The sequence below is a fragment of the Aegilops tauschii genome, chromosome 5 (genome assembly GCF_002575655.3).
Source record: "Aegilops tauschii subsp. strangulata cultivar AL8/78 chromosome 5, Aet v6.0, whole genome shotgun sequence".
Classification (NCBI taxonomy): domain Eukaryota; kingdom Viridiplantae; phylum Streptophyta; class Magnoliopsida; order Poales; family Poaceae; genus Aegilops; species Aegilops tauschii.
In genome coordinates this window covers 231,337,087-231,409,175 of record NC_053039.3, presented here as the reverse complement: position 1 = coordinate 231,409,175, position 72,089 = coordinate 231,337,087, and the positions used below count along the sequence as shown (strand labels likewise).

Here is a 72,089-nt window from a genome sequence, read left to right as displayed (position 1 = left end):
ACTCGACCGTCCGTGCCAGATACACGGCACCCCGGATAAGCAAGCCAATCATACCAACAGGGATTGTTGGGTTTTCAAGCAGGCTGGCAAGTTAAATACCGAAAACAAGGAAAAGGGATCACAAAGTGAGGACGAGGACGAAGAGCCCCGACAGCCGAGCACTAGGGGGTAGAAGAAATTTCCCCTCAAGTCAAAACGGTGAGCATGATATACGCTACACACATCCCCAAAAGGGAGCGTAAGCGAGCACTTAGGGATGTCTACGCGGTAGAGCCAGTCGCCCCAAAATTCAATCCGTGGTCGTTGTTCCCGATCACCTTCGATCGTCGAGACCACCCAACTAGTATCCGCCACGGCGGTTCAGCCACACTAGTCCTTGACCCAATTATTGACGGGTTTCACCTAACACGAGTCCTGATGGACGGTGGTAGCAGCCTCAACCTGCTCTATCAAGACACAGTGCGGAAGATGGGCATTGACCCCTCACGAATCAAACCAACACAGACTACCTTTAAAGGAGTCATACTAGGCGTAGAGGCCCGCTGCACTGGCTCAATCACGCTGGAAGTGGTCTTCGGTTCTCCGGACAACTTCCAAAACGAGGAGTTAATCTTCGACATCGTCCCCTTCTGCAGCGGCTACCACGCACTGCTCGGACGAACAGCGTTTGCTAGATTCAACGCAGTGCCACACTACGCTTATCTCAAGCTCAAGATGCCCGGTCCACGTGGCGTCATAACAGTCAATGGCAATACGGAACGCTCCCTCCGAACAGAGGAGCACACCGCCGCCCTAGCAGCAGAGGTACAGATCGGCCTTCTCAAGCAGCACCATAGTGCGGCTGTCGAGCCACTGGACATCATCAAGAGGTTCCGGACTACACTGCAGCAGGACAACGCGGCTCGTCAAGAGCTCGATTAGCAATTCGGCCTCCGTCCTAGTCCCGATGAAGTAGTGGCATTCGCACCACGCGTACATAATTACACACTCAAAATCCCATGGACATCGACGGAGCCAGAAGCTAACCCGGGATCTACAGTTCGGCTAGACCAATCCCAGACACACATACTTTTCACCTTTTTATTTTTGTTCCAGGTTCCTTTTCCCACGGGCCTGCTGACCAGTCCCTTTGAAGGATCGGCATAAAAAGGATGCAAGCAGCATAGGTGCGTAGAGAAACCTCTATACGTCTTCTTGACGGTATTTATATTTATTTCCCAGGACCCGCACGATGCGCCCTCTTGATTCCGGCATGTTAAATAGCCCGGAGGCTTATCGCACTATTTGTACAAGATATGCCTGGACGTATCCACCCAGTTATAATGAAAATGGTTTGCGGCCCAGTTTCTGTGGTTTTTGCCTCTTAATTCATTTTATTTTGATCTGCTTATCGGCTGCATCGGTACTCTCTGGTACGTCTCATATTCGCCAGGGGCTACGTATCGCCCCACAATACGGCAGCAAAGACCGAACACTTCTTATATATAAGTTCGGCACCCCGAATTTAGCATTATATGCATGGCTCCGAATCATGTCTTTGGTCAATAGTTGGGTTGCCTGGCTCCTCTCCTTGCTACCCTACGTTCCGCTCTATCGGCTAGGGTAGTAAAGGGAGAACTACTGTGATTGTGCCCGGGCTTTGACCGGATGAGCACCTCAGTAGAGAAAGCCGAAAACTGACTGTCATGATACGGCGAGAGCCGGTCAGCTGTTCGAGGGTTACAAAATCGTTGGAGATTTTTTCCACGTCATGCGAAGGATCGGCACTTCCCGATCAGATACGCACCCCGGCTCGGACCAGGGGCTGCGCACTTGCTTAATTATAAAACTCCTATGGCTAAGTGAGGGCATTTAAGCCGTATAGTCTGATTGCATTGTTCATTGCGCTAAACAACTCCTCCAAAGGACCATATAATTGGATCAAGATTGTTTAGATCCCATCCCGAACACCTTCGTACTACCTACGCGAGGGCAGAAGCCGACGACTGGCCAACCCTCAGATTACAAATAATACGGCCGCACAGGAGGAAACAATTAAAGCATAACAAAATTACATTACAGGTTTTGTTTCCATAATACAATGCAAGGGCAACATGAATATATTTATTCAAATACAATGTCCTGCGAACATTGAGCTGCCACAAGTCGAGACCCTTCTGTGACATCCGCAAAATATCTCTCGGGTGTGCGGTGCTCCTTGCCCTCAGGCGGCCCGCTGGCAACTTCAATGACGTTCATCTTCGCCCACCACATCTTGCAACGAGCGAAGGCCATATGGGCACCTTCAATACAGGCAGAGCGCTTGACGACGTCCAACCGCGGACAGGCTTCCACTAGCCGCCTCACGAGTCCAAAGTAGCTGCCAGGCATAGCTTCGGCTGGCCATAGCCGGATTGTCAAATCCTTCATGGCTAGTTCGGCCACCCTGTGCAGCTCCACCAGCTGCTTCAGCTGATCGGTGAAGGACACGGGATGCTCTGGCGTCGCATACTGCGACCAGAATAGCTTCTCCATAGAACCTCCTCCTTCCGCTCGGTAGAACTCTGCAGCGTATGATACGCTGCGTGGTAGATCCGCAAAAGCCCCTGGGGAACTCCGAACCCGGGTTAGTAAAAGGTATTGCTTCTCCGCATACTTGCTTTGCATCTTAAATGCCTTACACGTTGTGATCTTCTTGGCCTCCTGGATCTCCTGGAGGGCGACTTGGGCCTCATTCCGTGCGGTCTCTGCGCTCTGACGAGCCTTGGTGAGTTCGGCCTCTTGAGCCAACGCATCATTCTCCAAGGTCTCACATTTTTTCACTGCATCTTGGAGCTCCTGCTGGAATTCTTTGACCCCGGCCTTGAGCTTCTTACGAGCGGCCTGCTGCTGGACAGCTTTCTCCTCGGCCTCGCCGAAGGCCTTCCTCAGGGCCTCGACCTCAGTCGCGGCTCCTGCACATATTACGACATTACAGTCAGTACACAACGCCTATGCTTTCCGAACACTCAGCAAGACGTTACTCACCTTGCTTCTCCTGAAGCCGCATTGTAACCTCGCCGAGCTCGTTCTCGGTCCGCTCCAGCCTCTGCCTCAATTCAGAGACTTCGGCAGCATGCGAGGTTGCGGCCAACAGCGACGCCTGCTTATGCATACATGCTATGTTAGTCTCCTACAATAGATCCTCTGTCCGGTTCTTCTCGCCGAACACCGGACAGTGTCTCAGGGGCTACTGACTACAGGTTTTTTTTCTCTTTCTATGTCACTTACCTCGAAACCTGTCAATAGGTTGCTGCAGGCTTCGTTCAGTCCACTCTTGGCAGACTGAACCGTCTCAATCACCGCGCCCATAAGGACACGGTTCTCGTCCATAACGAAGGCGCCTCGTAGCGCCTCTATCAGGTTATCCGGCGCCCCTGGATGGACAGGGACCACCGGCGGAAGTGGCGCACCCCCTCCTTCAAAGGGGGCTGCTCGCCCGACTCCGGAGCCATATGGGTCTCCAGAATCGTATTCGGCTGAGGGCCAAACTGGATGCGGCCTCTTCACCAGTCTCCATGGGGATCGTCTCCTCCATGTGTCTGGCAGTGGAGGCTTCGCCTCGTGGCACCTCCCGGACAGCGTCCTGGGCTCCTCACCGGTTCGGATCGGCCCTCCGGGACAACACTTCGGTGTCATCCCTGGCCCCGGGGGAATAAGCAGGCGGCGACGACATGCTTGCCATCTCCGACGGAGCCAACGAACCTCCAGACGAGGATCGTTGGATTAGGTTGCGGGCCGGACTGCAATGGTACACTTAACTATGTCAAGATAATGGAGAGAAAGGGCCGGATGTGCGCACAAGCAAGCCATGTCACTTACGAAGCGGCCTGGGGTTTAGCACGGGGGCGTCGTTCCGGACTACTGTCAACATCCCACGCGGTGTTGACCGCCGGGACCCCCTTCCCCTTCTTGGCCGTTTCCGCCTCTAGATGCGCCGAAGCCGCCCTCTTCTTCTTCCTCTCCTCAGGGGGGGGGGTTGTCTTCCTCCTCCTCCTCCTCTTCCTCGTCATTGTCCTCAGGGACAGAGGAATGAGTTTTGTCGTCTTCGGACGTCACGTCCGAAGTGCCCTTACGGTGGAGGCCACTCTTGGCCCCCTTTACCTTCTTCTTGGCCTTCTTCTCCGGCGCCTTATATGGCGCCGGCACCAGCATCTTCGCTAGACGCGGGATGACTGGTTCTTCAGGCAGTGGAGCCGGACACTGGATCCGCTTCGCCCTCTCCATCTAGTCCTGAAAGAGCAATAATAAAATCTCACACATCATCCTCGAAACAATTAAGTTAGGGGCACATCAAAAATAATATACCTCGCTGGCGGGGGTTTTACAGTCGTGACCACGGTCTGAATCCGTGGCCGGTGGTTTCTCATTGCCCTTGAAGAGCAACTTCCATGCACCTTCGTGCGTAGTCTCGAAGAGCCTCACCAGGGTCCGGTGCTTCTTCGGGTTGAACTCCCACAGCGGGCGGCTTCGGCGCTGGCACAGAAGGATCTGGCGAACCAACATCACCTGGATCACATCGACGAGCTTGACGCTCTTGGTTACCATGCTCTGAACACGCGTTTGCAGCATTATCAGCTCGTCAGGAGAACACCAGTCCAGACTCTTCTCGACCCAGGAAGTGAGTCGCATAGGAGCGCTGGAGCGGAATTCGGCAGTTGCGGCCCAGGTGGTGCCGCGTGGTTCTGTGATGTAGAACCACTGCTTCTGCCACTCCTTTACCGTATCCACAAAAGTGCCCTTGGGCCAAGAGACGTTGGACAGCTTGCTCACCATGGCTCCTCCGCACTCCGCGTGCTGGCCATCCACCACCTTCGGCTTCACGTTGAAGACTTTGAGCCACAGCCCGAAGTGGGGTTGGATGCAAAGGAAGGCCTCACACATGACGATAAACGCCGAGATGTTGAGGAAGGAATTCGGGGACAGATCATGGAAATCTATCCCGTAATAATACATCAGCCCGCGGACGAAAGCGTGGAGTGGAAACCCTAGCCCGTGGAAGAAATGGGGGATGAATACTACCCTCTTAGTGGGCTTCGGCGTGGGGACGATTTGTCCCTAGGCCGACAGACGGTGGTCGATCTCCTTCGCCAAATACCCGTCCGCCCGAAGCTCAGTAATGTCCTCCTCCTTGACGGAGGAGACCATCCACTTGCCCTGACCACCGGATCCGGACATGGTTGCTTGAGTGGAAAAGAGATGAGAACTTGGGCGCTGGTGTAAGTGCATCTAGTGCCCCTTACTGATTTTGGTGTATTGAAGACTTATAGGTTAAGTGACTAATGCGTTTGTGAGTGTACATAGATCTATAAGTCTATGAGGAGTTGATAATTACAGTGAAAGTCGACCCCTAAAAATGAAGTTCTTCGACTGAAGACTTTGGATTACTGAAGACTTTCTGAAGACTTTGAAGATGAAGAAATTGGTTTGACCTTGAAGACTTGGTATTCATTTGAGGAATATGAAGCGTGAAGACTTTTGTTTTCGTAGTTTCATTTTCTCTTTCTTGAGTCATAGGAAACACCGTACTGTTAAAGGGGGTCGAGGAAATACTAAGGAAACATTTCCATGTGCTGCTCAACTCAAAATCCTACACCTACCAATCCCTTCGAGTGAAGCCATTGGAAATCTCATACAGTTTAGTCATATTCTTCAGTGACAGAGAAAAAGTTCTTCTGGTCTCTGAGGAATTTGTTCTGACTGAGGAGTTAGGAATTCGCCAGTGCGGATTGCCTACACAGTGAGGAACATGATAGCCCTGAGGAATTTGAACCTCAAATTTCTGACCGTTGCTGTGCTATGCGCCAGCTGTCCCAAAATATCTACCCACCTAACGGTCATATCATTGAAGGGCATTTATGTCTTATCATGCGGGCTGCTCCCCAGGCTATAAATAGCCGCCCCCTACAACCACTAGCTGGTTGGCTGCTCCGAGAGAAACTGACACTTGTCATTTGAGAGCATCCCATCCTCCGAGGACTTTGAGCGAAAATCATCAAGTGAGGAAAAACCCCAAACCCAAACACCTACAAACCCAAAGTGATTGAGCATCACTGAAGAGATTGATCCTGCGTGGATCCGACGCTTGTTACCTTTGAAGACTGTGCTTCTTCCAGACAGTTAGGCGTCATGGTCTAGAGCATCCAAGAGGAATGGATCGTCGAGTGACCGAGTTTGTGAAGGTTCGGAAGTCACCTGAAGACTTACCACGAGTGATTGGACGAGGTCTGTGTGACCTTAGTTCAAGGAGAATACGGTGAGGACTGTGTGTCCGGGACTGGGTGTCCTCAGGTTTAAATACCTAGCCACTCCAACCAGACGTACAACTGAGACAGCAGTTGGAACTGGTCTACCAAATCATTGTCTTCACCAAGCCAACTGGTTCTATTTCCTCAACTCTTTCATTTCCTCATTCCTGTGTTGTGCAATTGTTCATATCTGTGTTTGAATACTTTGACTGAAGACTTTCTCAATTTCCTCAGTTCAATTTCCTCAGTCTGTTTGTCTTCATCCTGTGTTATCCTGTGTTTACGCTTTATGTACTCTGTGCTTGTTTTCATTTCATCATGATGACTATGCTTGTGTTCTGCTATGCATACTTTTGAGTACTTATTCCGCTGCAAGTAGTTCTTCGCTAAGGAATTTCCTCACCCACAAATTCCTCAGTGAAGAATTTATAAAAATCACCTATTCACCCCCCCTCTAGTTGATATAACGCACTTTCAGCTGGAGCTCGAGATCGGGAAGGCGGAGACAGAGAGAGAGCTTGAGGAGTGGAAGAGGGAATCCTTATCCCCTTATAAAGGCATCACATATTAAACGCCTCCTCACTCGCCTTATGATTTGCCTATTCCCCAAGGCTGTATAAACGGCATGGTTGGGTTACCCATGCCCGCATTGTTGAGTATCCCGCAATAAGGGGACACGATCTCTACCTCGACAAGACGTGCCAATGGCAACCGCGTCTTGAAACGTGGGACAACAGTTCGAAATTATGACTGGACAGACGTGATGTTACATTGCAGAAAGCTGTCAGCGGATGGAACTCGTGTAAAAATATATACTCTCTCTACGGTTGTGTGTGGTGTGTGTAATAGGTCTGGATACAATCATCGCATCCGAAGACTATCTTGGAGTTCGGAAAAAGGGGAACCCGCCTTGCAATGCCGAAGACAATCTGCACGCCGGACTCCTCGTCATTGAAGCCAGGTTCAGGGGCTACTGAGTGAGTCCTGGACTAAGGGGTCCTCGGGCGTCCGGCCTGTTATCCATGGGCCGGATTGATGGGCTGTGAAGATATGAAGGCCGAAGACTATACCCGTGTCCGGATTGGACTCACCTTGGCGTGGAAGGCAAGCTAGGCGACCGACTATGAAGATTCCCTCTTATGTAACCGACCCCATGTAACCCTAGATCTCTCCGGTGCCTATATAAACCGGAGAGCATAGTCCGGATAGGGATACTCATTACCATATTCACATAGGCTAGACTTTTAGGGTTCAGCCATTACGATCTCGTGGTAGATCAACTCTTGTAATACCCATATTCATCAAGATCAATCAAGCAGGAAGTAGGGTATTGCCTTCATAGAGAGGGCCCGAACCTGGGTAAACATCGTGTCCCTCGTCTCCTGTTACCATCGATCCTAGACGCACAGTTCGGGACCCCCTACCCGACATCCGCCGGTTTTGACACCGACAGCCGCGCCCCCTCCCATGGGGAGTCCGAATTGGACTAGGGGAGGGGGCGCGCCCCCCTTTCCTTCTCCTCTTCCTCTCCTTCCCCCTTTACCCCCTCCGTGAGAAGGAATAAGAGGGGGGGCTGAATCCTACTAGGACTGGAGTCCTAGTAGGACTCCCCTCTCCTTGGTGCTCCCCTGGTGGCCGGCCTCCTCCCTCTCCCTCCTTTATATACGTGGGCAGGGCACCCCTTGGAGACACACCAATTGTTCCAAGCCGTGTGCGGCGTCCCTCTCCGCGGTTTACTCCTCTGGTCATATTCACGTAGTGCTTAAGCGAAGCCCTGCGCGGATCACATCACCATCACCACGCCATCGTGCTAACGAAACTCTCCCTCGACCCTCTGCTGGATCAAGAGTTCGAGGGACGTCATTGAGCTGAACGTGTGCTGAACTCGGACGTGTCGTACGTTCGGTAGTTGATCGGTTGGATCGTGAAGACGTTCGACTACATCAACCGCGTTAACCTAATGCTTCCGCTTTCGTTTTACGAGGGTACGTGGACACACTCTTCCCCTCTCGTTGCTATACATATCCTAGATAGATCTTGCGTGATCGTAGGATTTTTTTTTTTGAAATTGCATGCTACGTTCCCCAACAGTGGCATCCGAGCCAGGTCTATGCGTAGATGATATGCACGAGTAGAACACAAAGAGTTGTGGGTGATAATAGTCATACTGCTTACCACCAACGTCTTATTTTGATTCGGCGGTATTGTTGGATGAAGTGGCCTGGACCAACCTTACATGACCATGTTCATGAGACCGGTTCCACCGACAGAAATGCAACTTGTTTTGCATAAAGGTGGCCGGCGGGTGTCTGTTTCTCCAACTTTAGATGAATCGAATTTGACTACGGCCGGTCCTTGTTGAAGGTTAAAACAGCACACTTGACGAAAAATTGTTGTGGTTTTGGTGCGCAGGTAAGAACGGTTCTTACTAGAAGCCCGTAGCAGCCACTTAAAACTTGCAACAACAAAGTAGAGGATGTCTAACTTATTTTTGCAGGGCATGTTGTGATGTGATATGGTCAAGACATGATGTGATATAAGTTATTGTATGAGGTGATCATGTTTTGTAAAATTTATCGGCAACTAGCAGGATCCTTATGGTTGTCGCTTTATTGTATGAGATGCAATCGCCATGTAATTGCTTTCCTTTATCACTATGCGGTAGTGATAGTCATAGAAGCAATAATTGGCGGGACGACAACGACGCTACAATGGAGATCAAGGTGTCAAGCCAGTGACGATGGAGATCATGACGGTGCTTTGGAGATGGAGATCAAAGGCACAAGATGATGATGGCCATATCATGTCACATATTTTGATTGCATGTGATGTTTATCCTTTATGCATCTTATTTTGCTTAGTACGGCGGTAGCATTATAAGATGATCCCTCACTAAATTTCAAGGTATAAGTGTTCTCCCTGAGTATGCACCGTTGTGATAGTTCGTCGTGCCGAGACACCACGTGATGATTGGGTGTGATAAGCTCTACATTCACATACAACGGGTGCAAGACAGTTTTGCACGTGCGGAATACTCGGGTTAAACTTGATGAGCCTAGCATGTACAGACATGGCCTCGGAACACTGGAGACCGAAAGGTAGAACGTGAATCATATAGTAGATATGATCAACATAGAGATGTTCACCATTGAAAACTACTCCATCTCACGTGACGATCGGACATGTTTAGTTGATATGGATCACGTGATCATTTAGATGACTCGAGGGATGTCTATCTAAGTGGGAGTTCTTAAGTAATATGATTAATTGAACTTAATTTATCATGAACTTAGTCCTTATAGTATTTGCATATCTATGTTGTAGATCAATAGCTCACGTTTAGCTACCTGTTTTATTTTTGATATGTTCCTAGAGAAAACTAAGTTGAAAGATGATAGTAGCAACGATGCGGACTGGGTCCGTGATATGAGGATTATCCTCATTGCTGCATAGAAGAATTATGTCCTTGATGCATCGCTAGGTGACAGACCTATTGCAGGAGCAGATGCAGACGTTATGAATGTTTGACAAGCTCGGTATGATGACTACTTGATAGTTTAGTGCACCATGCATTACGGCTTAGAACCGGGACTTCAAAAACATTTTGAACGCCATGGAGCATATGAGATGTTCCAAGAGTTGAAATTGAAATTTCAGACTCATGCCTGTGTTAAGAGGTATGAGACCTCTGACAAGTACTTTGCCTACAAGATGGGGGAGAATAGATCAACTAGTGAGCATGTGCTCAGAATGTATGGGTGCTACAATCACTTGAATCAAGTGGGATTTAATCTTCCGGATAAGATAGTGATTGACAGAGTTCTCTAGTCACTATCACCAAGCTACTAGAACTTAGTGATGAACTATAATATGCAAGGGATGACGAAAATTATTCCCAAGCTCTTCGCGATGATGAAATCAACGAAGGTAGAAATCAAGAAATAACATCAAGTGTTGATGGTTAACAAGATCACTAGTTTCAAGAAAAAGGGCAAGGGAAAGAAAGGGAACTTCAAGAAGAATGGCAAGCAAGTTGTCACTCCCATGAAGAAGCCCAAAGCTAGACCCAAGCCTGAAACCGAGTGCTTTTACTGCAAAGGAAATGGTCACTAGAAGCGGAACTGCCCCAAATATTTGGCGGATAAGAAGGATGGCAAAGTGAACAAAGGTATATTTGATATGCAGATTATTGATGTGTACTTTACTAGTGTTCATAGCAACCCTTGGGTATTTGATACCGGTTTAGTTGCTAAATTTAGTAGCTTGAAACGGGAGTTGCAGAATGAACAAAGACTTGTTAAGGACGAGGTGACGATGTGTGTTGGAGGTAATTCCAAGGTTGATACGATCACCATCGCACACTCCCTCTACCTTCGGTATTAGTACTGAACCTTAAATAAATGTTATTTGGTGTATGTGTTGAACATGATATGATTTGATCATGTTTATTGCAATATGGTTATTCATTTAAGTCAGAGAATAATTGTTGTTCTGTTCACATGAATAAAACCTTATATGATCATACACCCAATGTGAATGGTTTATTGAATCTCGATCGTAGTGATACACATATTCATAAAATTGATGCCAAAAGATGCAAACTTGGTAATGATACTGCAACTTACTTGTGGCACTGCCGTTTAGGTCATATTGGTGTAAAGCGCATGAAGAAACTCCATGCAGATGGGCTTTTGAAATCACTTGATTATGAATCATTTGATACTTTCGAACCATGCCTCATGGGCAAGATGACTAAAACTCCGTTCTCCGGAACAATGGAGCAAGCTAATGACTTATTGGAAATAATACATACCGATGTATGCGGTCCGATGAGTGTTGAGGCTCGCAGCGGGTATCGTTATTTTCTGACCTGCACAGATGATTTGAGCAGATATAGGTATATCTACCTAATGAAACAGAAGTCTGAAACATTTGAAAAGTTCAAAGAATTTTAGAGTGGAGTTGAGAATCATCGTAACAAGAAAATAAAGTTTCTACGATCTAATCGCGGAGGTGAATATTTGAGTTACAAGTGTGGCCTTCATTTAAAACAATGTGGAATAGTTTCACAACTCACGCCACCTGGAACACCACAGCGTAATGGTGTGTCCGAACATCGTAACCGTACTTTATTAGATATGGTGCGGTCTATGATGTCTCTTACCGATTTACCACTATCGTTTTGGGGTTATGCATTAGATACAGCTGCATTCACATTAAAGAGGGCACCATCTGTGGTTTGGCAAGCAACCTAAGCTGTCGTTTCTTAAAGTTTGGGGTTGCGATGCTTATGTGAAAAAGCTTCAGCCTGATAAGCTCGAACCCAAATCAGAGAAGTGCGTCTTCATAGATACCCAAAAAGGAACTATTGGGTACACCTTCTATCATAGATCCGAAGGCAAGATCTTTTTTGCTAAGAATGGATCCTTTCTAGAGAAGGAGTTTCTCTCGAAAGAAGTAAGTGAGAGGAAAGTAGAACTTGATGAGGTAATTGTACCTTCTCTCGAATTGGAAAGTAGCTCATCACATAAAACCGTTCCCGTGATGCCTACACCAACTAGTGAGGAAGATAATGATGATGATCATGAAAATTCAGATCAAGTTACTACCGAACCTCGTAGGTCAACCAGAGTACGTTCCGCACTAGAGTGGTACGGTAATACTGTTCTGGAAGTCATGTTACTAGACCATGACGAACCTATGAACTATGAGGAAGCGATGATGAGCCCAGATTCCACAGAATGGCTTGAGGCCATGATCTGAGATGGGATCCATGTATGAGAAAAAAGTATGGACTTTGGTTGACTTACTCGATGATCGGCAAGCCATTAAGAATAAATGGATCTTCAAGAGGAAGACGGACGTTGATGGTAGTGTTACTATCTACAAAGCTCGACTTGTCGCAAAAGGTTTTCGACAAGTTCAAGGTGTTGACTATGATGTGATTTTCTCACTCGTAGCGGGGCTTAAGTCTGTCTGAATCATGTTAACAATTGCCACATTTTATGAAATCTGGCAAACGGATGTCGAAACTGCATTTCTTAATGGATTTCTTAAAGAAGAGTTGTATATGATGCAACCAGAATGTTTTGTCGATCCTAAAGGTGCTAACAAAGTGTGCAAACTCCAGCGATCCATCTATGGACTGGTGCAAGCATCTCGGAGTTGGAATATACGCTTTGATGAGGTGATCAAAGCATATGGTTTTATACAGACTTATGGTGAAGCATGTATTTACAAGAAAGTGAGTGGGAGCCATGTTGCATTTATGATATTATATGTGGATGGCATATTGTTGATCGGGAAGGATATAGAATTTCTAGATAGCATAAAAGGATACTTTAATAAGATTTTTTTCAATGAAAGACCTCGGTGAAGCTGCTTATATATTGGGCATCAAGATCTATAGAGATAGATCGGGACGCTTGATAGGACTTTCACAAAGCACATACCTTGATAAAGTTTTGAAGCAGTTCAAACTGGATCAGTCAAAGAAAGGGTTCCTGTCTATGTTACAAGGTGTGAAGTTGAGCAAGACTCAAAACCCGACCACGGCAGAATATAGAGAGAGAATGAAAGTCATTCCCTATGCCTCAGTCATAGGTTCTATAAAGTATGCCATGCTGTGTACCAGACCTGTTGCGTGCCTTGCCATGAGTTTGGCAAGGGGGTACAATAGTGATCCGGGATTAGATCACTGGACAGCGGTCAAAATTAACCTTAGGTACCTAAAGAGGAGTAAGGAATGTTTCTCGGTTATGGAGGTGATAAAGAGTTCGTCGTAAAGAGTTACGTCGATGCAAGCTTTGACACCGATCTGAATGACTCTAAGTCTTGAACTGGATACATATTGAAAGTGGGAGCAATTAGCTAGAGTAGCTCCATGCAGAGCATTGTAGACATAGAAATTTGCAAAATACATACGGATCAAAATGTGGCAGACCCATTGACTAAACTTCTCTCGCAAGCAAAACATGATCACACCTTATTACTCTTTGGGTGTTAATCACATGATGATCTGAACTAGATTATTGACTCTAGTAAACCCTTTGGGTGTTGGTCACATGGCGATGTGAACTATAGGTGTTAATCACATGTCGATGTGAACTATAGGTGTTATTCACATGGCGATGTGAACTATAGGTGTTTTTCACATGGCGATGTGAACTAGGTTATTGACTCTAGTGCAAGTGGGAGACTGAAGGAAATATGCCCTAGAGGCAATAATAAAGTTGTTATTCACATTTCCTTATATCATGATAATTGTTTATTATTCATGCTAGAATTGTATTAACCGGAAACTTAGTACATGTGTGAATACATAGAAAAAACAGAGTGTCCCTAGTATGCCTCTACTTGACTAGCTCGTTAATCAAAGATGGTTAAGTTTCCTGACCATAGACATGTGTTGTCATTTGATGAATGGGATCACATCATTAGAGAATGATGTGATGGAGATGACCCATCCGTTAGCTTAGAATAATGATTGTTAAGTTTTATTGTTATTGCTTTCTTCATGACTTATACATATTCCTTTGACTATGAGTTTATGAAACTCCCGAATACCGGAGGAACACCTTGTGTGCCATCAAATGTCGCAATGTAATTGGGTGATTATCAAGATGCTCTACAGGAGTCTCCGAAGGTGTTTGTTGGGTTGGCATAGATCGAGATTAGGATTTGTCACTCCGAGTATCAGAGAGGTATCTCTGGGCCCTCTCGGTAATGCACATCACTATAAGCCTTGCAAGCAATGTGACTAATGAGTTAGTTGCGGGATGATGCATTACGAAACGAGTAAAGCGACTTGCTGATATGTCTCCGTCGTATCTATTTTTCCAAACACTTTTGCCATTGTTTTGGACTCTAACTTGTATGATTTGAATGGACCTAACCCGGACTGACGTTGTTTTCAGCAGAATTGCCATGGTGTTATCTTTGTGCAGAAACAAAAGTTCTCGGAATGACCTGAAACTTCACGGAGATTATTTTTGGAAATAATAAAAAATACTGGCGAAAGAATCAAGGCCAGGGGGCCCACACCCTTTCCACGAGGGTGGGGGCGCGCCTGCCCCCCCAGGGCGCGCCCCCCTGCCTCGTGGGCCCCCTGGAGCTCCAACGACCTCAACTCCAACTCCATATATTCGTGTTCGGGGAGAAAAAAATCAGAGAGGAAGATTCATCGCGTTTTACGATACGGAGCCGCCGCCAAGCCCTAAACTCTCTCGGGAGGGCTGATCTGGAGTCCGTTCGGGACTCCAGAGAGGGGAATCCGTCGCCGTCATCATCATCAACCATCCTCCATCACCAATTTCATGATGCTCACCGCCGTGCGTGAGTAATTCCATCATAGGCTTGCTGGACGGTGATGGGTTGGATGAGATTTATCATGTAATCGAGTTAGTTTTGTTAGGGTTTGATCCCTAGTATCCATTATGTTCTGAGATTGATGTTGCTATGCTTAATGCTTGTCACTAGGGCCCGAGTTCCATGATTTCAGATGTGAACCTATTATGTTTTCATGAATATATGTGAGTTCTTGATCCTATCGTGCAAGTCTATAGTCACCTACAATGTCTTATGATCCGGCAACCCCGAAGTGACGATAATCGGGACCACTCCCGGTGATGACCGTAGTTTGAGGAGTTCATGTATTCACTATGTGTTAATGCTTTGCTCTGGTACTCTATTAAAAGGAGGCCTTAATATCCCTTAGTTTCCGCTAGGACCCCGCTGCCACGGGAGGGTAGGACAAAAGATGTCATGCAAGTTCTTTTCCATAAGCACGTATGACTATATTCAGAATACATGCCTACATTACATTGATGAATTGGAGCTAGTTCTGTGTCACCCTATGTTATGACTGTTACATGATGAACCGCATCCGGCATAATTCTCCATCATTGATCCAATGCCTACGAGATTTTCACATATTGTTCTTCGCTTATTTACTTTTCTGTTGCTATTGTTACAATCACTACAAAACCCAAAAATATTACTTTTGCTACCGTTACCATTACTTCCATACTACTTTGCTACTAAATACTTTGCTGCAGATACTAAGTTATCCAGGTGTGGTTGAATTGACAACTCAACTGCTAATACTTGAGAATATTCTTTGGCTCCCCTTGTGTCGAATCAATAAATTTGGGTTGAATACTCTACCCTCGAAAACTGTTGCGATCCCCTATACTTGTGGGTTATCAAGACTATTTTCTGGTGCCGTTGCCAGGGAGCATAGCTCTATTCTTTGAGTCACTTGGGATTTATATCTGCTGGTCACTATGAAGAACTTGAAAGACGCGAAAACAAAAATTTATCCCTCAACTACGAGGGGAGGTAAGGAACTGCCATCTAGCTCTGCACTTGATTCACCTTCTGTTTTGAGTAAGCTCGCGACACCTAAACCTGCTTCTGCTATTAATTCTGATATGTCACATGTTATTGATGATGCCACTTCTGCTATGCATGATACTTATGATGAAACTACTTCTATGCTTGATACTACTGTGCCACTTGGTGAATTTCTTGATGAACAACTTGCTAGGGCTAGAGAGAATGAAATTATTGAAACTGATAATATTGATGAAAGTGATGATGAAGATTCTCCCCTAAATATGAATTGCCTATTGTGCCTGAGGGTTATGTTATGGATGAAGAAACTGCTAGAGACTTTCTTGCTTGCAATGATAGAAGTGATCTTAAGAAATTATTAGCTAAGTTGAAACAAAAAACTCTGAATGCTAGAATGAAATATGATCTTGCTTATGCTACTTCACCTATCTTTGTTACTGATAAGGATTATGAATTCTCTGTTGATCCTGATATAATTACTTTGGTTGAATCTGACCCCTTCTATGGCTATGAATCTGAAACTGTTGTGGCACATCTTACTAAATTAAATGATATAGCCACCCTGTTCACTAATGATGAGAGAACTCGCTACTACTATATCCTTAAAATATTTCCGTTCTCATTAAAGGGTGATGCTAAGATATGGTTTAATTCTCTTGATCCTGGTTGTGTGCGTAGTCCCCAGGATATGATTTATTACTTCTCTGCTAAATATTTCCCTGCTCATAAGAAACAAGCTGCCTTAAGGGAAATATATAATTTTGTGCAAATTGAAGAAGAGTGTCTCCCACAAGCTTAGGGGAGGCTTCTCCAATTACTTAATGCTTTGCCTGATCATCCTCTTAAGAAAAATGAAATACTTGATATCTTTTATAATGGACTAACCGATGCTTCCAGAGACCACCTGGATAGTTGTGCTGGTTCTGTTTTCAGGGAAAGAACACCAGATGAAGCTGAAATTCTATTGAATAATATGTTGACCAATGAAAATAATTGGACACTTCCTGAACCAACTCCTAAGCCAACTCCGAAGAAAAGGGGTGTTCTATTTCTCAGTCCTGAAGATATGCAAGAGGCAAAGAAATCTATGAAAGAAAAAGGAATAAAAGCTGAAGATATTAAGAATTTACCTCCGTTGAAGAAATACATGTTCTTAATTTACCGCCTGTTGAAGAAATACATGGTTTTAATCCATCACCTATTGAAGAGATACATGGTCTTGATAACCCGACACAGGTAGTGGTAAATTCTCTCTATAGATTTGATGAAGGTGATATTCCTCGTTATAAGTCTGCTAGCCAATGCTTAGACGAGTTTGATAATTTTATTGTCAAACAAGAAAACTTCAATGCTTATGTTGGTAGACAGTTGAAACACAATTCCGATATGCTTGAATACTTGAGTTTATGTGTCTAGAGTTAAAGGTGAACTTAAACTCATTAGTAAACATGCTTCTATGGTTACCACTCAAGTAGAACAAGTACTTAAAGCTCAGAATGATTTGCTCAATGAATTGAATAGTAAGAATAATGATTTTGCTGTTAGAGTGGCTACTAGAACTGGTAAAATGACTCAGGAACCTTTGTATCCTGAAGGCCATCCTAAGAGAATTGAGCAGGACTCTCAGAGAAATAATGTAGATTCACCTAGTCCTTCTAAAAAGAAGAAAAATAAAAATGATAGGACTTTGCATGCTTCTAGTGAACCTGTTGTAGACACACCTGAGAATCCCAACGATATTTCTATTTCTGATGCTGAAACACGATCTGGTAATGAACATGAACCTAGTGATAATGTTAATGATGATGTTCATGTTGATGCTCAACCTAGCAATGATAATGATGTAGAAGCTGAGCCTGCTGTTGATCTTGATAACCCACAATCAAAGAATCAACGTTATGATAAGAGAGACTTTGTTGCTAGGAAACACGGTAAAGAAAGAGAGCCATGGGTTCAGAAACCCATGCCCTTTCCTCCTAAACCATCCAAGAAAAAGGATGATGAGGATTTTGAGCGCTTTGCTGAAATGATTAGACCTATCTTCTTGCGTATGCATTTGACCGATATGCTCAAGATGAATCCTTATGCTAAGTATATGAAAGAAATTGTTATTAATAAAAGAAAGATACCGGAAGCTGAAATTTCCACCATGCTTGCTAATTACACATTCAAGGGTGGAATACCTAAGAAACTAGGAGATCCAGGAGTACCAACTATACCATGCTCCATTAAAAGAAACTATGTGAAAACTGCTTTATGTGATCTTGGACCCGGTGTTAGTGTTATGCCTCTCTCTTTATATCGTAGACTTGACTTGAATAAGTTGACACCTACTGAAATATCTTTGCAAATAGCTGATAAATCAACTGCTATACCTGTAGGTATTTGTGAGGATGTGCCTGTTGTGGTTGCAAATGTTACTATTTTAACAGACTTTGTTATTCTTGATATTCCCGAGGACGATAGTATGTCTATTATTCTTGGAAGACCCTTTTTGAATATTGCAGGGGCTGTTATTGATTGCAAAAAAGGCAATTTCACTTTTCATGTTAATGGCAATGAGCATACGGTACACTTTCAGAGGAAACAACCTCAAGTTCATAGTATCAACTCTATTGGAAATTTTTCATCAATTATTTTTGGAGGTTTTGAATTTCCTCTACCTACTGTCAAGAAGAAATATGATATTCTTATTATTGGGGATGTGCATATCCCCGTTGAGGTAACTTAGTGTTATTCGAAATTTCTCCGGTTCCATGTTATTCGGAATGAGTTTGTTAACAAGACCTGATCAAACTTGTTAGTGGATTCCTTTTGATGAGCATGAGATGGATGAAGTTAGAAAGCACAACCTTCTGTACCCTCCTTTTATTTTCTGTTATTTAGAATAAATAAAGCAAAAATAGTATTTTCTGCCTGTTTTCTGAATTATCCGTGCAATAAAAAATACCCCGAAAATAAAAGTTCTCCAAATGCCCCAAAATTAAAATATGATTTTTTCTGGAATATTTGAGAATATCTGGCACTGAGAACACAGCAGGGGGAGCTGGCACCTGGCCACGAGGGTCCAGGGCGCGCCCACCCCCTGGGCGCGCCCCCTGCCTCATGGGCCCATGGTGGCTCCCCTCCACTTATTTCTGCACCCACACACTCCTTCCTCCCAAAAAAATCACCAACCAGCTCAAGCACGAGTTCCAGCTCCTTTTGCTGCGATTTTCGATCTCCTTGCTCAAAGCACCTCTCACAAAACTGCTTTGGGGGATTGTTCCTTGGTATGTGACTCCTCCAATGGTCCAATTAGTTTTTGTTCTAGTGCTTTATTCATTGCAAATTTGTGCTGCCTAGGTGACCATGCTCTTGAGCTTGCATGTCAAATTTATATGGTTCCAAGTAGTTCTAATGCATGATATAGTCTCTAGGCACTTGTGGGAGTAGTTACTATCAATTTCGTTGAGTTTGGTTCACTTTTATTTGAAGTTACTAAAATTTTCAGAAATTTTTCAGAGGAAGAAACATGCTTAGGAAAATGTACCAAGGTGGCCCTTCAAGGAAGCAAGGACCCAGGCTTGCAATGCGTGATGCCGACGATGAACCACCAAGGGACGCTCAAGTGCGGGCTTGTGAATGGCCTTCAGAGGACTTCATGGATCGAGCAGGAATCAAGGAAGAATTTAACGCATATGTGCGTAACGCTGATCTTATGAGCTTCGAAGCAGATAAGTGTCGTCAGTACCACTATCTCACTGATTCCTTTGTGAGAAGGTTTGAATTTTCATCTTCACGTAATTCTCAAACTGTCCTGTTTGATCTTTATGAAAATTCTTATACTATGGATTTAGAGGATTTTAATACTGCTTGCAAACTTCCACAATGGGGTAGTCCTAGTGAACCTCGCAAATCTGAATTTAGAGATTTTCTTGCTAGTATAACTGTGGGGGAATCTAGAGATATAGCACAAGCTACCATAGGGAGCATTCATTTTCCTACTATACATTATTTTGCTCTCTTCATAGGTAGGTGCACAAATGGTAAGGATGAAGCATGTCACATGTGTGTCCCCGACCTCAGTGTTCTCAGGAGTGCTATATTAGGAGATAAACATTATAATTTGGGAGCCATTGTTGCACGTAGGTTGCATAATAATAGATATAATGGAGATTTCTTTGGTGGAATTTATGCAACCCGTTTAGCTAATTTTCTTAATATACCCATACGTGAGTATGATATTGAGTTGCCTCCTGTTTATTTAGATTATGAGGCTATGGTTCGTCATCGTTTTGTTGAGAGGAACGATCAGTTCCTCCAGTACCGACTAATCTTTGACAGACGACGCACCTATCACATCGCTCTCCCTGCTCCTACTTTCTTTGACTTCCAGGCAAAGGGGAGATATTTCATAACCAGGGAGGAGGCGAACGAGTACGAGAGGAGGGCTGAGATAGCTCGCCTCCAAGCTGCAGCCCACGATGCAATAACTGCTGCGTCACAGTACGACCCCAACTACAACTTTGGATATCCGCGAGGCCAGCCGTGGCAATAGACCAACTTAGGCCAAAAGCCTAAGCTTGGGGGAGTACGTATTTCTCACCGACATTACATTTATGTTTACACACTCATTGCTAGTTGTTGGTGCTCATACTTTTTCACAGTAATATCCATGCTAGTTTATTTTCCTTTTTATGCTTTCTTCTTGTGTGTTTGATAAACCTTAAGAAAAACAAAAAAAATTAGTAGTAGCTTTTAGCTAGTTTACTTTCTTGCTAGTAGTAATAATTAAAAGAAAACCCAAAAAGATTTCCTATTCTTCTTTTGCTTGTTGGGAGCTTTCCCGTGTAAATAGTTTTATTTCTTTTCTTTTCCTTGGGGGTCGATAGGAGAAGACCATGATAAAAATGTTAAAGTGGCTCTTATATGCATTATTGTTGATTTAACCAAGAGCCCATATTGCCTTGTCTTCTCCTGTTTATTGAATGCCTGCAGATTCCAGCTTAGTCCAATGCACGTGCACTATTACTATTATTCACATCGTTCGGTCGTGCAAGTGAAAGGCAATTATGACGATATATGATGGACTGATTGAGATGAGAGAAGCTGGTATGAACTTGACCTCTCTTGTTTTTGTAAATATGATTAGTTCATCGTTCCTGATTCAGCCTATTATGAATAAACATGTTTGCAATGATAATTAGAGATTATAGTTGCTTATGCCATGCTTAATTAGCTAGGAGTTTATAATGGTTTACCTTGCGTGCCAACATGCTATTAAAATGGTTGTGATGTGGTATGATGGGGTGGTATCCTCCTTTGAATGATTTAAGTGACTTGACTTGGCACATGTTCACACATGTAGCTGAAACAAATCAACATAGCCTTCACGATGTTTATGTTCATGGTGGATTATATCCTACTCATGCTTGCACTCAATGTTCATTAATTTTAATGCATGTTCATGACTATTGTCGCTCTCTAGTTGGTCGCTTCCCAGTCTTTTGCTAGCCTTCACTTGTACTAAACGGGAATACTGCTTGTGCATCCAATTCCTTAAACCCCAAAGTTATGCCATATGAGTCCACTATACCTTCCTATATGCGGTATCTACCTGCCGTTACAAGTAAATTTGTATGTGCCAAACTCTAAACCTTCAAATGAAATTCTATTTTGTATGCTCGAATAGCTCATGTATCACCTAGGGTTGTATGTATCTTCCATGTTAGGCGGGTTATTCTCAAGAGGAGTGGACTCCACTCCTCACTCACGAGAAAATGGCTGGTCACCGGGATGCCCAGTCCCATGCTTTATGCAAATCAAAATAATTGCAAACAAAACTCCCCCGGGACTCTTGTTAGTTGGAGGCACTCGTTGTTTCGAGCAAGCCATGGATTGATGCTTGTTGGTGGAGGGGGAGTATAAACTTTACCATTCTGTTTGGGAACCGCCTATAATGTGTGTAGCATGGAAGATATCGCCATCTCTCGGTTGTTATGTTGACAATGAAAGTATACCGCTGAAAATATTATTTATCTCTATTTCAAAACCGAGCTCTGGCACCTCTACAAATACCTGCTTCCCTCTGCGAAGGGCCTATCTATTTACTTTTATGTTGAGTCATCACCCTCTTATTAAAAAGCACCAACTGGAGAGCACCGCTGTCATTTGCATCCATTACTATTAATTTATATTGGGTATGACTGGATCTCTTTTACCATGAATTACAATGTTTAGTCAGTCCTTGATCTTTAAAGGTGCTCTGCATTTATGTTTTGCGGTCTCAGAAAGGGCTAGCGAGATACCATCTTGTTATATCATATTATGATTGTTTTGAGAAAGTGTTGTCATCCGAGATTTATTATTATTGCTCGCTAGTTGATTATGCCATTGATATGAGTAAACATGAGACCTAAGTGTTATTGTGAATGTGGTTAGTTCATAATCTTTGCTGAAAACTTGAATGCTGGCTTTACATATTTACAACAACAAGAGCAAACAAAGTTTGTAAAAGTTTTTCTTTATCACTTTCAGTTTATCAACTGAATTGCTTGAGGACAAGCAAAGGTTTAAGCTTGGGGGAGTTGATACGTCTCCGTCGTATCTACTTTTCCAAACACTTTTGCCCTTGTTCTGGACTCTAACTTGCATGATTACAATGGAACTAACCCGGACTGACGCTGTTTTCAGCAGAATTGCCATGGTGTTATCTTTGTGCAAAAACAAAAGTTCTCGGAATGACCTGAAACTTCACGGAGATTATTTTTGGAAATAATAAAAAATACTAGCAAAAGAATCAAGGCCAGGGGGCCCACACCCTTTCCACGAGGGTGGGGGCGCGCCCCCTGCCTCGTGGGGCCCCTGGAGCTCCACCGACCTCAACTCCAACTCCATATATTCGTGTTCGGGGAGAAAAAAATAAGAGAGGAAGATTCATCACGTTTTACGATACGGAGCCTCCGCCAAGCCCTAAACTCTCTCGGGAGGGTTGATCTGGAGTCCGTTCGGGGCTCCGGAGAGGGGAATCCGTCGCCGTCGTCATCATCAACCATCCTCCATCACCAATTTCATGATGCTCACCGCCGTGCGTGAGTAATTCCATCGTAGGCTTGCTGGACGGTGATGGGTTGGATGAGATTTATCATGTAATCAAGTTAGTTTTGTTAGGGTTTGATCCCTAGTATCCATTATGTTCTGAGATTGATGTTGCTATGACTTTGCTATGCTTAATGCTTGTCAATAGGGCCCGAGTGCCATGATTTCAGATCTGAACCTATTATGTTCATGAATATATGTGAGTTCTTGATCCTATCGTGCAAATCTATAGTCACCTACTATGTGTTATGATCCGGCAACCCCGAAGTGACAATAATCGGGACCACTCCCGGTGATGACCGTAGTTTGAGGAGTTCATGTATGCACTATGTGTTAATGCTTTGGTCCGGTACTTGTTGGAAATATGCCCTAGAGGCAATAATAAAATGGTTATTATTATATTTCCTTGTTCATGATAATTGTCTATTGTTCATGCTATAATTGTGTTATCCGGAAATCGTAATACATGTGTGAACACATAGACCATAACATGTCCCTAGTGAGCCTCTAGTTGACTAGCTCGTTGATCAATAGATGGTTACGGTTTCCTGACCATGGACATTGGATGTCATTGATAACGGGATCACATCATTAGGAGAATGATGTGATGGACAAGACCCAATCCTAAGCATAGCACTAGATCGTGTAGTTCGTTTGCTAAAGCTTTTCTAATGTCAAGTATCATTTCCTTAGACCATGAGATCGTGCAACTCCCGGATACCGTAGGAATGCTTTGGGTGTACCAAACGTCACAACGTAACTGGGTGGCTATAAAGGTGCACTGCAGGTATCTCCGAAAGTATCTGTTGGGTTGGCACGGATCGAGACTGGGATTTGTCACTCCGTATGACGGAGAGGTATCTTTGGGCCCACTCGGTAATGCATCATCATAATGAGCTCAATGTGACTAAGTAGTTAGTCACGGGATCATGCATTACGGAACGAGTAAAGTGGCTTGCCGGTAACGAGATTGAACGAGGTATTGGGATACCGACGATCGAATCTCGGGCAAGTAACGTGCCGATTGACAAAGGGAATTGTATACGGGATTGCTTGAATCCTCGACATCGTGGTTCATCCGATGAGATCATCGTGGAACATGTGGGAGCCAACATGGGTATCCAGATCCCGCTGTTGGTTATTGGCTAGAGAGGTGTCTCGGTCATGTCTGCATGATTCCGGAACCCGTAGGGTCTACACACTTAAGGTTCGATGACGCTAGGGTTATAAGGAAGGTTTGTATGTGATTACCGAATGTTGTTCGGAGTCCCGGATGAGATCCCGGACGTCACGAGGAGTTCCAGAATGGTCCGGAGACGAAGATTTATATATGGGAAGTCCTTATTCGGTCGCCGGAAGTGTTCGGGGGTATATCGGTATTGTACCGGGACCACCGAAAGGGTTCCGGGGGTCCACCGGGAGGGTCCACCTTCCCCGGAGGGCCCTATGGGCTGAATATAGAGGGGAACCAGCCCCTAGGTAGGCTGGGCGCCAAACCCCCCTAGGGCCCATGCGCCTAGGGTTGGGGGAAACCCCGGAGGGGGCGGCCCCCTTGGCTTGGGGGGCAAGTCTCCCCCCCTTGGCCGCCGCCCCCCTCTAGATCCATCTGGAGGGGGCTGGCCCCCTCTCCCTTGCCCCTATAAATAGAAGGGGGTGGGAGGGCTGCAACCACCACATCCAAGGCGCAGCCCCTCCCCTCCCCAATACCTCTCCTCCTCCGCGTGAGCTTGGCGAAGCCCTGCCGGAGAACTGTCACTCCACCACCACCACGCCGTCGTGCTGCTGTTGGAGCCTCATTCCTCAACCTCTCCCTCCTCCTTGCTGGATACAGGCGCGGGAGACGTCACCGGGCTGCACGTGTGTTGAACGCGGAGGCACCGTTGTTCGGTGCTTGGATCGGATTCTGCCGCGATCTGAATCGCTACATGTACGACTCCCTCATCCGCGTTCTTGCAACGCTTCCGCGTCGCGATCTTCAAAGGTATGAAGATGCACTCCCCTCACGTTGCTAGTAAACTCCATAGATTGATCTTGGTGATGCGTAGAATTTTTTTAATTTCTGCAACGATCCCCAACAGTGGCATCATGAGCTAGGTCTATGCGTAGTTTCTATGCACGAGTAGAACACAAGTTGTTGTGGGCGTCGATTTTGTCAATTTACTTGCCGTTACTAGTCTTATCTTGATTAGGCGGCATCGTGGGATGAAGCGGCCCGGACCGACCTTACACGTACACTTACGTGAGACAGGTTCCACCGACTGACATGCACTAGTTGCATAAGGTGGCTAGCGGGTCTCTGTCTCTCCCACTTTAGTCGGATCGGATTCGATGAAAAGGGTCCTTATGAAGGGTAAATAGAAATTGGCATATCACGTTGTGGTTTTGGCGTAGGTAAGAAACGTTCTTTCTAGAAACCTATAGCAGCCACGTAAAAATTGCAACAACAATTAGAGGACGTCTAACTTGTTTTTGCAGCAAGTGTCATGTGATGTGATATGGCCAGAAGGATGTGATGAATGATATATGTGATGTATGAGATTGATCATGTTCTTGTAATAGGAATCATGACTTGCATGTCGATGAGTATGACAACCCGCAGGAGCCATAGGAGTTGTCTTAATTTATTTATGACCTGCGTGTCAACTGGAACGTCATGTAATTACTTTACTTTATTGCTAACCGTTAGCCATAGTAGTAGAAGTAATAGTTGGCGAGACAACTTCATGAAGACACGATGATGGAGATCATGGTGTCATGCCGGTGACGATGATGATCATGGCGCCCCGAAGATGGAGATCAAAAGGAGCAAAATGATATTGGCCATATCATGTCACTATTTGATTACATGTGATGTTTATCATGTTTTACATCTTATTTGCTTAGAACGACGGTAGCATAAATAAGATGATCCCGCGCTAAAATTTCAAGAAAGTGTTCCCCCTAACTATGCACCGTTGCGAAGGTTCGTTGTTCCGAAGCACCACGTGATGATCGGGTGTGATAGGTTCTAACGTTCGCATACAACGGGTGTAAGCCGGATTTACACACGCAATACACTTAGGTTGACTTGACGAGCCTAGCATGTACAGACATGGCCTCGGAACACAAGAGACCGAAAGGTCGAGCATGAGTCATATAGCAGATACGATCAACATGAAGATGTTCACCGATGATGACTAGTCCGTCTCACGTGATGATCGGACACGGCCTAGTTGACTCGGATCATGTATCACTTAGATGACTAGAGGGATGTCTGTCTGAGTGGGAGTTCATTAATAATTTGATTAGATGAACTTAATTATCATGAACTTAGTCTAAAATCTTTACAATATGTCTTGTAGATCAAATGGCCCATGCTAATGTCAACCTCAACTTGAACGCGTTCCTAGAGAAAACCAAGCTGAAAGACGATGGTAGCAACTATACGGACTGGGTCCGGAACTTGAGGATCATCCTCGTAGCTGCCAAGAAAGCATATGTCCTTGAAGCACCGCTAGGTGAAGCACCCGTCCCAGCAAACCAAGACGTTATGAATGCCTGGCAAACACGTGTTGATGATTACTCCCTGGTTCAGTGCGGCATGCTTTACAGCTTAGAACCGGGGCTCCAAAAGCGTTTCGAGCAGCACGGAGCATATGAGATGTTCCAAGAGCTGAAAATGGTTTTCCAAGATCATGCCCCGGTTGAGAGATATGAAGTCTCTGACAAGTTCTACAGTTGTAAGATGGAGGAGAATAGTTCCGTCAGCGAACACATACTCAAAATGCCTGGGTTGCACAACCGCTTGTCTCAGCTGGGAGTTAATCTCCCGGATGACGCGGTCGTTGACAGAATCCTTCAGTCGCTCCCACCTAGCTACAAGAGCTTTGTGATGAACTTCAATATGCAGGGGATGGAAAAGACCATTCCTGAGGTATATTCGATGCTGAAATCAGCGGAGGTGGAGATCAAAAAGGAACATCAAGTGTTGATGGTGAATAAGACCACTAAGTTCAAGAAAGGCAAGGGTAAGAAGAACTTCAAGAAAGACAGCAAGGGAGTTGCCGCGCCCGGTAAGCAAGCTGCCGGGAAGAAGACAAAGAATGGACCCAAGCCTGAGACTGAGTGCTTTTATTGCAAGGGAAACGGTCACTGGAAGCGGAACTGCCCCAAGTACTTAGCGGATAAGAAGGCCGGCAATACCAAAGGTATATGTGATATACATCTTATTGATGTGTACCTAACCAGCGCTCGTAGTAGCTCCTGGGTATTTGATACCGGTGCGGTTGCTCATATTTGTAACTCAAAGCAGGAGCTGCGGAATAAGCGGAGACTGGCGAAGGACGAGGTGACGATGCGCGTCGGGAATGGTTCCAAGGTCGATGTGATGACCGTCGGCACGCTACCTCTACATTTACCTACGGGATTAGTTTTAAACCTCAATAATTGTTATTTAGTGCCAGCTTTGAGCATGAACATTGTATCTGGATCTCGTTTGATGCGAGATGGCTACTGATTTAAATCCGACAATAATGGTTGTTCTATTTATATGAGAGATATGTTTTATGGTCATGCCCCGCTAGTCAATGGTTTATTCTTAATGAATCTTGAACGTGATGTTACACATATTCATAGTGTGAATGCCAAGAAATGTAAGGTTGATAATGATAGTCCCACATACTTGTGGCACTGCCGCCTTGGTCACATTGGTGTCAAACGCATGAAGAAACTCCATGCAGATGGACTTTTGGGGTCTCTTGATTATGAATCATTTGACGCGTGCGAACCATGCCTCATGGGCAAAATGACCAAGACTCCGTTCTCCGGAACAATGGAGCGAGCAACCAACTTATTGGAAATCATACATACTGATGTGTGCGGTCCAATGAGCGTTGAGGCTCGCGGTGGCTATCGTTATGTTCTCACCCTCATTGATGACTTGAGTAGATATGGGTATGTCTACTTAATGAAACACAATCTGAGACCTTTGAAAAGTTCAAGGAATTTCAGAGTGAGGTTGAGAATCAACGTGACAGGAAAATAAAGTTCTTACGATCAGATCGTGGAGGGGAATATTTGAGTCACGAATTTGGCACGCACTTAAGGAAATGTGGAATTGTTTCACAACTCACGCCGCCTGGAACACCTCAGCGTAATGGTGTGTCCGAACATCGTAATCGCACTCTATTGGATATGGTGCGATCTATGATGTCTCTTACCGATCTACCGCTATCATTTTGGGGTTATGCCTTAGAGACTGCCGCATTCACTTTAAATAGGGCTCCGTCGAAATCCGTTGAGACGACACTGTATGAATTATGGTTTGGGAAGAAACCTAAGCTGTCGTTTCTGAAAGTTTGGGGATGCGATGCTTATGTCAAGAAACTTCAACCTGAAAAGCTCGAACCCAACTCGGAAAAATGCGTCTTCATAGGATACCCGAAGGAAACCATTGGGTATACCTTCTACCTCAGATCCGAAGGCAAGATCTTTGTTGCCAAGAACGGGTCCTTTCTGGAGAAAGAGTTTCTCTCGAAAGAAATAAGTGGGAGGAAAGTGGAACTTGATGAGATGGCCCCTCTCGAACCAGAAAGTAGCGCAGCACAAGAAAATGTTTCTGTGGTGCCTGCACCGACTAGAGAGGAAGTTAATGATGACGATCATGATCAAGTTACCACTGAACTTCGTAGGTCCACAAGGACACGTTCCGCACCAGAGTGGTACGGCAACCCTGTCCTGGAAATCATGTTGTTGGACAACGGTGAACCTTTGAACTATGAAGAAGCAATGGCGGGCCCAGATTCCAACAAATGGCTTGAAGCCATGCAATCCGAGATAGGATCCATGTATGAAAACAAAGTATGGACTTTGACAGACTTGCCCGATGATCGGCGAGCGATAGAAAATAAATGGATATTTAAGAAGAAGACAGACGCGGATGGAAATGTTACCATCTATAAAGCTCGACTTGTCGCTAAGGGTTATCGACAAGTTCAAGGAGTTGACTACGATGAGACCTTCTCACCCGGAGCGAAGCTGAAGTCCGTCCGAATCATGTTAGCAATTGTCGCATTCTACGATTATGAGATATGGCAAATGGACGTCAAAACGGCATTCCTTAACGGCTTCGTTAAGGAAGAATTGTATATGATGCAGCCGGAAGGTTTTGTCGATCCCAAGAATGCTGACAAGGTATGCAAGCTCCAGCGCTCAATCTATGGGCTGGTGTAGGCATCTCGGAGTTGGAACATTCGCTTTGATGAGATGATCAAAGCGTTTGGGTTTACACAGACTTATGGAGAAGCATGTGTTTACAAGAAAGTGAGTGGGAGCTCTGTAGCATTTCTCATATTATATGTGGATGACATACTATTTGATGGGAAATGATATAGAATTCTTGGAAAGCATAAAGGCCTACTTGAATAAGTGTTTTTCAATGAAGGACCTTGGAGAAGCTGCTTACATATTAGGCATCAAGATCTATAGAGATAGATCGAGACGCCTCATAGGTCTTTCACAAAGCACATACCTTGATAAGATATTGAAGAAGTTCAATATGGATCAGTCCAAGAAGGGGTTCTTGCCTGTATAGCAAGATGTGAGATTGAGCACGGCTCAATGCCCGACCACGGCAGAAGACAAAGAAAAGATGAGTGTCATCCCCTATGCCTCGTCCATAGGGTCTATTATGTATGCCATGCTGTGTACCAGACCTGATGTAAACCTTGCCGTAAGTTTGGTAGGAAGGTACCAAAGTAATCCCGGCATGGAACACTGGACAGCGGTCAAGAACATCCTGAAGTACCTGAAAAGGACTAAGGATATGTTTCTCGTTTATGGAGGTGACGAAGAGCTCGTCGTAAAGGGTTACGTCGATGCTAGCTTTGACACAGATCTGGATGACTGTAAGTCACAAACCGGATACGTGTATATTTTGAATGGTGGGGCAGTCAGCTGGTGCAGTTGCAAGCAAAGCGTCGTGGCGGGATCTACATGTGAAGCAGAGTACATGGCAGCCTCGGAGGCAGCACATGAAGCAAACTGGATGAAGGAGTTCATTGCCGACCTAGGAGTTATTCCCAATGCATCGGGGCCGATGACTCTCTTCTGTGACAACACTGGAGCTATTGCCCTTGCCAAGGAGCCCAGGTTTCACAAGAAGACCAGGCACATCAAGCGTCGCTTCAACTCCATTCGTGAAAATGTTCAAAATGGAGACATAGATATTTGTAAAGTGCATACGGATTTGAATGTCGCAGATCCGTTGACTAAACCTCTTCCACGAGCGAAACATGATCAACACCAGAACTCTATGGGTGTACGATTCATCACAATGTAACTAGATTACTGACTCTAGTGCAAGTGGGAGACTGTTGGAAATATTCCCTAGAGGCAATAATAAAATGGTTATTATTATATTTCCTTGTTCATGATAATTGTCTATTGTTCATGCTATAATTGTGTTATCCGGAAATCATAATACATGTGTGAACACATAGACCATAACATGTCCCTAGTGAGCCTCTAGTTGACTAGCTCGTTGATCAATAGATGGTTACGGTTTCCTGACCATGGACATTGGATGTCAGTGATAACGGGATCACATCATTAGGAGAATGATGTGATGGACAAGACCCAATCCTAAGCATAGCACTAGATCGTGTAGTTCGTTTGCTAAAGCTTTTCTAATGTCAAGTATCATTTCCTTAGACCATGAGATCGTGCAACTCCCGGATACCGTAGGAATGCTTTGGGTGTACCAAACGTCACAACATAACTGGGTGGCTATAAAGGTGCACTTCAGGTATCTCCGAAAGTGTCTGTTGGGTTGGCACGGATCGAGACTGGGATTTGTCACTCCGTATGACGGAGAGGTATCTCTGGGCCCACTCGGTAATGCATCATCATAATGAGCTCAATGTGACTAAGTAGTTAGTCACGGGATCATGCATTACGGAACGAGTAAAGTGACTTGCCGGTAACGAGATTGAACGAGGTATTGGGATACCGACGATCGAATCTTGGGCAAGTAACGTACCGATTGACAAAGGGAATTGTATACGGGATTGCTTGAAGCCTCGACATCGTGGTTCATCCGATGAGATCATCGTGGAACATGTGGGAGCCAACATGGGTATCCAGATCCCGCTGTTGGTTATTGGCTAGAGAGGTGTCTCGGTCATGTCTGCATGATTCCGGAACCCGTAGGGTCTACACACTTAAGGTTCGATGACGCTAGGGTTATAAGGAAGGTTTGTATGTGATTACCGAATGTTGTTCGGAGTCCCGGATGAGATCCCGGACGTCACGAGGAGTTCCGGAATGGTCCGGAGATGAAGATTTATATATGGGAAGTCCTTATTCGGTCGCCGGAAGTGTTCGGGGGTATATCGGTATTGTACCGGGACCACCGAAAGGGTTCCGGGGGTCCACCGGGAGGGTCCACCTTCCCCGGAGGGCCCTATGGGATGAATATAGAGGGGAACCAGCCCCTAGGTGGGCTGTGCACCAAACCCCCCTAGGGCCCATGCGCCTAGGGTTGGGGGAAACCCTGGAGGGGGCACCCCCCTTGGCTTGGGGGGCAAGTCTTCCCCCCCCCTTGGCCGCCCCCCCCCCCTCTAGATCCATCTGGAGGGGGCCAGCCCCCTCTCCCTTGCCCCTATAAATAGAAGGGGGTGGGAGGGCTGCAACCACCACATCCAAGGTGCAGCCCCTCCCCTCCCCAACACCTCTCCTCCTCCGCGTGAGCTTGGCGAAGCCCTGCCGGAGAACTGTCACTCCACCACCACCACGCCGTCGTGCTGCTGTTGGAGCCTTCTTCCTCAACCTCTCCCTCCTCCTTGCTGGATCAAGGCGCAGGAGACCTCACCGGGCTGCACGTGTGTTGAACGCGGAGGCACCGTTGTTCGGTGCTTGGATCGGATTCGGCCGCGATCTGAATCGCTACGTGTACGACTCCCTCATCCGCGTTCTTGCAACGCTTCCGCATCGCGATCTTCAAAGGTATGAAGATGCACTCCCCTCTCGTTGCTAGTAAACTCCATAGATTGATCTTGGTGATGCGTAGAATTTTTTTAATTTCTGCAACGATCCCCAACAGTACTCTATTAAAAGGAGGCCTTAATATCCCTTAGTTTCCGCAAGGACTCCACTGCCACGGGAGGGTAGGACAAAAGATGTCATGCAAGTTCTTTTCCAGAAGCACGTATGACTATATTCGGAATACATGCCTACATTACATTGATGAATTGGAGCTAGTTCTGTGTCACCCTATGTTATGACTGTTACATGATGAACTGCATCCGGCATAATTCTCCATCACTGATCCAATGCCTACGAGCTTTTCACATATTGTTCTTCGCTTATTTACTTTTCCGTTGCTATTGTTACAATCACTACAAAACCCAAAAATATTACTTTTGCTACCGTTACCGTTACTTCCATACTACTTTGCTACTAAATACTTTGCTGCAGATACTAAGTTATCCAGGTGTGGTTGAATTAACAACTCAACTGCTAATACTTGAGAATATTCTTTGGCTCCCCTTGTGTCGAATCAATAAATTTGGGTTGAATACTCCCTCGAAAACTGTTGCGATCCCCTATACTTGTGGGTTATCACTTGCCGGTAACGAGATTGAACTAGGTATGATGATACCGACAATTGAATCTTGGGAAAGTAACATACCGATGACGAAGGGAATGGCGTATGTTGTCATTGCGGTTTGACCGATAAAGACCTTCGTAGAATATGAAGGAACCAATATGAGCATCCAGGTTCCACTGTTGGTTATTGATCGGAGATGTGTCTCGGTCATGTCTACATAGTTCTCAAACCCGTAGGGTCCACACGCTTAACGTTCGATGACAATTTGTATTATGAGTTATGTGTTTTGGTGACCGAAGATTGTTTGGAGTTCTGGATGAGATCACGGACATGACGAGGAGTCTCAACATGGTCGAGAGGTAAAGATTGATATATTGGACGATGATATTCGGACACCAGAATGGTTCGGGTATATTTTGGAGTACCGAGGGGTTACCGAACCCCCCCCCCCCGGGGGGGGAATTATTGGGCCTACATGGGCCATAGGGGAGAGGGGAGGCAGCCCACAAGGGGTGGCCACGCCCCCCACCCATGGGGAGTCCGAATTGTACTAGGGGAGGGGGCTCACCCCCCCTTTCCTTCTCCTCTTCCCTCTCCTTCCCCCTTTTCCCCCTCCGTGAGAAGGAATAAGAGGGGGGGCTCATCCTACTAGGACTGGAGTCCTAGTAGGACTCCTCTCTCCTTGGCGCGCCCCTGGTGGCCGGCCTCCTCCCTCTCCCTCCTTTATATATGTGGGCAGGGCACCCCTTGGAGCCACACCAATTGTTCCAAGTTCTATGCGGCGTCTCTCTTCACGGTTTACTCCTTCGGTCATATTCACGTAGTGCTTAGGCGAAGCCCTGCGCGGATCACATCACCATCACCGTCACCACGCCGTCGTGCTGACGAAACTCTCCCTCGACCCTATGCTGGATCAAGAGTTCGAGGGACGTCATCAAGCTGAACGTGTGCTGAACTCGAAGGTGTCGTTCGTTTGGTACTTGATCGGTTGGATCGTGAAGAGGTTCGACTACATCAACCGCGTTAACCTAACGCTTCCGCTTTCGGTCTATGAGGGTACATGGACACACTCTTCCCCTCTCGTTGCTATACATCTCCTAGATAGATCTTGCGTGACCGTAGGATTTTTTTTTGAAATTGCATGCTACGTTCCCCAACAGGGCACAACCCACCTGGGCGCACCTGGGCCCCCAGTTGTGCTCCCCTCTGGTACTTCTTTGGCCTAACAGGTGTCTTCTGGTCCAAAAAAATCTCTAAAAAGTTTCGCTGCGTTTGGACTCCGTTTGGTATTGATTTTCTGCGAAGTAAAAAACAAGCAAAAAACAACAACTGGCACTAGGCACTATTTCAATAGGTTAGTCCCAAAAAATGGTATAAAGTTGTTATAAAATGATTGTAAAATATCCAAAAAAGATAATATAACAACATGGAACAATAAAAAAATTATAGATATGTTGGAGACGTATCACGCGCCTCCGGAGCCCCCAGGAGCTCCACCTCCTCTCGGGGCACCGTCGCGCGCCTGGTCTGCTCCGACGCCCTGGGTCCGGCCGCCGCTTCGCGGATGTGCCATCGAAGCGCGATTCACCTGCGTTCCAAGGTTAGCACAACATGTTCTGAAGATATTGGTTGTAGCGAGGGGTCATTGTTGCCAATGGTGTGGTTGGGGCGCTGCGTCGGCTCGCGAGGAACCCTTGGGCCTCGCGAGGCCTTGATGATCTTAATGGCCGAGCTAGCGGGGTATTATCTTCCATCAGCCCCCGGTTCCTCCGCCTCATCGATCGCCACTACCGCCGATGGGTCATGCTCACCATGAGGTGGCCCGCCGTGGTGCCTCCCGTGGATGGCCACCTACCCTGCCTCAAACCTAGGGGAGCACTTCCTGGGCTGGAGGGGAAATCTCGTTCGCCCCCTCTCGACCGCGAGGCCCTCCCGGCCTTCTCCAGAGGACGAATAGGCACAATAGGGGCATGCGCGGGCCCGGGGCGAGGGTCGTGACACCGGTGGAGGGCGAAAAGGCTCCATGCCCCCGCAAGCGGCGTCGAGGAGCTCGGCGACCCGGTCAAGCCAAGTGTCATAGTCGCTATTGGCTTTGCAGTAGCACAGCAACTCACACGTCATAAGGAGTGCGGCTTGCACGCCCATTAGACCACGATGAGTGCGGGGGGACGACGCCATGGTGGGGTTGAAGGAGGGTGTGGCGATGCGTCCGCCACGCTGCACGAGGGGTGGCCGATGAGCGTTTGCCGAGGGAGGCGCGGGGTTGCGAGGAACACATCGGCTAGGGGGCGCCGTCCGGTTGGTGCGCGCGTCCCACTGCTCAGCGCGAGCTCGGCGAGCTTTTGTCATGGACGCGGCAAAGTAGAGGCGGAGCATGGTCAGTGAAGAGGCTAAGCTTCGACACGCCCCTACGTGGCACGCCAAACGTCGGATTCAGGCTCCGCAGACCCAAGAAGGTTCAAACTCTGGGGCGTGTGCGAAGATCCCCTCCTGTTCTAGTCTCAAGTCACCACCCTACAGCCTAGCCTCGTCGAGTTCACGCGAGCGGGGAAGAAGATGAACACGACAGGTTACCCAGGTTCGGGCCACCTTGCGGTGTAAAACCCTACTCCTGCTTTGTGGTGGATTAGCCTCACGAGGAGGTTGAGGATGAACTACTACAGTTGGTGAACAGCCTCGCGAGGGCTCGGGTATTGGAGGTGGAATGGAACCGATCCCCCTCTATGGTGGAGGCTAGCCTATATTTATAGTGCCCTTGGTCCTCTTTCCTCATAACTTAGGCGGGAAGGGATCCCACAACGACCAATTTTGAAAGGGGACAAGTCATCTTATCTTGACGAAAGATGGTCTTCGCCTGCAAAGCTTCTGGCCATGACGCAGCGATGGGCTCGGTGATGACATCCGTCCTGCCGAGCTCGTGGTCTTGGCCTCGTTGCACCGGAATGGAAAGCTTTTGGGCCTTCTCTGGATCCTGCGCCTAGCCTTGCTCCCTTAGCACCGAAGAGGAAACTGTCCTCTCCGCGCCTGCTGGCGCCCGCCTGGCCTCGGTCGTCACGGCTTACGTCATCACAGCCTCACGTGGCGGGATGCTTTCATAGAGTTCTCCGCCCCTCGGGAGGTAGGCTCGGGGAGCCGCCCCTCTAGAGGTCTTGGCGTCGTTCTCCTCGCGAGGCTGAGGCCCTCGCGAGGGTCTTATCCCAAGGGTCTTGTAGCTTGGGCCATAGCAGGCCATCGATGGGCCCGCACGCTGGGCCGCAGGCAGGCAGATCTGGGTACCCCAATCCCAGAACGCCGACACCCCCATCGCCCGGCCACTAATTTCTCTTTACGCCGTTCCAACGCTCCCACCATACCATGTCATGATATGAAGCAAAGCTATAACACTGCAGCCGACCAACCAACGAGTAAATTGTTCTGTTTGTTTCTGATAAATGGTGGATTTTATTGACTCGAAATGAAGCATCAAGGTGATATAAACACAATGAGCACACATACAACCTCTGCAATTGTGATACCCAGAAATCACGCTAGCAAGAGGCACAGTCATACAAGACCAGAGCCATGCCTAGGCAGAGTAAACTAGTCTATTATGCATAATTTAACAAAATGATCCATTAATGAAAAGAATTGATACAACAATTTGATTACTTAATCAATTAGTAGTATCCCTAGAGTCCACTCCTTCCCCATACTACTAGTGAAAGAGAAAATGTAAAGACTACTTTATGTGTTCAATCCAGGGAGCCGCCCTCTTCCTCATATCTTGCTTTTGGAAGTCTCTTAATTTGGAATCAGTTTTTTTTTGGAAAAGGAGGATTACCCCCGGCCTCTGCATCAATAAGATGCATGCAGCCATATTATTAAGTAAACATCAAACATGGTTTGTAGTTTAGTACAAGCTCACATGAGGAGCAGAAAAGCAATAAAGATAAAGGACGCGTCTAGCGGCCGCCCGGCCGCCCTGGGATCGCTAGCCAGTGCCCACCCAAAAAGGAAACCACCTGGTCCCTCCCGAACCGGAAAAGGAACCCCACCCACCCGCCCGCACCAAACCGCCTAAGACTGTCGCTATCGAATAGGTAAGCGCCAAAAACTGCTCACGAGGACAGCTGGCCGCGGGATCACATGCACCCGCGACCGAACCCACCCTCCTCACGAAACCGCGCGAGACCAACTGCCCCCAGGCCATCTTCTTCTTCCCCACGAAAGAAGGATCTGCCTAGTGGGCAAAATGCTTCATCTCCAGGAGACAAGAACATGGTGGCTCCCAGGGACAAATAAAAGAGAAGAGAAGAGGGCTTATAAATCAGAAGGAAGACCCATAAAAAAGCAGATCAAGAGAGGAGGGACAAAGAGAACGTACCTGGAGGGAAAAAAGAGAGGAATCTAGAGGTGAGTAGACTTGCCCATCTTCTTCCTGATTCCTCTTGTAGACTTGCCCTTGTACTGATTTCCTTGCACGCATCTTTGATTCATGTATTTGATCGTCAAAAACCAAATGAATCATGCATAGTGTGTTTGCAGAGAAACCGTGCAACCAGTAGGTTCCTTCCGTGCAACTAAGCCAGATAAAGTAGCCAACTGAAGGAGTGTTGTGTGACAACTCAGTAGATTATGCAACTCTAAACCTATTTTATGCAACTAACCCAGTTGTAGCATCCAATTATATGCACAAACTGTGCAAACGGAAAATAAAGGCATGAATAAAAAACTTGGCAGGAACTTGAAAAATCTAGAAGAAAACAACCAATATACGATGACACCCGATATACGATATGTACAGTCTGCAAATATAGGTCTTAAGAATAGGTTCACACACTGCCATCACAATCTAAAACACGCTGCCATCAAACCGTTGTTCTAACTGTAATAGCTATAGACAAATATAGTTGAAATCTGATTTTGCTTCTATCTTTGAAGTTGCTGTAGCAGACCTTGCTTGATATGTTCACTTGCCTTGATCTACAGAAAATCATGCCGACCCCTTCTTGTCAGACCTGCACATTGTAGATACAAAAACAAAAGTGATGGTCAATAAATGTAGCTACTGTCTGAATGTTCTTATATTGTGCAACTACTATGATGCTTGTTCCAACTTTGATACTACTTGTGTGCAACTGGTATGCTACATTTTTATCCAGCTTGTATGATAAAAAATTGTCAAAATTGTGTTTGTGTGACTGGAATGCTCACAATTTGTCCAATTGGTATAAAAATTTACGCAATTCTATGACATTTTTGTGCAAATGTTGTGCTGCCTTTGTGCAACTACTATCAAAAAGCTATATCTGGAGAAAAAAACTGAATGAGCAGTCAACTTTACCTTCTAATTTTTATGAATATAACCACCTCCCTAACTATAGATACTAGTTATTGCTAGAATGTGTAAGTTTGAAAGTTGGAGAAACATAACAATGTGCAAATTGCTTGTTCCTCTATGTAAAAACTAACTACTTGCAGTTTTCAAAACAATAAAAATGAGTGTAACAGTGTTAAATTCATGCCTCATTTTGCTAGAAACTATGCCCCAATACAGCTTGTTGATGAATTTTTTCACATTCCTTTATTGAAACAAAATGCAGGTTGGAGCAGCTTTCAAGGATGATAGACCTCAATGTGTTGCCTCCCGATCTCGATGAGTTACCTAATGATGATGTTGAGTTTATACAACCACGGATTTTCACACAGCCAAATCAAGATCATGGTTTGATGGATGATGTTGATGTCAACATGCAATCAGAAAGCCATACACTAGAGGAAACAAACACCACAGTTGCAGGACCTACTGAAACAGAACTAAGGGCAGGGGCAGTTGGTGGTGATCGAAATGCCGTGGAGGAAGATGAGGCTGGTTCTCAGCCAATGGAGCCATTTGCTGGGATGAGATTTGATACTCTCCAGGGTGCTAAGGATCATTACAATGATTATTCTCTAAAGATGGGTTTCTCTGTTAAGATGAACAGTTCAAGGAGGAATGCTTATACCAACATATTGGAGAAACAACAATTTGAATGTAACAAGTTTAGGAAGCCAAAAGAGGATGATGTAGGAGCTGAGTTGCCACCTGTGCTAGATCCTATACCAGACCCCAAACCTTTGGGTGAAGAGGATGAAATGGAAGAAGTGCCAATATTCGATGGAGAGGAGAGTGGAAAAACGAAGAATAAGAAGAAGCGCAAGAGAGAAAGGATAAAGCAAACACAATGTAAGGCAAAAGTGCTAGTTAAATTGAAGGATGGGCTGTGGGAAGTAACCCACTTTGTCTATGATCATAATCATCCTGTGGTCGCTAAGCCTTCGCTGTCCAAATAGTTGCAATCTCACATGGGTATACCGCCTGAGGAAAAGAGGTTCCTAGAGATACTCTGCAACTGCAACTTGACTTCAGGTGTGTTCTCATTCACCTCCCAAAAACTTCAAACTTCATACTATATTGTTTAATTCTGCTCTGTCAAGTGTGCAACTAGTAGCAGGGGGTTGTGCAAGTACATACACTGTGTTGTGCAACCAGGCTTCAGTATTTGTGAAAAAATTACTACCACAAAACAAAACACAAAGTTGGAACTACTTGCTGATTGAATAAGATATAGATTTACAGAATGGTCATAGTTTTGATGGCAACTCTATAATATTCGTTCTACAAACTAGTGTTCCTTATCGATGCAATTAAACCTTCTTTTCTGCAACTATTGTTCGTATCTCTGTAACTGATGATAGACAAAAATAACTAAATTGTTTTGCATCATGGAGTAAAAAGGGGGGTAAACAATGAAAAATAAGTTATATGGCAACCACATGTCAATAGTTATGCAACTATTGTTCTTTAGTCTGCAACTGTTATTTGTCAAGTGTGCAACTATCTAACTTAACTTTGTTTCCTGCAGGCCGTATGATGAATACCACGTCAGAGTTTTATGGCTTGGAGCTAAATGTACCGTACGGACCTAAAGCAATAACAAGCCTATGTGCTGGCTTCTCCAAGGACTCAACAAAAGAGGGGGCATTATTGAGACAATTGAACATTTTAAAGACTTGCAAAAAGATGATCTAGATTTTTTTCTATAAGATAAAATATGATCGGGAGGGTAGAAAACATGTTTTGGGTGTATGGCTTGGCACGGAAAGCTTATACACAGGCATATCATGATTGTGTCTCCTTTGACACAACCTACATGACCAATATGTACAACATGCCTCTTGCTCCGTTCATTGGGATCAACCGTCATGGGCAATCTTTCATGTTGGGATGCGCGTTTGTGAGACAAGAAATGGAGACCAACTTTGATTGGGTTTTTGGAGCTTTCCTAGAGGCTATGAATGGAAGGGCACCGGATAACATCATTACTGATCAAGATGTGGCAATGAAAGAGTCCATAAAGAACATATTTCCCACAAGTGTGCACCGATGTTGTCGGTGGCACATCATGAAAAAAGCTCAAGAGAAAGTTGGATGGTTGCTAGGCCGGAACCCGGGATTGTCTGAAGATTTCAACCTTTGCGTTGATTTCAGTTTCACACCAGATGAGTTTGAACAGAATTGGGCTGCGTTGATGATGAAATATGAGGCAATTACACACACCCATTTTGAGAAACTTTACGAATATAGGAACACTTGGGTGCCATGTTACTTCAAGCATAGATTTTTCCTGTCTTGCAGTCAACACAATGAAGTGAGGGGTTCAATGTAGTCTTGAAGCGGTATGTCAACCCTCACAAGGTAATTATGAACTTTGTGAAGCAGTACGAGAAAATACAGACGCACATCCTCGTCAAGGAAGGGTGCAATGACTACAGGACAGAACATCTGGATCTTGACATGTGGTCACAATTCCCAATAGAGAAGCAGGCATACAAGACATACACTAGAGTTCTTTACTGCAAGTTCCGTGATGAGTTTTTGATGATTGGACGGTACAATGCATTCCAAATTGGCGTGGAAATGTTTGAGCTGAGACCAAATACAGATTGGGTTGTGAAGTATGGTTCCAGGAACTACTTAGTGGTGGCAAAAATACCCGAGGGACACTATTCATGTGAGTGTACCAAAATGGAGAGGGATGGCATCCTTTGTTGCCACATACTGAACGTGTTCACGCATATTGGGCTTGATGTCATCCCGGAGAAGTACATGTTGCAGCGTTGGACGCCAATTGCTATCCCAAGTGTCCAAGTGCCACTAGCCAGCAGCCTGATGTAATGGCTCCTGCCTCTCTAAAGAAAATTCGGCATGCAAACATGACTGCAGATTTCCAGAAACTATCTAAGTTTGCTTGTGGTTCTGATGCAGCAAAAGGCATTGTTGATAAGCACATGCGTGCGGCGCGGACAGAGATTGTGGAGCTGAACAAGTCTAGAAGGGAAAAAGGGGCTGCAAGAGAGGCAGGTCCGTCCGCTGGTGATAACAACCAGGATCCTCCCGTGCCACCTACATCTACAGAGCCTACTCCAGCAACTACCCCTACTGGTCGTGCTCCACCACCTACTCCCATGGGTCGTGGTGGTTTTGGTGGAGCACCTCCTCCAATGGACCGTGGTGGTTGTGCTCCATCACCTAGTCCCACGGGCCATGGTAGTCATGGTCCACCATGTCCTCCCATGGGTCGTCCTGCACATGGTCCAGCGCCTCCTCCCATGGGTCATGCTGAACCGCCTCCTCCGATGGGTCATGCTGGGCCACGTGTGAGTAATGCTTCAGCACCTCTTCCTATGGGTAACACAACACAAGGCCATCCTAACTACACTGAGCAGATGTCGCATACGAGCAACGACAATGACGATGCAACTCATAGGGATCCACCAAAGTCAACTACAAAAGGGAGGACGAGGAGTAGACATTATCATTCAGCTCTTGAACTACACCCAAAAAGGAAAAACAGGTGCAGCTACTGCAACTCAGATAAATGGGGAAACTTGGTGACACAGAAGCAATAGATAAATGGGGAAACCATCAAAAATAGTTCTGGCTTGCACTGTTAGGACATGGATGGAGCTATGAAGATCCAGCAACAAAAAACTGCTTTGGAAACTTCTTCTTTGTGTTCTTTAAACTTACAGTTGGCACCCCATTGTATTCATGTTAAAAAGTGGCAGACTATCACTTGGCTATGTGTGAGACTACCTATTTACCTATTTATGCCTCTGTTGGCAAATTTACACATTTACGCGTGTTGCTTGGTAAAAGAATGTTACTATGGGTGTTATCCTTTAGTGATTGATTTTTTGATGGTTTACCAGAACCGAAAGGAACTGTGCAAGTTAATTAGAACCAATGTGCAAGTGTCTTCCCTGTATGTGCAACTGTAACATCTCCAAGTACTATGCCGTGTAAAAAGGAAAAGAAAAAGGACTAAAATTGTACCATTCTTAGGGTTAAAACAACCACAAATACTCAAGAAACAGAATGTGCAACTTGGGCAAAAAAAGCCCAGGTAAAATTGTGCAATTGAACTTGTATTGGGTGTGCAACTGATTGGTACCATTGTGCAACTATCATGTAGACCGATGGTAGCGGATAAAGAGGGAGCAAAAACAAAACTTACTCTTTGTACCGTAGAATGTCCCTCCATGGGGCTTTGTTGAGAGCAAAGTCAACCATCTTGTGGGTCATTATCCTTCTCATGCTTAGGCACTCTTTTGGGTCGTAGTTTGGCAATTGTCTCCCATTCCAAATGCTAGTATTGAACAACATGAACACACCACATTCATTGTTGTGCAAAAAAGAAGAAGGAAAAAACACATTGTTATTTCGACGTGAGTTGGGGCCATACTCGTGCAACTAAAAACATAGTAAAAGAAAAATATTTTTTTGCAACTAACAACCTTGCTTTTGCAAAACCATGTTCTTGACCATGCAACTTTCCCCCCTGAACTGTTGTTGTTTCAAAATCCAAGAAGAGAAAGGTGGACAAACATACATTATAGATGCTCTTTGCATCATGCAACTAGCTCAAAAAATGTGCAACTACCCATTGACCTGTGTGCAACTGTATGAAGACTTTGTGCAACTAGATGGTGTGGTTGGTGCCAAAAAAACAAAATCTAAGGTCCATGCACCGCCCACCCACCCCGCTCCCTTGTTGAATTTTCTCTTGATCAGAAGCCAACTATAAAAAAATGAAAGAGGGAAATGGCGTGCGTGCATGACTTACTTCCCGAGTTGCTTGGGTACATCGATGTCGACGACCTAAAAGTGACTGATATTGTGCTTTGGGTAATGCTGCTTCCATAAACACCTAACTGCCCCCGCTATAGTTGAAGCACAATGCATTAAGTCAGGGTTGTCGAGCTTCCTCCAAGAATCTAGCACCTCGAAACGTTGATCCCTTAAGTTGATGTTAATCACCCAGTAGTGTCTGCCTCCTTCTCGGTCATTCGGATCAGCGAACTCGAGCACAGGGAGCATCACCCGCACATATTGACAGCACAGAAAAAGAAGGAAAAAATAAAAAATAACTATGAGTTGTGAAGAACTGCCCAGTGAAAACCAAGAGCTATGCAACAAGAAAAGTTGAAAAACGCAAAGTTTGTGTGGCCAGAAAAAATTGACCATAACTTGACGGTCTAGGCGATTAGTCTTCTCAAATTTAGAATGTATCTCGGCAGTGTTGTATATTCCTTGCTGCAAGCGTGTCTGCATTAGAAAAGATGAGTCTTAGGAATCACACTATAAAAAGGAAGGGACAAGGAATGTTGTGTGAAACAGGAATGTTGCAGCAACCCTCAGTGGCATGATGACCACCTTCGAGTCCTTAGGTAAGGTTTCCCTGATTTGGATAAGTGCAGCTTCGACAACACCGTTTGATAGCTTGATGCTGATGGGCTCTTGGAATCACTTGATTATGAATCACTTGATGCTTGCGAACCATGCCTCATGGGCAAGATGACTAAGACTCCGTTCTCCGGAACAATGGAGCGAGCCACTAACTTATTGGAAATAATACATACCGATGTATGCGGTCCGATGAGTGTTGAGACTCGCGGCGGGTATCATTATTTTCTGACCTTCACAGATGATCAGAGCAGATATGGGTATATATCCTTGATGAAACATAAGTCTGAAACATTTGAAAAGTTCAAAGAATTTCAGAGTGAAGTGGAAATCATCGTAACAAGAAAATAAAGTTTCTACGATCTGATCACGGAGACAAATATTTGAGTTACGAGTTTGGTCTTCATTTGAAACAATGTGCAATAGTTTCGCAACTCACGCCACCTGGAACACCACAGCGTAATGGTGTGTCCGAACGTCGTAACCGTACTTTATTAGATATGGTGCGATCTATGATGTCTCTTACCAAATTACCACTATCTTTTTGGGGTTATGCATTAGAGACAGCTGCATTCACATTAAATAGGGCACCATCTAAGTCCGTTGAGACGACACCATATGAACTGTGGTTTGGCAAGAAACCTAAGCTGTCGTTTCTTAAAGTTTGGGGTTGCGATGCTTATGTGAAAAATTTTCAACCTGATAAGCTCGAACCCAAATCGGATACCCAAAAGAAACTGTTGGATACACCTTCTATCACAGATCCGAAGGCAAGATCTTTGTTGCTAAGAGTGGATCCTTTCTAGAGAAGTAGTTTCTCTCGAAAGAAGTGAGTGGGAGGAAAGTAGAAATTGATGAGGTAATTGTACCTTCTCTCGAATTCGAAAGTAGCTCATCACTGAAATCAGTTCCAGTGATGCCTACACCAATTAGTGAGGAAGTTAATGATGATGATCATGAAACTTCAGATCAAGTTACTACCAAACCTCGTAGGTCAACCAGAGTACGATCTGCACCAGAGTGGTACGATAATCCTGTTATGGAAGTCATGTTGCTAGACCATGATGAACCTACGAACTATGAGGAAGCGATGATGAGCCCAGATTCCCTGAAATGGCTTGCGGCCATGAAATCTGAGATGGGATCCATGTATGAGAACAAAGTATGGACTTTGATTGACTTGCCCGATGATCGGTGAGCCATTGAGAATAAATGGATCTTCAAGAGGAAGACGGACGCTGATAGTAGTGTTACTATCTACAAAGCTCGAATTGTCGCAAAGAAGTTTTCGACAAGTTCAAGGTGTTGACTACGATAAGATTTTCTCTCTCGTAGCGATGCTTAAGTCTGTCCGAATCATGTTAGCAATTGCCACATTTTATGAAATCTGACAAATGGATGTCAAGACTACATTCCTTAATGGATTTCTTAAAGAAGTTTTGTCAATCCTAAAGGTGCTAACAAAGTGTGCAAGCTCCAGCGATCCATCTATGGACTGGTGCAAGCATCTCGGAGTTAGAATATACTCTTTGATAAGGTGATCAAAGCATATGGTTTTATACAGACTTTTGGTGAAGCCTATATTTACAAGAAAGTGAGTGGGAGCACTACATCCTTTCTGATAAGTATATGTGAATGACATATTGTTGATCAGAAATGATGTAGAATTTTCTGGAAAGCAGAAAGGAGTATTTGAAAGGAGTTTTTCAAAGAAAGACCTCGTTAAAGCTGCTTACATATTGAGCATCAAGATCTATAGATATAGATCAAGACGCTTGATAAGTTTTTTCAATGAGTACATACCTTGACAAAGTTTTTGAAGTAGTTCAAAATGGAACAGTCAAAGAAGGAGTTTTTGCCTGTGTTGCAAGGTGTGAAGTTGAATAAAGACTCAAAACCCGACCACGGCAGAAAATAGAAAGAGAATGAAAAGTCATTCCCTATGCCTCAGTCATAGGTTCTATAAAGTATGGTATGCTGTGTACCAGACCTATTGTGTACCTCACCATGAGTTTGGCAATAGGGTACAATAGTGATCCAGGAGTGGATCACTAGACAACGGTCAAAATTATCCTTAGTGGAATAAGGACATGTTTCTTGGTTATGGAGATGACAAAAAGTTTGCCCTAAAGGGTTACGTTGATGCAAGTTTTGACACTAATCCGGATGACTCTAAGTCTCAATCTGGATACATATTGAAAGTGGGAGCAATTAGCTAGAGTAGCTCTGTGCAGAGCATTGTAGACATAGAAAATTTGCAAAATACATACGGCTCTGAATGTGGCAGACCCGTTGACTAAACTTCTCTCACAAGCAAAACATGATCACACCTTAGTACTCTTTGGGTGTTAACCACATAGCGATGTGAACTAGATTATTGACTCTAGTAAACCCTTTTGGGTGTTAGTCACATGGAGATGTGAACTAATCACATAAGATGTGAACTATTGGTGTTAAATCACATGACGATGTGAACTAGATTATTGACTCTAGTGCAAGTGGGAGACTGAAGGAAATATGCCCTAGATGCAATAATAAAGTTGTTATTTATATTTCCTTATATCATGATATATGTTTATTATTCATGCTAGAATTGTATTAACCGGAAACTTAGTACATGTGTGAATACATAGACAAAACAAAGTGTCCCTAGTATGCCTCTACTTGACTAGCTCGTTAATCAAAGATGGTTAAGTTTCCTAACCATAGACATGTGTTGTCATTTGATGAACGGGATCACTTCATTAGAGAATGATGTGATGGACAAGACCCATCCGTAGCTTAGCATAATGATCGTTTAGTTTTATTGCTATTTCTTTCTTCATGACTTATACATGTTCCTCTGACTATGAGATTATGCAACTCCCAAATACCGGAGGAACACCTTGTGTGCTATCAAACGTCACAATCTAACTGGGTGATTATAAATATGCTCTATAGGTGTCTCCGGCGGTGTTTGTTGAGTTGGCATAGATCGAGATTAGGATTTGTCACTCCGTGTATCGGAGAGGTATCTCTGGGCCCTCTCGGTAATGCACATCACTATAAGCCTTGCAAGCAATGTGACTAATGAGTTAGTTGCGGGGTGATGCATTATGGAACGAGTAAAGAGACTTGCCGGTAACGAGATTAAACTAGGTATGAGGATACCGACGATCGAATCTCGGGCAAGTAACATACCAATGACAAAGGGAATAACGTATGTTGTTATGCGGTTTGACCGATAAAGATCTTCGTAGAATATGTAGGAACCAATATGACAATCCAGGTTCCACTATTGGTTATTGACCGGAGATGTGTCTCGGTCATGTCTACATAGTTCTCGAACCCGTAGGGTCCGCACGCTTAACGTTCGATGACGATTTGTATTATATGAGTTATGTGATTTGGTGACCGAATGTTTTCCGGAGTCCCGGATGAGATCATGGACATGACGAGGAGTCTCGAAATGGTCGAGAGGTAAAGATTCATATATAGGACGATAGTATTCGGACACCATAAGTGTTCTGGGGTTACCGGGTACGTATCGGGTCACCGGAAGGGGTTCCGGGCACCCCGCCGGCAAAGATATGGGCCTTATTGGGCCTAGGGCAGGATAGACCAGCCCGTTGTGGGCTGGTGCACCCCCATATGGGCTGATCTAAGTGGAGAAAGGAAAAGGGGAGGAGGAAAGGAAATAGAGGGAATAGGATTCCCCCTTCCTTTCCCCTCTTTCCTTCCCCCCTCCGGAGATAAGGAAAGGGGGGGCGAATTGGAGGAGGCCCCAAGTAGGATTCCTCCTACTTGGGGCGCCCCATGGCTGTCCCCCTCCCCCTCCCACCTATATATATCTGGGGAGGGGGCGCCTAGAACACACAACAAACATTGTTAGCCGTGTGCGGCGCCCCCCTCCATAGTTTACGCCTCCGGTCATATTCACGTAGTGCTTAGGCGAAGCCCTGCACGGATCACTTCACCATCACCGTCACCATGCCGTCATGCTGACGAAACTCTCCCTCGACCCTCTGCTGGATCAAGAGTTCGAGGGACGTCATCGACCTGAACATGTGCTGAACTCGGAGGTGCCGTACGTTCGGTGCTTGATCGGTTGGATCGCGAAGACGTTCGACTACATCAATCGCGTTAAGCTAACGCTTCCGCTTTCGGTCTACGAGGGTACGTGGACACACTCTCCCCCTCTCATTGCTATCCATCTCCTAGATAGATCTTGCGTGATCGTAGGAAAATTTTGAAATTGCATGCTACGTTCCCCAACAGTGGCATCCGAGCCAGGTCTATGCGTAGATGTTATATGCACGAGTAGAACACAAAGAGTTGTGGGCGACAATAGTCATACTGCTTACCAGCATGTCATACTTTGATTCGGCGGTATTGTTGGATGAAGCGGCCAAGACCGACATTACATGACCGCATTCATGAGACTTGTTCTACCGTCGTGCTTTGCACACACGTGGCTAGTGGGTGTCTGTTTCTCCAACTTTAGTTGAATCGAATGTGACTACGCCCGGTCCTTGTTGAAGGTTAAAACATCAAACTTGATGAAAAATCATTGTGGTTTTGATGCGTAGGTAAGAACGGTTCTTGCTAAAGCCCGTAGCAGCCACGTAAAACTTGCAACAACAAAGTAGAGGACGTCTAACTTGTTTTTGCAGGGCATGTTATGATGTGATATGGTCAAGACGTGATTATATAAATTGTTGTATGAGATGGTCATGTTTTGTAACACAGTTATCGGCAACTGGCAGGAGCCATATGGTTGTCGCTTTATTGTATGAAATGCAATCGCCATGTAATTGCTTTACTTTATCACTAAGCGGTAGCGATAGTCGTAGAAGCAATAGTTGGCGAGACGAGAATGATGCTTTGATGGAGATCAAGGTGTCAAGCTAGTGACGATGGTGATCATGACGGTGCTTTGGAGATGGAGATCAAAGGCACAAGATGATGATGGCCATATCATATCACTTATATTGATTGCATGTGATGTTTACCCTTTATGCATCTTATTTTGCTTAGTACGGCGGTAGCATTATAAGACGATCTCTCACTAAATTTCAAGGTATAAGTGTTCTCCCTAAGTATGCACCGTTGCTACAGTTTGTCATGCCGAGACACCACGTGATGATCGGGTGTGATAAGCTCTACGTTCACATACAACGGGTGTAAGCCAGTTTTGCACACGCGGAATACTCGGGTTAAACTTGACGAGCCTAGCATATGTAGATATGGCCTCGGAACACTGAGACCGAAAGGTCGAGCGTGAATCATATAGTAGATATGATTAGCATAGTGATGTTCACCATTGAAAACTACTCCATCTCACGTGATGGAAAACTACTCCATCTCACGTGATGATCGGACATGGTTTAGTTGATATGGATCACGTGATCACTTAGATGATTAGAGGGATGTCTATCTAAGTGGGAGTTCTTAAGTAATATGATTAATTGAACTTTAATTTATCATGAACTTAGTCCTGATAGTATTTGCATAACTATGTTGTAGATTAATAGCTCGCGATGTAGCTCCCCGCTTATTTTTATATGTTCCTAGAGAAAAACTATGTTGAAAGATGATAGTAGCAATGATGCGGACTAGGTCCGTGATCCGAGGATTATCCTCATTGCTGCATAGAAGAATTATGTCCTTGATGCACCGCTAGCTGATGGACCTATTGCAGGAGTAGATACAGACGTTATGAACGTTTGGCAAGCTCGGTATGATAACTACTTGATAGTTTAGTGCGCCATGCTTTACGGCTTAGAACCGGGACTTCAAAAACGTTTTGAACGCCACAGAGAATATAAGATGCTCCAAGAGCTGAAATTGGTATTTCAGACTCATGCCCGAGTCGAGAGGTATGAGACCTATGACAAGTACTTTGCCTACAAGATGGAGGAGAATGGCTCAACCAGTGAGCATGTGCTCAGATTTTCTGAGTACTACAATCGCTTGAATCAAGTGGGAGTTAATCTTCCAGATAAAATAGTGACTGACAGAGTTCTCTAGTCACTATCACCAAGTTACTGGAACTTCGTGATGAACTATAATATGCGAGGGATGACGAAAACGATTCCCGATCTCTTCGTGATGCTGAAATCGACGAAGGTAGAAATCAAGAAAAGCATCAAATGTTGATGGTTGACAAGACCACTAGTTTCAAGTAAAAGGGCAAGGGAAAGAAAGGGAACTTCAAGAAGAATGGCAAGCAAGTTGCCACTCCCATGAAGAAGCCCAAAGCTAGACCCAAGCCTGGAACTGAGTGCTTCTACTGCGAAGGAAATGGTCACTGGAAGCGGAACTGCCCCAAATACTTGGCGGATAAGAAGGATGGCAAAGTGAACAGAAGTATATATGATATACATGTTATTGATGTGTACTTTACTAGTGTTCATAGTAAGCCCCTGGATATTTGATACTGGTTCAGTTGCTATGATTAGTAACTCGAAACAGAAGTTACAAAATGAACAAAGACTAGAGTTGATAAGATCACCATCACACACTCCCTTTACCTTCGGGATTAGTGTTGAACCTAAAATAAATGTTATTTGTTGTTTGCGTTGAGCATAATATGATTGGATCATGTTTATTGCAATATGGTTATTCATTTAAGTCAAAGAATAATTGTTATTCTGTTTACATGAATAAAACCTTCTGTGGTCATACACCCAAGGTGAATGGTTTATTGAACCTCGATCGTAGTGATACTCATATTGATGCCAAACCCAAGTCAAATGGTGGAGTGTCGCAGAACCCATCGCCGCGATATGATCTTGCTGACGATGCTCTACGAAGGGGATGCACACTGTTGGTCTCTCATTGGACATCCTTGGGTGCATCACCCGCTGACTTGGTTTGTGCAATTATGCTTGGCGGCGGTCTTGGCGGTATACACTTGGAAACAAGGTTGTAAAATTGCTCTTATGTAAGGTTGTGTTGTTGATCAAGAGCGCGAAATGTAGGCGAATGTTGTTTCTGAGCCTGCACAACATTATTGATAGCTGGGGGTTCCATGTTGACTGAATGGGTTGCGGTTGGAGTTAGCACACTGACTGATGGGGTTGGCACAGTGACTGCTTGGATTGGCAATGCAGTTTCTGGGATTGGCACACTGACAGCTTGGGGTTCTGTGTTGACTAATGGGGGCAGGACAGTTACGACTGCAAATGCCTCACTTCCTCTTGCTGTTGGCACAGTGATGGTTTCACTTTCCTTAATTGCTGATGTACCGTGCGCAATTGATGTTGTAGTTGGCCTATTTGGACAAACAGTTGGCTCACTTGAAGCTGGAGTTGCCACAGAAGCTGTTGGGGTTGCTGACTTCCTACACGGCATACTGACAAAATCCTTTTTACTGTTTGATGCAATCTTAACAGCATGGCTTGGCACCTTTGTTCCCATTTTTGCAAACTTTGTGTCATTGGCAAAAGACACTGTTTTGTTGCTTTTTTTACCAGGGAGTTTGCATGTTGTAGAGGTGCGCTTGGCATCTACATGCGCAACGGTTGGCTCATGTAGAATAGTGCTTACCTTCTTGGGCTCTGGAGTTGGCACCTCCTTTCCCTTTGATTTACTTCCGTTCTTCGATTTTTTATCTCCCATACAAGGAATCTTATCTTTTGGTTGACCCAACACCATGTTCTTGCTAAGTGTCATGAGCTTCTTGCTCTTCGGGACAGTGGGTGGGCGCGGTGGGGATGCTGCCATCCTCTTGCTACCACCTGACGATGAAGCATCTTCAAATACAACACCTTCCTTCATTATCTTGTCAAGCATGGTTTTTGAGCCAATCTAGTCCAAACCCTTTCCTAGCTCTTCCATTTCTTCCTCGGTGCTTTGTAGTTCGTCGTTTATTATTTTTTGAAAGGTATTATCCTTCTCTTTCATGTCAATGATTGCATGAGTTTCCAGCAAGGGGATCTCAAATCTGATGGGGATTGCTGGCTCTGATCTACACAAGTCAAAAAGTGAGAAACTTTCCTCTGGCACAGCTGCTTTGGTTCCAACTGATTTTAGATCTTCACCCTTCCGATGCATGTCCTTTTGGATGAAAAACTATAGAGTTACACTATCATCAGTTGAGCTGCTGCTGCTGTTTCCTCCATCTCCAGAAGTGTTTGCCATCTTTGAACTGCTGTCACCGCCGCCCATGCCATCATCATCATCCTTCCCACTGTCACTACCTCCATCAAAGGCCCCCCTGTCATCGTCATGTGTCTCCTCGCTGTCATCATCACTGCCCCCATCCTTTCTTTGCTCATCTTCATCAACCTTGTCGACATCCTCACCTTCCCGCTTGTCTGTTGCATCTCCTTCCTCTCCCTCTTCCTCATCGTCATTACCGGACTCTTCTTTGTCTTCATCGTTGTCAACATCATCGTCACTGTCATCATCAGCATCGTCCTTGTCATTGTCATCATCATGTTCTTCAACATTCCTTCCCTCTTCATCCTCACCTTCTTCTTCGGACTCATCACTTTCTTCAGAATCATTGCCAACTCCCAGGTCAACATCTTCTTCCTCTGACTCACTTTCCTCCACAAATTCATCTTCTTCACTTCCCTCCACCTCTTTTGTTTGCTTGGCAGCAGATTGACGCTTCAGACGCCTAGTGTGTGAGCTTTGAGCCTTTCTGTGACCACTTGACAGCCCCTTGAGAGGAGACAAATCTGGTTCCTCTTCATCAAGCTTGGCAAAACCTTCGATGAAGTTGCCAAGATTATCAGATATTCCTTTACATAGATCATGAACCATACTTGCTAACTTGAACTTCTTCTGCATAACATTAGAAAAAAATTAATTAAAAAGAAAATGGATATAATGAAAGTATATCAAAGTATATTTGTTTGCAACTGTAAAACTAAGTTTGGTGCAAGTATATCAAAGTAGTGTGCAACTGAGATAATCAAAGTGTGCAACTTAAAAGGGGTAAGTTTGCAGGAAGTAAAAAAAACATAGTTTGTAACTGAGTTGTGAACTCTCTGTAAGTGAAAGCATAAGTTTGATTCAAGTAGAAAAAAAGGTGACTGCTGCAACTAAAGTGTAACTTCGGTACAGGTAAACAAAAGCTATGTTACAACTGACATAATAACTCTGTGCAACTCATGCATGCATTGGGCGTGGGAAAAGTAAACAACAAAGGATGAGTAGTAGAACTAACGCATAATAGAATAAAAAAACCATGATTTTTGTTCTAGTAAAAAAAAGTGGGTCAGCAAAAAGGATAACTCACATGGGGATTGTAACCCATTGGAACCTTTGACGCCACAAACGCTTCTGCCTGCAGTAATCCTCTGAAGAGTCTTGAATCATGTTTCCTTCTATACTGCTCCTTGAGCTGTTCACAAAAAGAAAGATCATTTAACAAACAAAAATAAAGTTATTGTGTGGATCTATAAAGAAAAAGGCATACATCTCAGCAACTACCACATGCCCTAGAAGCAAAAAAAAGTAACTAAAATTACTATGTGAAGTCCCAATGAAAAGTGGACTGTAACAGGAAATATGAAACAAGCATGTGTGTAGCTTTCATAAGTATGTGTGCCAACTATCAACATAGACTTGTGCAACTACCTACAGATATGTGAGCAACTACCACATGCCCTCAGTAGCAAAAAAACTGACTAAAATTACTATGTGAAGTCCAAATGAAAGTGGTATTGTCACATGAAATATGAAACAAGCATGTGTGCAACTGTCTTAAGTCTTTGTGCCAACTATCAATATAGACATGTGCAACTACTTACAGATATGTGGAAAAAATGTGCAATTACAGACTTTGAGCAGAATGTCCAATTCACTTGAAGTTTCCCAAAGACGCCAAGCGAAATCAAGTCCTTTTCTATTATCTTATTGATTAGATTCTTATCATAGGCATTGGCTCGAACCTCGCAGTGGCTTACTCGCACATCAACATCAAGTGCATCAATGTAAAGAATCTGTACACGCACCATCCCCAAGAGACAAACAAAAAGGGGAAGTAAACATATGAGAACATTGGTGATAAAGCACAAAACCTGTAGAAAAGTACGTCTAACAGATACAAATCTTAATTAGAGCTCACCATCAAATGATATAGGTAGCAACAGACTGTTTGCTTGTCCTCACCCATGTTGTGGAATGCTTCGTCTATGTGGTCAGCAACAAATAAGCTCACATTGCTCTTCAACAGAACATAAGGTTCTAGCACAGCACCGTAGCAACGTGGGCTCAGAGAAAGACTAGTAGTAGGAGCTAAAAAGGTGCTGAAAGAAATTGCAAGCCAGCCAGTGAGGAACTTGTTAACAGTTGTTCCCATCATCGTCTTGTTGAATTCGGTAACGAGGGGTGTTTGGGTGGCCCGGTGTGGTTGAACATCTGATTGAAAGTCTTCACAGCCTCCTTTTCAACAATGTATTTCAGACGCGGCCCTCTGCTTGGTAAACCAAAGTTCCTGTGCACACTAGGAACATCTACTGGAATAGTTCCCCTGTCTGGGAATACCAAAGCTGAACTACCTGGGTCGTATGACTGGACTAGGAACTTCGTCAAGTCGGAAGGCAGTGTGTCTGCTAAGTTTACCAAACCTCCTAACATCTTCTCATACAGGAACGACCTTTGAACAGGTGCCAGTTCCTTGTTCACCTTCACGAACCTCCGTGATGAGGCCCTAATCCTTCCAGCTTGTGAACATCGCTGAGGAACGTTTCCTTCCTTCCCTTCAACTCCAATTTCTCCCACCTGAGACAAAAAAAGGGAAATGAATACGGACAAATTGTGCAACTAGTGTACATATGTATACAACTGATCATGCATAATAAATTGAAAAAATTTCACATAGTTGATTGTTGTGCAACTATTATCCCTTATTGTGCAACTGACATGTACACACTCTGAAAATTAAAAACCTGTCCAAAATGTATACATGTTTGGGTGCAGCTGTGTGTTGAATGGGTGCAAACTTTCAAATTTGACAAGGAAGGTAAGTGTTGGAATTGTGTCGAATATTGTGTACAAGGTAGGTTACAGCTGGACTTGTAGTTGTATTGTGTTTAGATAGGATATGGAGTCGTGTCCAAGTAGGACACTTGTATCCTAGGCCTCTCATATATAGTGGGGGTAGACACACGATATAACCTATGCCAACATAATAGCACAGGAACGCAGGGGAAGCCGGCGGCATGTGCCGGCATCCAGGGCGCCCGGGTGCGGTATTGTAGCGGTGTCATGGGGAGGAGCGTCCATAGTCAAGCCCCGAGGATGTAGCCATATCGGTGAACCTCATTAACAAATGTCGGTGTCGTGCTGGTGTGATTGCTTGATCCTTGGATGATCAGTGGTATGCCTCGGATTTATTCTAACAATAAGGAGATTCGAAAATCTATCTTAAAACAGTTATGCACACATATGGCGCACAACTGCCAAGTGTATACTTTTCATGTGTAACCCTAAACAGCAAACCGGTACCAACATATTGTGCAACTGGAAAGAAAATGTACAAAAAATAGGTACTAGCAGAGGTGCCAACCGGTACCAACATACTGTGCAACTGGAAAGAAAATGTACAAAAAAATAGGTACCTCTGTGCAACTGGAAAGAAAATGTACAAAAAAATAGGTACGTCAGCAGCTTCTGCAGAGGTTGGGCCACCCCCATCAGAGGACTTGCCTTTTCATTTTGTTCCGGCTCACTTTGCAGCACGTGATGCAGTAGCATCCTCCACCTACAGAAAAACAATAATGCCTCATGTTAAAAAATCATGAAAAAGGAGAAAACAAAAAATAAATATTGAATTTCTTTTACATATACTTAAAATTGTACATTGCGTATTCAAAATTTACAGAAATAAAAAAAAATGTTAAAGTCTCCGCTAAAAACTTACCCCTACTTCCTCACCATCATCAGGGGCAACACGAGTACGAACACCCCGCTCAGCAGCCTTTTTTCTGTTCCGCCGTGTATCCTTTGATACAATCCTCTGCATGGGTTGAAAGAACAGAAACCAAAAAACAAAAACAAAAAGGAAAAAAAAAGGAAGAAAACATCACATATATTCGATCATATTTTCTCCCTTTGAGCTTAAGAAAACAACCTCTTCCCCACTTCCACCGGCATCACCCTCTTCAACCATTGTCCTTGCAAAAAAAAGGTCCCAAAAAAATCATTCTAATTGCACGCACAAAAAATTATAGTTAAACACTAACAAAAACTTGATGAACAATGCATAAAAAACCAGGATGCCTCCACCAGGACATTTGAAAAAACCTGTGGCAACTGGACCCTGGTTTTGCCAACTGCACCCTGGTTCTGCCAACTGAGATATGGTAATGCCAAGTGAAAAATGCAAGAACAGATATCCCAGTTGTGTGCAACTATTGAACCTAGATCTGCCAGCTAGGAACTGGTCCAGTGGCAAGTATAAAACCCACAGAACATAGATATCCGAATGCGTGCAACTATTGTACCTATAACTGCTAAATTGGGGGTTGGGCTAACGACAATTACAAAATCCACAGCTGCACCCAAAAAAATGTGTGCAACTGATGCACCTGGAACTGCCAATTGGTATCTTGACAAATGTGAATTAAAAAATGCACAACTCGTTGTGCAACTACTATTTGTGCAACCGCCAACTACAAACAACTCGTTGTGCAACTGGGCAATGAAAACATTCCCTGTGCAACTGCTATTTGTGCAATTGCCAACTGAAACTGCAACTGGGCATGAAAATAATGCAATAAATAGGCAAAAATCAAAGGGATTCAATGACCATCGTGAAATATCTACCAACTAAAATGCAACAGTACCTAGGGTTTTGATTCACTTATGCAAAAGGAACACTGGATCTACTGTCGGCACGGCCTTCCCTGCTACAGGCACGACGAGCGCGTCTAGCGGGCGCAGCCTCCCCCACTACAGGCGCGGCGAGAGTGCTGCGGTCGCGGCCTCTGCGGCTACGGGCGCGGCGACAGCACAACGGCGAGCGGCGCTGCGGGAGCACTACGAGCACGCCCTCCCCTGCTATGGGCGCGGCAAGAGCGCTACGGGCATGGCCTCTCCTGCTACGAGCGCGGCGGGAGCACTATGGGCGCGGCGAGAGCACTACGACCGCGGGCTCCCTCTGTACGGGTGCGGCGAGAGCGGTACAGACACGGGGAGAAAGAGCGAGCGGATGAGCGGCAAGCGTACCTGAGCCGGCGACGAGCAGCGGGTGCCTCACCCTGCTACGCCTCCGCCTCCTGCCACCTTTCAACGGCGTCAACGGTAGATCCGTTGACGAGCCCGGCAAATCGGGAGGGGAGGAGAGGGGAGAATGGAATGAGGAGAGCGATGACGGGTGGTGGAGGGGGGAGGAAGTGGCACGAAATTCGAAACTGCCCACCGCCCCCACTACTTGTCTACGCTCACTAACGGGCGTACCTACGCAGTCAATGGCAGGGCGGGCCCACAGGGGGGTGCGTGCCGCGCGCCTCGGCACAATCGGGCCAGGTGTGCAGGAGATGCAGCGCGTGCGGAAACCGACCAGATGACACCTGGTCACGCGCGACCGCACGATGCAACGCGATCGGATGGTGCGACGCCGGCCGCTCAAGGCGAGTTGCAAGCACACGCGCACGATCATGTATTTACGAAAGATAAAAGGTGCCACAACCGGTAAAAATAGGCTAAGATGACTAAACACCTAGCCTATTATTGGATCGCCATCCAAACTTGAAATTTTCATGTGCAGATATCGGCCTCATTGTTCTCTTGCCCCAGCGCCCCCAACATACCAGGACAGACCCTGACTTTAACCACTAGTTGCACATTGCAATCGGTTGTAATGAATCATCGATCACAAAAATGTATACGTTGATATAATTTGGTACAAAATATCTATGATTGGATTGAATAATTATACATATGGTGACATGCATGGCCAATCTCCGGCCAAGCTAAGGCGTAGTAAAAAAACTGTACAAACCAGCTAGAATAGCTAGCCGGCAACCAGAAAACCGAGTATGACTTGAAAACAAAAATTCCCTGAAAATAAATACTACTAGGAAAACCGGCAAGGGTAAGGAGCTAGGGTTAAGGAAGAGGCAGGCAGGGGAGATCAATATTTAATACTACTATAATCTGAAGCTATTGCGCAAAAGCTCTAGTTATCAGCTGAAGCTGCAAATAAGCATTCTTCAGATGCACAGTTCCTCAAGAACTTCATCATGGTTGTGCCAGCAGTGGTGCTTGAACTGCTTCCTGATCGAGCTGGTCTTGATCTGCAACTGCAATGAGTTTGTGTTTGCTTTCTGGATCAAGCATCCAAGCAAATGCCAAGGATATTGCCTGTAGAAATGTTGTACTTCAGATATGTTGTTGCACATTTTTGTGAACATACAATACTATCCAAGTGGAAGAGGAATCGTTTTCTAGAAGAAAAGAGGAATAGGACTGACCAAGAAGAAACCCGCGACAAGGAAACTGAAACCTTTGCAGTTGAAGGGTGCTTCTTCGGAAATGAAGTAGGCTGGAACCGAGTTGCGGAAAAGGTGGAGATCAAACCATAATTCATGCATATAAGACATGGTAGAGAACTGCTGGCTTTTTCTGTACTCTACTTAATAATTAATAAAAATGGTTGTTTGCATCACAATGATGCAGAAGCCGGGGGTTCCAACCTCCTTTTCGAAAAAATACATGGTAGAGAAATGCTGGCTTACAGGTTAGAGGGCTCATGAACAATGGGGCCATCAGTATAGCTGTGGATTTCACTGTTGCGATGAATCCCTGTGCCTTTCCCTGCAAATGTCAAAGCCATCATAAGTAGAGGAAAACTAGGCGGTTAGGTATCAGGCTTGGATATTCAGATGGATGCAAGAAATGTTTCCTTGGTTTAAATATACCTGGTCAGCTGAGACTACTTCCCTAGAGATGATCGCATAAGTCTGTACATGTTAAAAGGAAGTTCTATATTAAGCTTATATATATATGTATTATTGAAGTGTAATATAAAAATGTCACACTATCACTGAATTAACTGCTGCAAAGTTTTATTTTGTATTTACATTTACAGTATAGGTGAAAACAGAGGGCAATAACTTACAGCCGGCTTGACCAGACAATAGATGATACCCAGTGAAGAAGCAAAATATGGAGCCTGTAAGGTTAATTTATAATGAAAGAGAGAAACATTTGTAGTCATCAGTCACCGCAAATCTGTTTTGACATCAGTGAACTGAGCTAAAAATATGTGGCAAGTACATACCCACCAACTCCAAGCCAAGCCGTACAGCATAGCCTGAATAAATAGTTTTCAGAATCCATCATCAAATTTTGTAACACCGCAACAGCTAATATTAATGGAAATAAACATGGGCATAATACTCACATAAGCAACCGATGCAAGTATTGAAATGCACAGGACTCCCTTCTCGCCAATTGCATGGATAGCAACTGGGAGTATCAGTATCTGCAGTTTGAAAAAATTACTACAAACTGCAATTGTTATCAATGGGAGACACTGCACCAGAAAGGGCACCTTGTGGTTCTAAAGTAGTACAGTACCTGAGAAAAGATTGAACCAATTCCAACCACCATTAGAATTTCGGAGAACTGATTCTTGTCAAATCCAAATACCAGCTTCAGGTAATACTGCAAAACATGAGATGAAGATGAAACGGCCTGAATTTTCGGAACACCTTAGTAGAGTAGAACAGAACTGAGACGTATGATTACCAGTAGAACATCGCTGATGCCAATCATGCCTAACTCGTAGAAGAAGGAAATGTATGTGATTCGCTTAAGTGTGTTGCTAGCAAAACATCAACATTAGGGAAGGTCAGAAATTGCATCACAAGTTGCAAATTGTTTCCTACTTGAAAACATTAGCGTTATGCATGTTTTTAGATTAAAAAGGACCAGCAAATTACTCAACCATACCTTTAAACAAATTACTGCACAATAGAAAATAGTATTGCGTATGTAGAAGTATATAAGAATAGTTGCTTACTTGATTTTGATCATGCTAATGTTGTCCTTGATAGACTCCCAACGCTGCTGCGGCAAACCGAGAACCAAAGACGACAAGGACAAACGCTGACACGAAGCAGAGGGAGCTTTCTGAAGTGTCTCGACCAGACAAATCTTCATGTAGACCACGGAACAGACCAGCAGAAGAACCGAGACCTGCCAGCGCATAAACAAACGGTTCTACAGTTTGTAAAACTGAAAACGAAGCCAGCAAACAGATGTCGATGAAGCGCAGCAAGTTTCAGCTAGTAGTTGACAACGTACCTGAAAAATCCAGTGCTCGGGCAGAAACCTGGAGAAGACGTTCCCCAGGGAGTGCGAAGCCGACAGGATCCCGGTCATGCAGCCAAACGCGAACGCCCTCTTGGACGGTTCTACCAAATCCGCCTAATTCAGCAGAAAAAGTGTCAGACTATCGACTCTTGGCGACCAGGATCGCCGTCGAGCACATACCGTGTACGCCAATGCGAGGCAGGTTATGGTCCCTTGGCCGATCATGAATGAGAGCGTGCGTGTGACAAGGTAGACGTAAACGGCGACCTTGGTGCTGCTCAGAGCAAGCACACCTGCAACAAGCATATGAACACAATAGTCATGAAAGGCTGATTGTTGATGCAAAAGGTAGAAATCTTCTAAAACAGGAAGAGAAATGATTCGTGTGGTTACTGTAAGGGATGATGGAGGTGCCAGCGGCGAGGATGAGGAGAGGCTTCCGGCCGTACTCGTCGGCGAGCTGCCCCATCAGAGTGAATCCCACAGCCCTGAAAATGCCTCCAACCTGCACGCAAACGCAGCCCAACGATTAAAACTCAAGGGAAAAACAACCATGGTTGACCGTGGCTTTAAGGAAGGAGAGAGGGGATGGAGCTGACCGTTTGGTGGAGGCCGGTGAGGTAGATGGCCTCCGGGCAGGAGGTGCTGCCGTCGCCGGGGCAGAGGGCGGCGGTGGTGACGTCGACCAGCACAGGCACCGTCATCTCCTCGGCCACCCAGTACAGCACCAGCCCGACCAGCAGGTGGGCCAATGGCTTGAGCACCCTCATGTCTCCCAGCGCCAGCTTCCCCTCCGCCGCTCCCACCATGCTCACTGCCGTCGCCGCTCTGCTGGCTGCCGTCTCTGACCTCGTTTGCTGCCGGCCTGGCCAGATTAAGGCGCCTAGTTAACCCATGGTGCGGAGTGGTTAAGCGGCCATCTTCATGAGGGATTCTGATGGAGGAGGGAAAAAGAACCGCGCGTCACTGTCTTGCACTCTCGGTCAAGTTGCAGCAAAAAGCAGAAGATTATTCCGATTACTTCGTCGGAAATATCTCTCTCTGTTCATTCATTGGCAACACCCTTTTTTTAGCATTTTGGCCACTGTTCTTCGCTTCGTCGTACTAAAGCGACAGCCGGCCGTAAACGCATTTATCTGCTTATTACTAAGGCTTAAACCATTGTTCTTTTGGGCGAAAGAAGAACTTTCTGGCTTTCTGCGCATGAAGCATGCCTTGGTTTGCCTGTCTTTGGTGGTGAACCGAAGGTGGTGGCTGCCATGAAGTCCTGACGGCTCTAAGCCATGGCGCCGTTGGCAGGCTTATGTGGCGTGGTCTAGTGGATTTCGCCGGCTAGATCTATTGGCACCCCTACGTGCCATGAATGTAATTTTGTCCGGGAATTAGTCTTTTTTCTTCTAGAATAAGCACAAGCATGCGAATCATATATTCAGAAAAGAAAGGGCAACATGCCCAACCACAGTTTTAGTACACCAGGCACAAAGCACTAGCTCAGCGCGGAACCATAGTGGAAAAAAGAAACTCTGCAAATCCCGAAAGAAAGCGGAAGTACCATTTTGAATCTTGAAAGGGACCAATTTATGGGGGAACGGATCCTCTAACATTAAGAAGGGATGTCATGAAGCTACAGTACAAATCCAGTGCAAAATAGAGAAGGGATGACACGGCTACTGTAGCGATATGTACTGTAGAAAGTCACTGTTCATAGAAAATAAATCTGAAATTGATTTTATTGCACCATGATTTTGTTTGTATGTAATTTTTGTAAATGTATACAACAGATTTGTAATTTGCAAATTAATTCAAGTCATTTTAGCCTTAATCGTATGGATGTGAAGAAGGGATGTCACGGTATATATCCCTTCGTGATGTTAGAGGATCTCGTTCCATTATATGGAAGGGGATCCTCTAGCGATCCTCTCAAAAGAAAGCGGAAGTACCATCTTGAATTTTGAGCCCATGTTTATTCATTGCATATTTAAAAAAGTGCAATTTTAGTGCAAAGTTGCGTACAAGTTTTTTTATTTTGGGTTTCCTTCTTAAAAGGGTATTCCAATGCCATTAGTTTTTCTTTCTTTTTTTCGAAAATGATCTAAATCTGTAACACCCGGATAATCAAGCTACAGTAATCCCAAGCTAATGGTGCCACGTCACCACAGTTACTGTTGCTAATCTACCGTTAGGTCAAACCGTTTCAAAATTCAAATTCAAATTAATGTCAACAATAAAAGTTTTTCAAAATTTACAAAAAAAAAATGTTCGGGAGGTGCCATATTTTGCATAAGTAAATATGGTGTAGTAAACACATTTTTATAAAATGCCTAAATAATTTAAATTGAAATAAAACAGAAAAGTAAAGAAGTAAAAGAAAAAGAAATTACAAAACAGAAAACAAAAAAAAGGAGAAAACCCCTGGGCCGTGGCCCAACTGGGCCAGCCCATCAGGCCCAGCCGGCCACCCACTTCCCCCTTATCCACTCACCACCCCCACCCACTCCACCGACACCCCCACTTCCCCCCACGAAAATATCTCCTCCCCCCTCTCCCCCGATTGGATCGGGATCGAGAGAAGGAGACCACCGCGCCCCGTGACCACCGCCGGCGCCTCATCCTCGTCCGCCGCCCGGAGTCGCCTGGACCTCGCCGGACCCCCTCGCCGGCCTGATTCCCTCTACGCGCGACGTCCCCGACCTCCACCTCGCGCCCCGCTGCCACTCCCCTACCGGCGATGTGAGCCCCGCCGCCGCGCTCGTCTTCGCGCGAGCCCTTCCCCCTCTCCTACCCTCTTCCTCGCCCCCGCGCTCACCGTGGCCCTCGCGCCCGTTGGCCGCGCCCGGGCTCGCCCCTGGTCGCGCCCGCGACCACGCTCACCGCGCCCCGCGACCACCGCCCCGCCCTTCGGCTCCCGACGTTTCCCCTGCTCCGGCCACCTCGGCCATGGCCTCGCCCTCCCCCGTCTCTCCCTCTGTCCCGTGGCCACGCCACCGCGCCCGCCCCACCGCGCCACTCTGACCGCACCGGCGCCACCCCTCGCCTCCGCCCGCCGTGGCCCCTGGCCGCGCTGGCGAGCCCCGCCATCGGTGCCCTGGCGCCCTCGTCCCGCCCTGCGGGCGAGCGCTCGCTCGGGTGCGCCCGCACCCGCTGGACCAAACCCACTGTGGCTAGGGCCACTGACCACTGGGCTAGTGCCCCCTGGCCCTATGACATGTGGGGCCCCACCCCCTAGAACGTTTGTTAAAAAAATAATTTAATTTTTTAAAATTAATAAAAATAAATAAATAAATAATAAAGATAATTAATTAAGATAATTAATTAACTTAATTAATCCTATTAATATTAACTAATTAAGATTAATTAACTTAATAACTAATTAACCTAATTAACTACTGTTAATTAGCTAACAGCCCCTGACAGGTGGGACCCACCTGTCAGGTTGACCAGGTCAACGGTCAACGTTGACTGCTGACGTCATGCTGATGCATTAATTAAATTTCGAATTAAATTAATTTATTAAATACTAAAAATGATTTAAATCTTTAAAAGTTAATATAAAATAAACCGTAGCTCGGATGGAAAAACTTTGTACATGAAAGTTGCTCAGAACGACGAGACGAATCCGAATACGTAGTCCGTTTGTCAGCCACACGTTCCTAGCATAGCGAACATGAAACTTTCCCCCTCCGGTCCGTCTGTCCGAAAACGCGAAACATCGGGAATACTTTCCCGGATGTCCCCCCTTCGCCGGTACCACCTACTGCCGCGTTAGGGCACACCTAGCACCGCTCATTGTCATGTCACGCATCGTCATGCTTATGTTTGCATTGTATTTACTGTTTCTTCCCCCTCTTCTCTCCGGTAAACTACGAGACCGACGCTACTGCTGCCCAGTTCGACTACGGAGTTGACGACCCCTCCTACTTGCCAGAGCAACCAGGCAAGCCCCCCCTTGATCACCAGATATCGCCTATTCTTCTCTATACTGCTTGCATTAGAGTAGTGTAGCAAGTTACTGCTTTCCGTTAATCCTACCCTGATGCATAGCCTGTCCTTGCTTCTACTTTTGTTACTTTTACCTGCTATCCTACATGCTTAGTATAGGATGCTAGTTTTCCATCAGTGGCCCTACATTCTTGTCCGTCAGCTGTGCTATACTATCGGGCCGTGATCACTTGGGCGGTGATCACGGGTATATACTTATATACTATATACATGACACCTGTGGTGACTAAAGTCGGGTCGGCTCGTAGGAGTACCCGCAAGTGGATCTTGTGGCGGAGCGACAGGGCAGGTTGAGACCGCCTAGGTGAGAGGTGGGCCTGGCCCTGGACGGCGTCCGCGGTTACTTCAACATAACATGATTAATGAATTCTTGGTATTTGATCCGAGTCTGGCCATTTGGTCTATACGCACTAACCAGCTACGCGGGAACAGTTATGGGCACTCGACGTCGTGGTATCAGCCGAAGCCTTCGTGACGTCAGCGACCGCGCGGCGCACGCCGGATTGGACTGGAACGCCACTAGGCTAGGTCTTCTTACGGCCGAGTATGCAACGTGCAGGTGTGCAATGGGCGATGGGCCCAGACCCCTGCGCGCATAGGATTTAGACCGGCGTGCTGACCTCTCTGTTGTGCCTAGGTGGGGCTGCGACGTGTTGATCTTACGAGGCCGGGCATGACCCAGAAAAGTGTGTTCAGCCAAATGGGATCGAGCGTGTTGGGTTATGTGGTGCACCCCTGCAGGGAAGTTTATCTATTCGAATAGCCGTGTCTCTCGGTAAAAGGACGACCCGGAGTTGTACCTTGACCTTATGACAACTAGAAACGGATACTTAATAAAATACACCCTTCCAAGTGCCAGATACAACCCGGTGATTGCTCTCTAACAGGGCGACGAGGAGGGGATCACCGGGTAGGATTATGCTATGCGATGCTACTTGGAGGACTTCAATCTACTCTCTTCTACATGCTGCAAGATGGAGATGGCCAGAAGCGTAGTCTTCGACAGGATTAGTTATCCCCCTCTTATTCTGGCATTCTGCAGTTCAGTCCACTGATATGGCCCTTTACACATGTACCCATGCATACGTAGTGTAGCTCCTTGCTTGCGAGTACTTTGGATGAGTACTCACGGTTGCTTCTTGTTGGTGAACGTAGCAGAAATTCAAAATTTTCTACGCATCACCAAGATCAATCTATGGAGTAATCTAGCAACGAGGGGAAGGGGAGTGCATCTACATACCCTTGTAGATCGCGATGCGGAAGCGTTGCAAGAACGCGGATGAAGGAGTCGTACTCGTAGCGATTCAGATCGCGGTTGATTCCGATCTAAGCGCCGAACCACGGCGCCTCCGCGTTCAACACACGTGCAGCCCGGTGACGTCTCCCACGCCTTGATCCAGCAAGGAGAGAGGGAGAAGTTGGGGAAGACTCCGTCCAGGAGCAGCACAACGGCATGGTGGTGAAGAAGGAGCGTGGCAATCCTGCAGAGCTTCGCCAAGCACCGCGGGAGAGGAGGAGGGAGAGGGGTAGGGCTGCGCCAAGAGAGAGGAAGTCTCATATGTATGGCAGCCCCAAAACCCCCACTATATATAGGGGAGGGGGAGGGGCTGCGCCCCCATCTAGGGTTTCCCCCCCAAGGGGTGCGGCCAGCCCTAGATGGGACTTGGGGGGCGGCCAAAGGGGAAGAGAGAGGGGGGCGCCCCACTAGATGGGCCTTAGGCCCATCTGAGCCTAGGGTTTCCCCCTTCCCCCCCTTCCTGCGCCCTGGGCCCCTTGTGGGGGGGCGCACCAGCCCACCTGGGGTTGTTCCCCTCCCACACTTGGCCCACGCAGCCCTCTGGGGCCGGTGGCCCCACCTGGTGGACCCCGGGACCCTCCCGGTGGTCCCGGTACGTTACCGATATCACCCGAAACTTTTCTGGTGACCAAAACAGGACTTCCCATATATAAATCTTTACCTCCGGACCATTCCGGAACTCCTCGTGACATCCGGGATCTCATCCAGGACTCCGAACAACATTCGGTAATCACGTATATCTATTCCCTATAACCCTAGCGTCATCGAACCTTAAGTGTGTAGACCCTACGGGTTCGGGAACCATGCAGACATGACCGAGACGTTCTCCGGCCAATAACCAACAGCGGGATCTGGATAACCATGTTGGCTCCCACATGTTCCACGATGATCTCATCGGATGAACCACGATGTCGGGGATTCAATCAATCCCGTATACAATTCCCTTTGTCTATCGGTATGTTACTTGCCCGAGATTCGATCGTTGGTATCCTGATACCTTGTTCAATCTCGTTACCGGCAAGTCTCTTTACTCGTTCCGTAACACATCATCCCGTGATCAACTCCTTGGTCACATTGTGCACATTATGATGATGTCCTACCGAGTGGGCCCAGAGATACCTCTCCGTTTACACGGAGTGACAAATCCCAGTCTCGATTCGTGCCAACCCAACAGACACTTTCGGAGATACCTGTAGTGCACCTTTATAGCCACCCAGTTACGTTGTGACGTTTGGTACACCCAAAGCATTCCTACGGTATCCGGGAGTTGCACAATCTCATGGTCTAAGGAAATGATACTTGACATTAGAAAAGCTCTGAGCAAACGAACTACACGATCTTGTGCTAGGCTTAGGATTGGGTCTTGTCCATCACATCATTCTCCTAATGATGTGATCCCGTTATCAACGACATCCAATGTCCATGGTCAGGAAACCGTAACCATCTATTGATCAACGAGCTAGTCAACTAGAGGCTTACTAGGGACATGGTGTTGTCTATGTATCCACACATGTATCTAAGTTTCCTATCAATACAATTCTAGCATGGATAATAAACGATTATCATGAACAAGGAAATATAATAATAACCAATTTATTATTGCCTCTAGGGCATATTTCCAACAGTCTCCCACTTGCACTAGAGTCAATAATCTAGTTCACATCACCATGTGATTAACACTCACAGGTCACATCACCATGTGACCAACATCCAAAGAGTTTACTAGAGTCAACAATCTAGTTCACATCACTATGTGATTAACACTCAATGAGTTCTGGTTTGATCATGTTATGCTTGTGAGAGAGGTTATTAGTCAACGGGTCTGAACCTTTCAGATCCGTGTGTGCTTTACGAATATCTATGTCATCTTGTGGATGCTACCACGCGCTACTTTGAGCCATTTCAAATAACTGCTCTACTATGCGAATCCGGTCTACTACTCAGAGTCATCCGGATTAGTGTCAAAGTTCGCATCGACGTAACCCTTTACGACGAACTCCTTTTCACCTTCATAATCGAGAAAATTCCTTAGTCCACTAGATACTAAGGATAAGTTCGACCACTGTCATGTGATCCATTCCCGGATCACTATTGTACCCCTTGACCAACTCATGGCAAGGCACACTTCATGTGCGGTACACAGCATAGCATACTGTAGAGCCTACGTCTAAAGCATAGGGGACGACCTTCGTCCTTTCTCTCTCTCTTCTGCTGTGGTCAGGTCTTGAGTCTTACTCAATACTCACAACTTGTAACACAGCCAAGAACTCCTTCTTTGCTGATCTATTTTGAACTCTTTCAAAATCATGTCAAGGTGTGCGTTCTTTGAAAGTATCATCAGGCGTCTTGATCTATCTCTATAGATCTTGATGCCCAATATGTAAGCAGCTTTATCCAGGTATTCCTTTGAATAACTCCTTTCAAACAACCCTTTATGCTTTCCAGAAATTTTACATCATTTCGGATCACCAATATGTCATTCACATATACTTATCAGAAATGTTGTAGTGCTCCCACTCACTTTATTGTAAATACAAGTTTCTAACAAACTTTGTATAAACCCAAAATCTTTGATCATCTCATCAAAGCGTACATTCCAACTCCGAGATGCTTACTCCAGTCCTTAGAAGGATTGCTGGAGCATTGCATACTTGCTAGCATCTTTCAGGATTGACAAAACCTTCTGGTTGTATCACATACTACCTTTCCTCAAGAAAATCGTCGAGGAAACAATGTTTTGACATCCTATCTGCAAGACTGCTAATACAATTCCAACAGACTCTTAGCATCGCTACGAGTGAGAAAGTCTCATCGTAGTCAACTCCTTGAACTTGTCGGAAAACATCTTAACGACAAGCCGAGCTTTCTTAATGGTGACACTTACCATCATTGTCTGTCTTCCTTTTAAAATACATCTGCACCCAACAGCCTTACGACCATCAAGTACATGGATCCTCTCTCGGATTTTATGGCCTCGAGCCATTCGTCGGAATCCGGGCCCACCATCGCTTCTCCATAGCTCGTAGGTTCATTGTTGTCTAGCAACATGACTTCCAAGACAGGATTACGTACCACTCTGAAGTAGTACGCATCCTTATCGACCTACGAGGTTTGGTAGTGACTTGATCCGAAGTTTCATGATCACTATCATAAGCTTCCACTTCAATTGGTGTAGGTGCCACAGGAACAACTTCCTGTGCCCTGCTACACACTAGTTGAAGTGACGGTTCAATAACCCTATCAAGTCTCCACCATCCTCCCACTCAATTCTTTTGAGAGAAACTTTTCCTCGAGAAAGGACTTGTTTCTAGAAGCAATTACTTTTGCTTCCAGATCTGAAATAGGAGGTATACCCAACTGTTTTGGGTATTCTATGAAGATGCATTTATCCGCTTTGGGTTCGAGCTTATCAGCCTGAAACTTTTTCACATAAGCAGCCCCAAACTTTTAAGAAACGACAACTTAGGTTTCTCTAAACGGTGTCATCTCAACGGAATTGCGTGGTGCCCCTTTTAAAGTGAATGCAGTTATCTCTAATGCCTAACCCATAAACGATAGTGGTAATTCGATAAGAGACATCATGGTATGCACCATATCCAATAGGGTGCAGTTATGATGTTCGGACACACCATCACACTATGGTGTTCCAGGCGGTATTAATTGTGAAACACTTTCCACAATGTCTTAATTGTGTGCCAAACTTGTAACTCAGATATTCATCTCTGTGATCATATCACAGACATTTTATCCTCTTGTCACGACGATCTTCAACTTCACTCTGAAATTACTTGAACCTTTCAATAATTCGGACTTGTGTTTTATCAAGTAAATACACTCAGCATCTACTCAAATCATCTGTGAAGTAAGAACATATCGATATCCACTGCGTGCCTCAGCACTCATTGGACTGCACACATCAAATGTATTACTTCCAACAAGTTGCTCTCTTGTTCCATCTTACTGAAAACGAGGCCTTTCAGTCATCTTGCCCATGTGGTATGATTTGCATGTCTCAAGTGATTCAAAATCAAGTGAGTCCAAACGATCCATCTGCATGGAGTTTCTTCATGCATATATACCAATAGACATGGTTCGCATGTCTCAATCTTTTCAAAAACGAGTGAGTCCAAAGATCCATCTACATGGAGCTTCTTCATGCATTTTATACCAATATGACTCAAGTGGCAGTGCCACAAGTATGTGGTACTGTTATATCTTTTGGCATGAACATGTGTATCACTACGATCGAGATTCATTTTAGGTGCAAGACCATTGAAGGTATTATTCAAATAAACAGAGTAACCATTATTCTCCTTAAATGAATAACCGTATTGCGATAAACATAATCCAATCATGTTTATGCTCAACACCAAATAACAATTATTTAGGTTTAACACCAATCTCGATGGTAGAGGGAGCATGCGATGCTTGATCACATCAACCTTGGAAACACTTCCAACACATATCGTCATCTCACCTTTAGCTAGTCTCCGTTTATTCCGCAGCTTTTATTTCGAGTTACTAACACTTAGCGACCGAACCGGTATCTAATACCCTGGTGCTGCTAGGAGTACTAGTAAAGTACACATTCATATAATGTATATCCAATATACTTCTGTCGACCTTGCATGCCTTCTCATCTACCAAGTATCTAGGGTAGTACTGCTTCAGTGACCGGTCCCCTCATTACAGAAGCACTTAGTCTCGGGTTTGGGTTCAACCTTTGGGATTCTTCACTAGAGCAGCAAATGACTTGCTGTTTCATGAAGTATCCCTTTTGCCCTTGCCCTTCTAGAAACTAGTGGTTTTACTAACCATCAACAATTGATGCTCCTTCTTGATTTCTACTTTCGCGGTGTCAAACATCGCGAATAGCTCAAGGATCATCATATCTATCCCTGATATGTTATAGTTCATCACGAAGCTCTAATAGCTTGGTGGCAGTGACTATGGAGAACCATCACTATCTCATCTGGAAGATTAACTCCCACTAGATTCAAGTGATTGTAGTACTCAGACAATCTGAGCACATGCTCAACGATTGAGCTTTTCTCCCGTAGTTTGCAGGCTTAAGAAACTTGTCAGAGGTCTCATACCTCTTGACGTGGGCACTAGTCTGAAATCCCAATTTCAGTCTTCGGAACATCTCATATGTTCTGCGACGTTTCAAAAACGTCTTTGGTGCCACAACTCTAAACCGTTAGCATTACGCACTGAACTATCACGTAGTCATCAAAACGTGTATGTCAGATGTTTCGCAACATCTACAGACGACGCTGAGGTTCAGCACACCGAGCGGTGCATTAAGGACATAAGCCTTCTGTGCAGCAATGAGGACAATCCTCAGTTTACGGACCCAGTCCGCATAATTGCTACTATCAACTTTCAACTAAATTTTCTCTAGGAACATATCTTTAAACAGTAGAGCTAAAGCGTAAGCTATGACATAATTTGCAAAGACTTTTTGACTATGTTCATGATAATTAAGTTCATCTGATTATTTAATGAACTCCCACTCAGATAGACATCCCTCTAGTCATCTAAGTGATACATGATCCGAGTCAAACTAGGCCGTGTCCGATCATCACGTGGGACGGACTAGTCATCATCGGTGAACATCTCCATGTTGATCGTATCTACTATACGACTCATGTTCGACCTTTCGGTCTCTTGTGTTCCGAGGCCATGTCTGTACATGCTAGGCTCGTCAAGTCAACCTAAGTGTTTCGCATGTGTTTCGAGGCCATGTCTGTACATGCTAGGCTCGTCAACACCCGTTGTATTCGAACGTTAGAATCTATCACACCCGATCATCACGTGGTGCTTCGAAACAACGAACCTTCGCAACGGTGCACAGTTAGGGGGAACACGTCTCTTGAAATTTTAGTGAGGGATCATCTGATTTATGCTACCGTCGTTCTAAGCAAATAAGATGTAAACATGACAAACATCACATGCAAATCATAAACTGACGTGATATGGCCAATATCATCTTGCGCCTTTGATCTCCATCTTTGAGGCGCGGCATGATCACCTTCGTCACCCGCATGACACCATGATCTCCATCATCGTGTCTTCATGAAGTTGTCTCGCCAACTATTACTTCTACTACTATGGCTAACGGTTAGCACTAAAGTAAAGTAATTACATGGCGTTTTCTTTGACACGCAGGTCATACAATAAATTAAGACAACTCCTATGGCTCCTGCCGGTTGTCATACTCATCGACATGCAAGTCATGATTCCCTTTACAAGAACATGATCAATCTCATACATCACATATATCATTCATCACATCCTTTTGGCCATATCACATCACATAGCATACCCTGCAAAAACAAGTTAGACGTCCTCTAATTGTTGTTGCATGTTTTACGTGGCTGCTATGGGATTCTAGCAAGAACGTTTCTTACCTATGCAAAAGCCACAACGTGATATGCCAATTTCTATTTACCCTTCATAAGGACCCTTTTCATCGAATCCGATCCGACTAAAGTGGGAGAGACACACACCCGCTAGCCACCTTATGCAACTAGTGCATGTCAGTCGGTGGAACCTGTCTCACGTAAGAGTACGTGTAAGGTCGGTCCGGGCCGCTTCATCCCACGATGCCGCCGAATCAAGATAAGACTAGTAACGGCAAGTAAATTGACAAAATCGACGCCCACAACTACTTTGTGTTCTACTCATGCATAGAAACTACGCATAGACCTAGCTCATGATGCCACTGTTGGTGAACGTAGCAGAAATTCAAAATTTTCTACACATCACCAAGATCAATCTATGGAGTAATCTAGCAACGAGGGGAAGGGGAGTGCATCTACATACCCTTGTAGATCGCGATGCGGAAGCGTTGCAAGAACGCGGATGAAGGAGTCGTACTCGTAGCGATTCAGATCGCGGTTGATTCCGATCTAAGCGCCGAACCACGGCGCCTCCGCGTTCAACACACGTGCAGCCCGGTGACGTCTCCCACGCCTTGATCCAGCAAGGAGAGAGGGAGAGGTTGGGGAAGACTCCGTCCAGCAGCAGCACAACGGCATGGTGGTGATGGAGGAGCGTGGCAATCCTACAGAGCTTCGCCAAGCACCGCGGGAGAGGAGGAGGAGGAGGGAGAGGGGTAGGGCTGCGCCAAGAGAGAGGAAGTCTCATATGTATGGCAACCCCAAAACCCCCACTATATATAGGGGAGGGGGAGGGCTGCGCCCCCATCTAGGGTTTCCCCCCCAAGGGGTGTGGCCAGCCCTAGATGGGACTTGGGGGGCGGCCAAAGGGGAAGAGAGAGGGGGGCGCCCCACTAGATGGGCCTTAGGCCCATCTGAGCCTAGGGTTTCCCCCTTCCCCCCCTTCCTGCGCCCTGGGCCCCTTGTGGGGGGGGGGGCGCACCAGCCCACCTGGGGCTGGTCCCCTCCCACACTTGGCCCACGCAGCCCTCTGGGGCCGGTGGCCCCACCTGGTGGACCTCTGGGACCCTCCCGG

General features: G+C 45.4%; 2 protein-coding genes and 1 pseudogene across 2 annotated transcripts; 1 reads left to right on the top strand and 2 right to left on the bottom strand.

Annotated features, from left to right (window-relative positions):
• Positions 1–37,365: 37,365 nt before the first annotated feature.
• LOC141022708 (uncharacterized) lies at positions 37,366–50,572 on the top strand (annotated as a pseudogene).
• A 537-nt stretch (positions 50,573–51,109) lies between these two features.
• Positions 51,110–55,163, bottom strand: LOC141022707 (uncharacterized). The gene is made up of 9 exons (XM_073498970.1): positions 55,125–55,163; positions 54,915–55,010; positions 54,724–54,755; positions 54,613–54,622; positions 53,409–53,773; positions 53,145–53,298; positions 52,801–52,992; positions 52,287–52,391; positions 51,110–51,829 (listed from the first exon to the last, which is right to left on the bottom strand). The coding sequence occupies exons 1-9, from the start codon at positions 55,161–55,163 to the stop codon at positions 51,110–51,112; spliced, it is 1,713 nt and encodes a 570-aa protein (XP_073355071.1).
• Positions 55,164–56,865: 1,702 nt separating this feature from the next.
• Positions 56,866–60,308, bottom strand: LOC109787150 (uncharacterized). Its single transcript, XM_020345706.4, has 14 exons — positions 59,914–60,308; positions 59,708–59,819; positions 59,495–59,607; positions 59,306–59,428; positions 59,022–59,197; positions 58,748–58,823; positions 58,577–58,663; positions 58,401–58,481; positions 58,278–58,310; positions 58,116–58,169; positions 57,916–57,957; positions 57,733–57,811; positions 57,469–57,539; positions 56,866–57,358 (listed from the first exon to the last, which is right to left on the bottom strand). Exons 1-14 carry the CDS (start codon positions 60,121–60,123, stop codon positions 57,236–57,238), a joined length of 1,380 nt encoding a protein of 459 aa, XP_020201295.1. The 5' UTR covers positions 60,124–60,308; the 3' UTR covers positions 56,866–57,235.
• Positions 60,309–72,089: the final 11,781 nt, after the last annotated feature.

What these genes read in the sequence shown, in the direction of transcription:
- LOC141022707 (XM_073498970.1), bottom strand. Translation starts at nt 55,163, where the DNA reads ATGGTTGAAGAGGGTGATGCCGGTGGAAGTGGGGAAGAG. An exon ending in CCGGTGGAAGTGGGGAAGAG is followed by an intron (nt 55,011 to 55,124) that starts GTTGTTTTCTTA and finishes CAACCCATGCAG; the next exon opens with AGGATTGTATCAAAGGATAC. An exon ending in ATGATGGTGAGGAAGTAGGG is followed by an intron (nt 54,756 to 54,914) that starts GTAAGTTTTTAG and finishes GTTTTTCTGTAG; the next exon opens with GTGGAGGATGCTACTGCATC.
- LOC109787150 (XM_020345706.4), bottom strand. Translation starts at nt 60,123, where the DNA reads ATGGTGGGAGCGGCGGAGGGGAAGCTGGCGCTGGGAGACATGAGGGTG. An exon ending in GCATCAGCGATGTTCTACTG is followed by an intron (nt 58,664 to 58,747) that starts GTAATCATACGT and finishes CATGTTTTGCAG; the next exon opens with TATTACCTGAAGCTGGTATT. An exon ending in AAGTAGTCTCAGCTGACCAG is followed by an intron (nt 57,812 to 57,915) that starts GTATATTTAAAC and finishes TGACATTTGCAG; the next exon opens with GGAAAGGCACAGGGATTCAT.